At 40.3% G+C, this 62,544-nt stretch overlaps 3 protein-coding genes and 1 long non-coding RNA gene across 5 annotated transcripts; 2 read left to right on the top strand and 2 right to left on the bottom strand.

Annotated features, from left to right (window-relative positions):
• The first annotated feature begins 8,259 nt into the window (after positions 1 to 8,259).
• lysmd2 (LysM, putative peptidoglycan-binding, domain containing 2) lies at positions 8,260 to 13,965 on the top strand. The gene is made up of 3 exons (XM_031306316.2): positions 8,260 to 8,753; positions 10,044 to 10,360; positions 13,180 to 13,965. Exons 1-3 carry the CDS (start codon positions 8,508 to 8,510, stop codon positions 13,229 to 13,231), a joined length of 615 nt encoding a protein of 204 aa, XP_031162176.1. The 5' UTR covers positions 8,260 to 8,507; the 3' UTR covers positions 13,232 to 13,965.
• Positions 13,966 to 14,079: 114 nt separating this feature from the next.
• scg3 (secretogranin III) lies at positions 14,080 to 28,036 on the bottom strand. 2 transcript variants are annotated; one of them, XM_031306309.2, is made up of 12 exons: positions 27,608 to 28,035; positions 26,695 to 26,753; positions 26,487 to 26,529; positions 26,061 to 26,288; positions 24,641 to 24,783; positions 24,131 to 24,289; positions 23,809 to 24,043; positions 23,337 to 23,453; positions 19,524 to 19,607; positions 18,600 to 18,710; positions 17,400 to 17,489; positions 14,080 to 14,995 (listed from the first exon to the last, which is right to left on the bottom strand). In XM_031306309.2, exons 1-12 carry the CDS (start codon positions 27,708 to 27,710, stop codon positions 14,877 to 14,879), a joined length of 1,491 nt encoding a protein of 496 aa, XP_031162169.1. In that variant the 5' UTR covers positions 27,711 to 28,035; the 3' UTR covers positions 14,080 to 14,876. The 2 variants fall into 2 exon arrangements, with proteins under 2 accessions (XP_031162169.1, XP_031162170.1); XM_031306310.2 differs by having other exon boundaries at positions 14,877 to 14,995; positions 26,073 to 26,288; positions 27,608 to 28,036.
• Positions 28,037 to 34,350: 6,314 nt separating this feature from the next.
• Positions 34,351 to 35,141, top strand: LOC118494726. The gene is made up of 2 exons (XR_004896891.1): positions 34,351 to 34,446; positions 34,834 to 35,141. It is a non-coding gene; the product is annotated as an uncharacterized LOC118494726 (long non-coding RNA).
• A 2,221-nt stretch (positions 35,142 to 37,362) lies between these two features.
• Positions 37,363 to 59,842, bottom strand: tnfaip8l3 (tumor necrosis factor, alpha-induced protein 8-like 3). Its single transcript, XM_031306317.2, has 2 exons — positions 59,473 to 59,842; positions 37,363 to 38,562 (listed from the first exon to the last, which is right to left on the bottom strand). Exons 1-2 carry the CDS (start codon positions 59,516 to 59,518, stop codon positions 38,000 to 38,002), a joined length of 609 nt encoding a protein of 202 aa, XP_031162177.1. The 5' UTR covers positions 59,519 to 59,842; the 3' UTR covers positions 37,363 to 37,999.
• Positions 59,843 to 62,544: the final 2,702 nt, after the last annotated feature.

Genomic DNA, 62,544 nt, shown 5'->3' with positions numbered 1-62,544 from the left:
TAGTAAAGTAACATAATCTTGATTCATATTTGATCCGTGCTGCCTAGTTTTACAGTTAGCAGTTCATGAGCGATCATTAACACAGCGTCAGAGACTGCTCGGCTCTGATTGGTTGTTTATCTTCGGGTGCCGTGGAAACCAGGAGGAGGTGCTCCTAATTTATTATTAATTTAAATATTTTCACAGGTAATCTGTCTCATCTGCTACTGTCAGAATATAGTGCCAGTTTCAACAAATATGAAAAAAAGTTATTTTTTTTATAAAACTTACCTACACATTGATTTGACAAAAGAAATTCTCAGCACAAGGTCCACTTTTGGAAAATGTCCATAGCTTTCAGCTTCATCTAGTGGTTTCATCTTCAGCAGCTGGAGTTCCTCGGTTGTCATAGAGATGCTGTTGACAAAGGAGAAAACTCCATTCGCTGAGTAAGGCCACCTAATGTGGCCGTAGTCTCCACAGAATTTCTTGTGCTAGGAATGTTTTGTCAAACTACTATTTCTAAGGTCAATAATGAAAGTTCAAGCTCAACTATATTGTAGATATTGTGTGCATATTCATAGATAGAAAAAGATAGGTGGAGATGGTGTTGATATGGATGTTAGCATGCTAACATTTTATAATTAGCACTAAACAAAGCTGAGGCTAATGGAAATGTCATTAGTTTAGCAATAATTTAACCAAAGTTTGACAAATGAACTTTTTGACCTGATGATGGCACTAGAGGAAAAGTCAGCAGGCTTTATTCTCTGGGGACCATGAATGTCTGTACCAAACGTTTATCAGTGTTTTAAGCCCCCAACGTCTCCTTCCAGGCAGCGCTGCCTGGAAGGAGACGTTGGGGGCTTAAAACACCATTGAGCGTACCAAACACTGAGATATTTCCATCTGGACCAAAGTCAGATGCTAGCATGAGTAATAAACTGCCTATGTACTGTGTACTGAAGTGCAGATTTAAAGCTGGTTGTGGCCAACAGTATATTGACTGATATGCAGGCCTTTTGGTTTGGGAGGTACTCTAGGTGGTGTACGTATGCATCCTTTAATCAGATCCAGTTTTTCAGATTGTTTGCACATGCCTGAGAGATGATGTAATGTATATGACTCCATGCCTCTCTGGGTTTCCTGTGCCAGAGTGCTGCGGTGAGCTGCTGTCAGAGAACTGTGGCTGGAGGGGGGAAGAGAATGACTCAAGTATTTCCACTCTGTGAGAATAGAGAGGACGAAAACAGGAGGTTTATGCCGTGCTGTTAATCACACCACAAGGCATCATTTCAAAGGAAAAATCCAGTGAAATATACAGTTGTGTGCTTATGTAAGTACAGTACAACTTTTCCCTCAGGCCATAACTATTAATAAGCACTGCTCCTCTGCATGTGGAAAAAATAACTAACAGCTTCTAGCCCATGTCTTCATTGCAGGTTGATGTCCAGAGAGCACGGTCATAAATAGGATGCTATGTTTAGTTTAAAGTAAAAGGGAGAGGCTCTGGCAATCCATGAAGATGAAGCCTTAAAGGAGATATTCATGGGTCATCCAAAACCAAGCTTGCATGCTGACTGTACAGCCCAGCTTTCAGAATTGAGACTAGTTGCGCTTAAAATCAAACAGCAAAGCACCAGCTTATAATGAAAAAACCTACCAAGTATCAGTAACTGAATATAAAGTTGATGATATTCTCTTTAGCACTTGCATGCTGGCATGGGCCATCTGATTAGATGTGATATTAATGCAGCTGCTGGTCAGGAGGTTGGATTAGGTGTAGCCCAGGCAGTGATGCTAACAGGGCTTAAACATCACTGGACTGGACCGACTCCAACACCAGCGTTGCCCCCACATGAACTGGAGTGATGCAAAAAGACAGTAGATGTTGTACATTTGCTTGATATGAACGCGTGTCTTCTCATACTCTCCAAAAGTGTTTGTGCTGACATATTTATGTAAGTAGTAAGTAAGTAAACTTTATTTATATAGCACCTATCACAGACAGAGTCACAAAGTGCTTTACATGCAGCAAGTTTAACAATTTAAAAAACATCATACAAACATAAAAACAATGATAGCTCAGTCAAGTGAAAGCTTGTCTGAATAGGAGCGTCTTCAGCTGTTTTGTAAAATAAACGATAGAATCGGTCACACGCAGCGACAGGGGCAGGGCATTCCACAATTTGGGAGCAACTGCCTGAAAGGAGCGGTCTCCCCGAGTTTTAAGGCAGCTTTTTGGGACCATCAGGAGATTTTGACCTGAGGAACGAAGCGTGCGGAAAGAGGAGTAAGGGGTCAACAAATCAGCGATATATTTCGGCGTCTGTCCATGTAGTGCTCTAAAAGTTAAAACTAAAATTTTATAATCAATTCTGTATTTTACTGGGAGCCAGTGGAGAGTAAACAAAATCGGGGTAATGTGTGCCCTTCTGTTTGTTCCTGTTAAAAGCCAATTGAAGGCGGCTCAGCGAAGATTTATTAAAACAAGTAAAAAGAGAATTACAGTAATCTAACCGTGAAGAAATAAAAGCATGAATGATCATCTCCATGGTAACTTTGGGTAGTATTGTTCTTTATGTATGTTATTTTTATTTTTACCCCCAGATGCTGCCCATCCCATTCTTTGCCAGCTTTCACACAGGGGCTTTGTTCTTAAACAGGTATGTTTACCTGCAGTCCTGCAGTGAGTCAGTCATGAACAAAGCTCTCAGCAGTCCCTCTCTATCATGACTTCATGCGCTTGGTAAACAAAGGCTCACAGACTACAGAGAGAGGAGAGAATGGGAAGGGCACTCGTATTGTACTGTATTTACAAACAGCCAAGCAAAAAGGTGTGAGTCAATATAGGTGGTGACATGTTTATTTCAGAGAAAATAACCCTTATTTTAGGTATGAAAGAAATAAAAATCAGCAGCAATAATTCAGCTGAACTGAGTGTGCTCCTATCAGATGTTATTAGGACCAAGAGAACAATGATGGTGTCCACCAAACACCGCCTCATACCTGACTGGGATATGTAATCACTCTAACTGAAAACACCTTGAGTTAGCAGCATCTGTGAGTGTGTGTTTGATCTAATCCTTCTAATCCTGAACCTATGCAGCTGTTTGGCTATGTGTATAGTTGGTCTAAGTATTAGGAAAAGCAGACAGATCACTGTTTATATAAGAAGTGATGGTGGATGTGAAGATGTAGAATGAGCCATGATGAATAAAAAGTGCTTCCTGCCCTAAATGTCAGCTTTAACAGGAATAACAGCCATCTCTATTAAGAAGGTAGCCAAAGCAACACTGTAGTATTACATTTCCCTCCTTTTGTGTTCAAAATAGTAACTTATCTCAGCCTCATAATGTCAAACACGTTCTGCCAGGTGAACCTTCAAGTGCAATCCCTGTTCGGAGTGGAAAAAAAATTATCAGCAGTGAAATCTCCTCTGTGGGGTTCATTGTAATAAAAAGTTCACAATTTAAGGAACTATGACTAAACCATTACTTTCCATGGGTGGATCATTGTAGCATTTTGTTGCTTGGTACCCAGGTTAAAAAGTACTATACTCGATTACTCGAACCGTGGTTATTCATCAGTCTTTGGTTATGGCTCTGGTTGTTGAATATTTTTATGTAAACTATCCTCCAAAACAGAGTTTGTATGTAATCAAATCAAACCAAACCAAACAGTTCCCTTCAACAAAGAAGCTCCCATTCTTCTAAAGTGTGCGTGGACACTCTCAAATGCAGAAATATGACAATGTATATATATATAGATGGACTCATTTCTAGAGCATTAAAGGTACACTGTGTAGTGTTTTAAGTATTTTATTAGCTAAAATCAATGTCTTCATTCATAAATATGTCCTCATTGGTGTAAAATTACCTCTGCCAATGATCTGACTTATTCTCGTAAGCAAATAATTTATTATCTGTATTTACATTGGACAGACAAGTCCAAGGAGGCTTCCATGTCGTTCCACCATTTTGAAAAACTATAATCGCTGAGAGGGACATAAAGCACTAGCCTACCTGTCTAGCTAATCCACAACGCGTTTTCGTTCAGAGCCAGCGTCACGTGACTGAAACCATCTGAAATGGAGAAGGAGATCAGTGAGAGGCGCTTGTCACCGCCCCGGCAAATTTGAAAGCCGCACTGCACTTTAGTTCATAATGGAGGATCATACTTATGCCGAGCTACAGGAGAAGGCATCCTCGTCGCCAAAAAAGGAAGACATGTTGTCATAGCGTCTTGGTACATAACGGCTACCGTAGTTGCAACACGCATTTGAAAAAGCGAGGCACTAGAGAGCACTATTCATTTGAATGCAAAATACAGTTTCACCGCTAGATGGGAGAAATTCCTACACAGTGTAGCCTACCTTTAAATGATCAAAGACAGGCATATTTCACTTCATTTATGTGTTTCAAAAAGTTGCAGGATTGACTGGTCATGAAATGGCTCCACCTGGTGGTTGGAAATATATGGGACTTGACACAGGTGCAATACAAAAACATGTCCAGTAGGGGTCAGAAAATAACTGACTGATACATTATTGTTGACAGTATTGAAAGAGATCCTGTTGGTGTCTCATGTTGACCATGTTTTCTATGACCGTGTGCTGATAGATAACCTCTATCCAACCTCATTATCCTAACATTAACCTCATGTAGATGCCTGTATTGCATTTTATTGTAGTCCACAGACAGCAGTGCATCACTTAACAACATTTAACAATTGTGAACTTTTAAACTAGCTGTGTTTAATTAGGACATAATTCTCCCATCTATATATTTATATTCTATCCTATTATTATTTCATGTATATTGTATCCTTTTACTTCATGTATATTCTGTATGTGTGATGTGTGTCTGATATGTTTGCTGCTGCAACACCGGAATTTCCCATTTTTTGGGATCAATAAAAATCTATCTATCTGATTCACTCGCTCAACCTAGTTTATTCTCCTCCAACAATTTATGCAGTTGTGAGGACTGACATGAACTTCAGTCCTCACAACAGCATAAACCTGAAATGACCTCTAGGCTTAACTAGATGTGGCTTACTTTCCCCTTAAGAACTGATGGCGTGAGTGCATTGCTTGCACTATCTCCTCTACCAAGACCTGTGACTGAGTTGGATCAGGAGGCGGCTTGAGAGATTGTTGCCATGGTAATGTTGTGACATATAACTCACAGCGTTGTTGCTTCTCCTTCCTCTTTTTATACAATGCAATTTGTATAGTTCAATATGTCTAGCTTCCTTGTTATCATCTTGCCTTTGTTTCCTTTGTTTTTGCCTATAAGAGAAAGAGAGACTGGGGTGATTCAAGTGACGTAATCCGTTTCCTACTGTAGGTCAGTCTGCCAATGCAATCTTCTGTTGTTGTTGTTGTTGTTGTTGTTGTTGTTGTTGTTGTTTAGACCCCTGAGTAGACTCCGAGAGTTCATTGTAGATTATACATTTTTAAAACATTGAACTTTTCTGGGGGAAAAAAAACTATTATTTGAGATATTTCAATGTTTTTTTTACCCTCACAAAAATCCCAGTGATTTTTGCTTCTCCTCCAGCATATACAACATGAACAATGAACTGATTTGCAGTTCAATCGAAAAAGTGACATCTCACAGAGAACATCATGTATAATTAATGCATTTAGTTCCTCTAGGTCTCTCTTTGTACTTTTACATAAGTTTAATGACCTGATTTCCATTAGCAAATGCCAGACAGTAATATCATCTATAACCAAGAGGGCCTAATTGAATAAATTAATCATTCAGACATCATGAATCCACTTGTTGCTTCTGAGTATTTGTTCCTCAGCAGGTTAGATTTAGTGGGGGTACATCCTGTGCATCCCAAAGTAGCACCTGCAGTCTTTGTTTTCCCTATTAGATTACATATTACTCCTTTTCACCAACATAACATTAAAATTACTTATTATGTTAATATTTGTACCATCACTGCTTTTCACTGCCAGCACTGTTTATATAAGTGAGTAATCACATGGCTTGGACTTCCTAACACTGTGATTCAAAAGAGAAAACAACCTCAGGGAATTCAACACCATTCTGGGTTTTGAATACTCATGAACCATACCGACTGCACAGACAACAGGGACGGGGGGCAATGCAAATTTTCACCAGCCACTGTCTACTAATGAATACATACTGAGAGGAGTAGGCTAACAGTCCAAGATCACATATTGGCTATCATGTAACTTGGTTATTTAACTGGGAATAATATTGTTGTTCATTTATGGTCTTTCATTTGCCATTCTACGGTGATTAACTGACCTGTTGCGGGGTGCAGGTTGAGATCTCATAATGATAAAACATACGCAGGCTTTTATCACCCCATTTAGAGATAAAAGATTAGATAATAATGGAGATTTTATTGCATGAAAAAACTAATTTATGTTTGCTATCGTCAGTGTCATACAATTGTACAAACAATGTACTAAAAACCTAACATGCACAATGTGGTTATTGGTGTAACCAAACAAATAAAATCCAAATTATTTTGAAACAGTACAGCCAATTGTAGAAGCCAGAATGGAAAAACATAATGCAACTTTGTATTCTTGAACATGCCCGTACGTACTTTAAGCATCATATGGGTCAAAACATGATTTTGAAGGATATATGGACTTTAAATGACTGATTATGATTACACATTTAAACTGAAAGAAACATTTTTCCAAGAAATTAAATCAAAACCCACATTCAGTACACTGTAGATTGGAATATTAAAATATATTTACTACATAATTGATGTAGCTTTTAATGTAACTACATCACCACAATTTCATTTTCCTGTTCATTCTAAAAAGCAAGGTGAATGTTTTGTTTGTGCAACTGATGTTATATGATTGCAAGGAATACAGAAACATTCTGTTTAGTGTATACACAGTAAGGTCCTCATTTAACTTTATGACACTGATACCCCATCTTGGGGCAATCCCTTATATTTTTGTATAGCTTCTGCATGTGGTAATAGTCATAGACACATTATTTTTAAGCAGGGCTGGTCATGGGACTGTTAACCAGGTTCCTCTCACAGAGGCCATCTAAAGTGATTCTGCACTTAACAGCATTGGCTCCAGATGTCACATGCAGTGGTTAGTGGTCACAGAGACTTGCTGAATGTTTCCACACGATGTGAAAGGATCTCTCCAGTCTTACTTCATTATGTGGCACACAAGAAAAAGTGAGGTAAAATAATAACCAGCTCAGTCTTGGATCTAAGGACCTTTTATTGAAGCCACCTAATGAGGGACTATTTTATTGCTGTTTTACAAGGTCAATGCAATTAACAGCAAGGCCTATCTGATAAAAGGGATGACTAGCATAACTCTGAGTCCAAACTCCTGGGCTAGCTTTGTCTTAGTGAGCAATAATTGATTTATGTTAACTTCATCACTCACAACTTTATTTAGTAAAATACACAATACAAGCACAATATAAACTGAAACAATAAAACTTAATATTATATTTAAACTTAGGGCCCATCTAGAAGATGCAGTATCAATATTAGGTAATAATGCAGATGTTGTCCACATTTCAGTGTATATTGTGATTTAGATTAAATTTGCAATTAATTAAATGGCTAAATATGGTAATTAAATGGGTGTCACTACATTTAAAGGTGACTACAACAGCAACTCTTTTGTGTCCCTGCTCTGCACATGAACTGCATTTTGACATATCTGTACAGTGTGATGAATGTCTGGTTTCTCTGGAATGGCAGATTAATAGATTATAGTTTGTGTAATTTCATTTTTTAGAATATTACTATGCCAGTAAATGTGTCAATTCTTAAAAGGTGTATCTGTTAGTTGTCAACTTCCGGGCATGGGTTGGTGCAGGTGGCTGAAGGGAGCTAAACATTAGCTATCGTGGCTAATGTAACTTGGGTCTGGAGCATGCTAACGTTATGCCAGGATATGTGACATGTGATATGTGATTCTCTATTATCATTAATCGTCATCCATTTTTACGTCTCCTTTTTCTTTTTGTTGAGCTAATGTTAGTGACTACTACTATTTTGTTGAAGAAAGTTCACTAACGTTACTAGGAAGTTGCCGGAAGTTAGCAACTGGTCTTTTTTATTTTATCGAAAACTCGACGATTAACTAGCAATAACGTTAGGTCTATTTTATTTATTCAGTTAAAGCAAGACTTACATTTTTATTTACTCGATTTTACTCCAAATACTTGCATTTCACAGCCATTTAAATACTCCAAAACATTTCAACAAAGGTTCGTATGTATTGTTTTGAAAGTGTAACCGGAAACTGTATTGTTGTCCTTCCTCCTGGACGTTTTTACGTAAACGGATCTATGACAAAAGCTACCCGTGAGGTAGTGGTCCCCGAAACATGTCTCGTATCCCCTGGGTTAACGTGCTGAATATGACCGGGGATGGGAATCTCCCTGCCGCCTGAACCTGCGGTTTACTTTACTGCAGCGAGTCAACTAGAGCGTTAAAACAAACAGAGGTAACAGGCGGGCTCTTTATTTATTCAAGAGAACATGGCGGAGTTTTCGCCCGTCCTGCCGATGCGGGATGGAGGAGGACGATTTGCCCAACCCATCTTCCCTCGGTCCAGGTCCGGTTCCGAGTCAGAGAGCGAACTGTCCCAGAGCCTGGCCCGGACCAAGATCCGCTCGTACGGAAGCACAGCTAGCGTCACGGCTTCTCTGGGGGAGAAATACATAGAGCATCGGGTTACAGACAGTGATACCCTGCAAGGGATTGCTCTCAAATATGGTGTTACGGTAAGGTTGCCACTGCAGTGTTAGTTTACGTGCTTTGATGTTCACCTTGACAAGAACATCTAATGGAATATAACATCAGTGTTAATGCATTATATAATCAGTCCTTGTACTGACTTAATTATTAGAAGAGGCAAACACAATCATCGCACCTATTTTCTCTATCATGTGGACATCACATTTACTTCTGAATTCAGTGATCGGTCAGAAGAAATTCTTAGTCGACTAACACTTATATGATTTTGTCGATTAATCGATTAGTTGATGTAATCGACAGAGCTGTGCTCTTTGAGAGGTGATTAAGACTAGAAAAGCACAATATAAATGTAGTTAATGAACCATCTGTAAAACTGAGTTTCTCCACAATTAATCCTGCAAAAGCACCACTTTAAATATTGTGTTTACCAGAAATGTGCTCATAAGTTTCTTGGAAATTAGTAATTAAGCATGAATAAGCATAAAAAATTACTCATCAACTAAAGAAGTCTTAATCGACTAAGACCAAAACGACCGATTAGTCGACTAAGAGGTGGCAGCCCTAATTTGAACACATTAATACTATTTCTATATGTCACTTCACGTTGTGGGAATTTAGTTCTTGATTTTACTTTCATTACCAAAACAAGTCAGTCCACTATAAATGCAATAGGATTATTATATTTCAACATTAACGGTGTGGAGAATGGGGCCCAAAAGCCAGAGGTTCACTGTGTGTTAACTGTTTGTCAGGAATTTAATAACATGCACATTTGTTGGCGCCAATATCTATTTAAACAGGTCCTGCATCATTTTATTTTAGAAAATGTTCTTTATTCTACTTTTTAAAGAAATAGCCTATTGCATATTGGCCTGTCATAAGTCATTCACTGCTGATTTGATGAGGATTCCATTTTGAACACAGCCACTAAGTACTGTCAAAACATCATCTAGTGAAATGTGCGTTTCTTTACACATTTTTAAAATGTTTGAAGAAGCTAAACAACTCAATTTAAAGACTGAATTGCATAGGTTTTCCCATTCATTGAATTTAGCATGCTCAAACAGTGGCTCTTTAGTAAAAAAAATGCACATATAATCTAGTACTTTTTGTTCGCTTGCAAGAAATCAAAAATATACGAAGACTGACTGTCATGTGGACAAATTAACCCATATATTTATATCAGTGACACCACATATTTATATTGGGTGTTAAAAGATGATTTGGTTCTCATCAAAACGAGGAAGTTGGTAGCTTAGTCATATAAATTATACTATTTTAACACTGTCATTTTTGCTCTCACCCTGATATGCCAGATGGAGCAAATCAAGAGAGCCAACAAGCTGTTCAGCAATGACTGCATTTTTCTGAAGAATAGCCTCAACATCCCTGTGGTGTCGGAGAAGCGCTACATATTTAACGGACTGTCCCTGGAGTCTCCTGATGGGGACAGTGAAGCAGCATGCCAGGAGGCAGATACACCTTGTGTTATGTTGCAGGATATCGAGGGACCCTCGCCAGCCCCATCTCCGCCCCCAGAGGAGCTGTCAGCCAAAGACTTCTTACACAGACTGGACTTGCAAATTAAACAATCAAAACAGGCAGCACGCAGGCTGAAAGAAGAGGAAGTAAGGTGAGGATGTAACCCCCCAACCAAACCCCTGCTTCTTTTCTGCCTGTTGACGAGTACACGCTTTCAGATTCAGACCAGGCTGTGAACGCTCATTGCCACCAATTAACTTTTAGAATTTGACCAAATTAAAATATGAATATGTCAAAATGTCACCTGGACCCGTTTTTCCCTAATGGTCCAGTCAGGCGTCCAATCAGAGGATGTTTGTTGTGGGTGTGAGGGCTGACTGTTGTTTAACAGCCCGTTTTCCCAAAAGCAGCTCATGGACTTACACTGGGTCTAAAGATCATCTTAGCCTTGAAATGCTTTTAGGGAATCGGGCCCAGATTCTCATCCCTGAGCTCTGTAGGTGATTGTCAGAAGTCCTAGTCAGCAGGAACAGAGACTGGGAAGTGCCAGTATTCTCACAGAATGAGGATCGAAGATGGGAATCAGGGTTTTGCCGACCTGCTGTACTAGTCAGATGCCTCGTTATGCAACAATCAAGTATTTAGCAGAAGATTTGGCTTGCTGAATCAGGCCTGAGCGGGTCTTCCTGACACTGCATGTTGAGACAGAGAGCCCTCACACGTCTGTTCAGTAGTGCTGTAGTAGTGGATGCCTGGCATACCCCCATTCATAGACAGTTGTTGTTGGTACTATCACTTTAGTCTGGACTGAGTCACACTGCTGCAGATAGTGTCTTCTACAGACAAATAGTTTTTTCACTTCAGGCTCTCTAAAAGTGCTTTGTTCATACTACAGTGGATGCAGGAGCTCCTGTAGCAGCTGTTATGTCAGTGTCCTTCCTGTTGGCTTCAGGGTAACATTATCTGACCGATTTGGCAGTTGCACTGGCATTAACTGTCACTTATCTCTGATTTCTGTTATCACTGCTAGTCTGAAACCATGTTATAGAACTCTAATATATCTCTAATTTCTTCTGAAAGAATAAGGAGGGTCCAAACACGTTCATCTACTAAACAGTTCATACCATATCACACCCATATAATTCAACCACAGAATAATAACATTTAGGGCGTTCAATGTTTTCCTACATCCTGTCAATTGAATTTTTTTTATTTGGTGTCCGTTATGATTATGATGATGTGAAAGAGCCAGAAGAAATCGTCAAGGCAATATATTTTGCATTCTTATTTCCACGTACAAATGTCATTACTAAATTAAACTTTTAACTAGGACTACCATGTGAACTACAACTAAATACTGTACATACTATGTGTCAGTGCAAGATAATATTGTAGCAAGTATTTCATTATTATGTGACACAACACAGTTCCTAACGTATTTTGTCATGATGTGCCAGTAACTGTAGACATGTGTTTTGTGCTTACGAAGGCACGAGCCTTGAGTAAATGTGCACATATTTAATTTCTCTTTAAATGTTTACCTACCAGCTGAGGCAAAGCCGAGCTTTGTGTTAAAGCCCTGTCTCTGACTCCAGCAAAATCAAAGGTTGGCTGTGGAGCTGTTGTGTATTTGGACAAACAGAGACACACTCTGGTGTTTCCACATAGTCCAGGAGCAAACACAGACCGCATGCCTGTTTGGCTTCCTCCCTTGGATGGAACATACCACAAACCTCTTAAGGCCCTGACACACCAACCCGACAGCCGACCGTCAGGAGGAAAGGCAGTCGGACTGATCAGTCTCCCCGAGTTGGTCAAAAAAGTGCTTCGGAACACACTGAAGCGACGCCAACTTGAGCGTACGTTCTGCGCGTGCGCGAGACATAATATGTCTTAACAGCAGGCGGCGCTAATCTGTATTGTCGCCCCAAAAATGAAAACCGGCAGCTGATTGGACGAACGCGTCACGTGGGTCTGGCTGCTCCCGGATTTTACAACCGAGCATAATGGCGGCTCATTCAGAATACGATCTCATATTTTACGAAGATAGTTCACCGAAACGTGTTTCTGAAAACATTTTAAGTGAGAAATAGACCATGCAGCTGCTGAATCTGTCTTCATTTCAGATCGACAAAGGTCAGTTTAAAAGATTTTCGTCAGATTTTGAGAGCTGTTCGTCACGCTAACAAAAGTGCACTGATTCGCTAGTCAAGGGCTAGAACTCCACCAATCAGATTGGTCACTGAGTCCGACTGCCTGCCCTCCGACCCAGCAAGTCAGGTCGGCCAAAATGAAGGCTGATGGCTCCTCCGACGGACATCGGCACGGAACACACCGAACAGACTCGAGTCACTGACCTTTTTTTAGTCAAAGAAAATCTCTATAGCTCTATAGCAAGATTATTTTAGCCTCCTACTTTTACTGTTCTGTCTCCTCTCTTCAGTTTATCCTGCAAAGTCATGGTCTAAAACTTTTCTCTCCATCTTCTATTGATTTTGATTGTTCTGTATTTCTTTCCTTAATGAACTGTGATCCCTTGCAGCTGAACTGTTTTTCTTAACCTTGTGAATAGTTTATACATATACAGTAGCTCTAAAGAAAAAAACAATGTCTTTTAAATGAAGGAATTTGGGACAGCTTGCATTTCTGAAGTAGCTTTTCTAAGAAAGTGGCCAGTTAACAGCAAAAGTTAAACTTCACGATTGGGCTCAAGATATTGGTGTGTTGTACTGAGAGGCCAAATGACCCTTCAGCTTTGACGGAGAACAATACGGCTGTTTGGTTCACCTCATCCATTATTCACACACAGTGTGCTCGCCTAGACACTGTGGTGACCAGTTAAGCAGAGGGATAAAAGAGAGGAAAAGAGTTAAGGAAAGTGTGTGTGTGCGCAATGATATTAGAAGGTGTTTTTCCACTGTGGAAAACTTCCCAATCATTAAAGGTTATCTACCCGTTTCTCATTCGCAGGAACAATGAGGAGGACTACACAACCCCAACAACGTCATATCAGGAGATATAAAGGACCAGTTCGTTAACTGCACGCACGCACGCACACACACACACACACACACACACACACACACAACCACGTCGCTTTTTTTTCTCTTTACGTTTTTGCTTTTACCAAACCATGTTGAAGAAAAGTGTGTTTGCCTTTTTATTTTTTGAAATGTTTGCCTTTTTATTTATTGATATGCAATTCTTAAGATGTATATGATTGTTTTTTGTTTTGTTCTACTTGGAGACTTGACAGCGCAGAGGCGCATCTGATATACTGTACATAGCATCTGAGCACACATGCTCAACTCATCACATGCTTCTGAAGCTGCTGTACAAAACCCACCTGCTATACACACACACACACACACACACACACACACACACACACACACACACACACACACAGCGCTAAGCAGTTCCAGAAGGATAAGCTTGTTAGACTTGCTAACTGCTTCTGATGTGCTTAATCGCCACCTAGAATAGTATCATTGGGAAGTATATTCAGGCCTTCCTCATCAGTGTTTACCTTGTTTCAGCACACCCCAAACAGAAGTGGTGGATGGACTCAAACCTTTGAACAAGTTCCATTTGCCTCATAGATGCCTTTTCTTCGGGAAAAAGAAGGGACTGCTCTATTTTTGAAGTGTGAATGCATTATTTATGTGTGTGGAGAACTGTCTGTAACAGTTGTGTTATGTGCTTTTAAATTATATTTGTTTTATTTGAGAAGAATAAATATGTCATTTAACCAGACGTGACGATCTGATGTGTTTACATGACAATACAGGTTCTTGTGAGCATGTGGATGTCAGTTATCGGTGTTTTTTTCTCCCAGTGCTGCTTCATTGTCATATTTAAGTACAAATATAAAGAAAAGGCAATTTTTTAATTGCTTTTGAACTTTAGGAAAAAATCACAAATATTTACATTTAAAAATACTTATCTTGAGTCTCTACATAGATGGAAATGTTGAACTCACAGAGACATGCAGAGAGAATTGACGATACAAACGTGGCCCCCTAGTGGGCCCCAGAAGAATTACAGCCGAATATAACGTGTATGCAGGGCACTGACACGATACACAATACAATATATTTTTGGTAAAATAAAAAGCAAGAATACTTAAAGGTCTTACACATACACTGGAAAAAGAAATATAATAGGCTAAGACAGGTTACATAGAATGAGTATGATTTGATATATGTGCATTTTGTTGCAAAAAATGTATTGGAAACTAGTTGCTGACAAAGCTACGGCGTCATACTCCCATAACATTCATTTCCCACAGGAGTCAGGTTGGAGTAAATGGTAGCATTTAGTTGAATGTGTGAGTTGGTTACATAAAATACTTTGATTTCTCTTTCAATAATATTCTAGTAATTATTACTCTGTGATCTTGGCGTGCAAATATAATCAGTTAGGTATAGCTGTAAATAATCATTTTACGGTTTTGTTGATAGTATTATTACATCCTTCTCTTGATACATTTTAGGAATGTCTGAGAGGGTAAACAAGTTCCCCTAAGCAGGTAATTTCGAATACACAGTATATACTTTACCATGCCATGGGAAATAACTATGTAGTCAGGGTTTTGTTTGAGATGTTAATGTCGGATTCAGTCCTATGTTTTAGGCCAGAGGTTGGTGGGAGGATGGGTGATGGCGTTACAGGCTGCTGTAGATCCTCTTGATGGTGTCTCCTTCATCCTTGGCGATGATGCCCTTCTCAATGTAGGAATCAACCTGCTGGTCCATGAAGTCCTTCAGCTTGGACAGGTCATAATCTGGAAAGAAAGACAAAACACAGGATGGGTTTATAATCTGAGATTCAAAGAGGAAGATCACAAGGCCATTTTGGTTAGCAAGATAGATCAGACATTAAACCTCTTAAGACGGCACACCCAAACATGCCATAATCTGGTACTGTAGTTACTTATCAAGGAGGATTAAGGTCAGAGTTAGCATGTTTGTCTGGGGTTAAGAAGATACCACATACATAATAAGACGGCCAAAAGATTGAATTGAGTAAAACATAATTGCCAAATTATGCTTCTTTCAATGAAGGTAGTAATTCCAACAAATCAGGTTCCCTCAAATACTACAAAAGCTTGATACACCTTTAAAAAGAATACATTAACATTTTTTTGAAGCACCATTTGTATTCACCTTGCTGTTGACGGGGCATTGTCATTTAACAAAGCACCATAAGGCCCCAGCTGGATGTGGCTATATTTAGAGATGAACACAGCCTAACTCTGTATTATCCATCACAGTAACAAATGAGTTTCAGAGAGCAAGCAAACAGCTGTTGCTCCACCACTTCGCCCTGCTCTAACTGACTCTGAATAAAGGGGGAGGGTGGGCAGAAGGACAGAGGACAGCCAAGAAGTCACACAACAACGGTCCTAATGGCATTTCTAACAGCAGCAATTGCCTCAAGATACAGTTGCTTTGCAGATGACAAACATGACGTGTGTGAAGGATTAACTGAAAGACAGCACTGCTTCTCGCACTGCCAAAACCAGGATGACACTTCTACGTCCATCTGCTCCTATGGCTAATCTGTGTAGTGTGTAGGTGTCCATACACACACACACACACACACACACACACACACACACACACACACACACACACACACACACACACACACACACACACACACTCACACACACACACACACACACACACACACACACATGCGTACAATTGAACGCACACAGAGAGTCCTCTGAGATTGTCCAAATGGGTGCTTCTGGCAGAGTAAACATATTAAGTGGCCTGTCGCCCACTCTGTTACTATGACACTGCTTTTTGGTTGAAAGGGCTTTTGTTCTCCTCCAGCTGTACTTTCTCCGAAGAGAGAAGGTGAAAAATATTGAGAGAACAAGGATGAGGTGATATTTAGAAAGCAGTTCTGAATTCCAGTCCAACTACCAGCATATTGGGTGATTTTGGGGGGTACATTTTGACTCTGTGTGTGTTCTGACACCATTATCTGTCTGTCTGTGTCCTCTGCCCGAATCACTGACAGGCAGGCGGGGAGGCCCCTGTTGCCCCAGACAACCATTCCACACACCAGAATGCTAATGAAGTGTCCTATATAAAGCCAGGTCAGAGATGAGCACCAAACAAAACTTCCCTGCTGCTTCTGCCTCTCTGCTCCAGACTCTGCAGCACTATAAGCTCAGTGTCAGCCCTTTTTGTTTGTTTAAGATGCTCACAAGAATCTAGGCCAAACTTTTTATTTTTTTATTTTCATTAACTCACTAGTGGCTGAATAAACAACAAAATTGATTGGCACAGATTAGATCAGGCCACTGAACATTAGCAGTATAAATCTCACTGAGCAAGAAATTTTGAATTTTTATTTTTTTATGTCTGAGATGTTCTGCTGAGATGATCAACAGTGGACGGATGGCCTGAATAGTGAAAACTCATTAACATTTCATTCTCTGCTGCTTAATTAAGCATCACTGGGCATTGATTTTACACTGTGGAGAGCTCAACAGCAGGCTTCTCCTGCAGACTAGTTCAGTTTCTTGGTCACACGCTGGCACTTTATGGACACTGACAGTTAGAGTAAGGCAGTAATATAAATGCACACTCACCAACACTATAAATCTAGAGACATGAACATTGATGACTAAGATGTAATGATCTTTTCATGGCTTTTTTGTGTTGTTGTGATTAAAGTGCTAATTATGAACCAGGTTCTACGACTACATCTTTTCACACACTCACTCGCACACACACACACACACACACACACACACACACACACACACACACACACCATAAAAGTTGAGGAACAGGTAGGAGGGAATAAATGAATAGACCTTTGTCTCTGAACAATAAGGCTGCATCACGAGTAATTAGGACAGACTCATCAAGAATGATCCATATTCATGAGATCTGGACTGGAGTGAAGCATCTATCCTGGTATCCCACACTCATTTTAATTGCAAATTGAGGCTAACAAAAGACGCTTCAAAATGTCTGTTCTTCAGTGCGTCGCCTCAGAACTGTCTGTGTGACCCACCATAGTTTAGTGAGGAGACGAGGGTTGGCAAATTAGGATGTTTTCTTGGTCTGGCTCTTAAAACTCAGCATAGATTGGGGAAGGTAGAGCAGTTTAGACCGACTGGTTAAAATATAGAAGTCTTCTAGTAAGTGAGTGTGTCTCACCCTCTTTGCCTTCTTCTTTGTTGTGTTTCTTCAACCATTCAATGTTCTTCCTGATGGCCTCCAGATAGGTCTCTGACTTGCCGGGCTGATCTGGTAAGGAGAAAATAAAGAAAAGGGGACATGAAAATCATCCTCTTTAATGTATCAAAAAATAAAAAAATAAGTGAATTTCCCTTCACTACTCACTCAGAAGTGCCTTGGGACACCAAAGTGTAAGATAGTGCTAACTCATCAATTATTTAAACTACAAAATGTTCCTAAATCAAGACTACGCTTACGCTTTAACTTTGAAATTTCTGTAGCAATGGGAGCACGCTGACAGCCAGGATTTTACTTTCATATTAAACTAGCAGTAAGACGCACTCTTTTTCCTTTTTTATTGTGTAAAAGTAGCTACAGCAAGTGTATGATATCTACAGTTTGAGATTTAAGTTGATATTAACCACCAATCAAGATCAGACTATTGCCTAACCACAAATGAAATTTGGATTATAACGCATGCCCCTAGTTTTTCCATGAATATTATATCATGCCACTCGGTACAGCCTGTTTACATACAGATAACACAGAGTTTAGTTGACATTGCTCAGGATTTATTGTACGTCATTTTGTTCTGAAACAAATTTCCTGGTGGTAATCCTGCTCCATGTTTCATTTGTTTGCCTTTTTTATGCATGTCTGCGTGTGTGTTTGTGTGGATTAGACTGATGAGCGGGTACAGTAGGCTACAGTGTACAGGGACAGATAATGGCAGCTGTGACCAGCTTTCCTGTGAGTGTTATCGGACTGGCCTAGTTCAGGGACAAGCAGGGACTTAATGATTGGCCTGGACTACACAGTGCTGTTTACTTCCTGTCAGCCCTGCTGAGTGAAAACAAAAGGTCGGAAATGGTCTCGGCCATTACATTCAAACTCATTTTGCAGACCTTTCACTAAGGTAGAGTGAAGACGATGTTTTATTTCATTGAACTCGTGGTGGGAATCTGCTATATTTGAGAATTCTGTATTTATTTGGGACATTTGACACAAAACAATAAAAATCATAATGCAAATAAAACAAGTTTTACAAGGCACATAGTTCATAATTGTTGAGGGGCAAAATGGCAAAATGTTATCAAATTATTTTAGCTAATCATCAAATCACTAAACAAAAAGCTATTCATGTTTCCTCTGGTCATCAGGATTGGATAGTGGACTGACTGGTCTCAGTTGATGGCTGCTCCTCCTTGGTTGAGTCTTTCAGGTTCTCATACTCCTTCTGCATCTTGGCGGCCTCAGCCTTCGTGTTGTCATCCTCATCCAAGTTTTTTCCTACAGCAAAGAAACAGTACATGGAGCTCGGTGTTGCTCAGTTGCTGGTAAAGATACTTAAAGCAGCAGTTTTCCTTTTTCTGAAACATTTATTTTGTTTTATTAACACAGTTATTATTATTATATTATAATATTGTTCACTTTCTGGCAGAGACTAATTAACATGTTGATTATTGTTTGTTTTTAACTGAAAACTGAAATGTAATAATGACAAACTGCCGTTTTATGGAGGGATGTGAGGAGTGACTTCCTGGAGACTCCCCTGTACATTTACGTTATTGTAAAGATTAAATAAACAAGATACAATGAGTTTTTTTTTTAGCTTTATAGATGCTGGTAGGCAGATTTTGTTATCTTCCTACTGAGTAAGGGTAGCTGTTTTCCCCTCTTTTCTATCATTAAGCAAAGCTAACCGGCTGCTCATGCACACGCATTCATTCTCCCTTGTGGGGGAGGGGCTTAGGAGACCGTTTTGGGATTTAGCGGAAAGGGGGGAGGGACTGAGAAGTTGTTGATGTTCAAATTTTTTGGCTAAGTCCTGGATCTTCACAATCCTACCTACAGCACCTTTAACTCTCCGCCAGAAAGCAAATAAGCATATTTCCCCAAATGCCAAACTATTCCATTAAAAGTAAATGTAACCCCCCAAAACCTATATCTAAGTTTCATCTCGGTTTTGTCCCACATTTTTCTAGGTCTATGTAGCTCCACAGAGCCTAACATAAGCTACTAATTACATCTGACCATGTCAAATAAAATGATGTGATTTCACTGATGTGACGTGTTTGGAGAATAACTTGCGAGGCTGTTTACCATTGGGTCCAGTGAAGTCAGGAGGCCCGAGAGCCTTGCCCAGCTTGTTCTTGGTCTGCATGGCTATCATAGCATCCAGGTTCTCTGCAGGTGGATGAAACAGGCCAAACGTTTACTTTAGATTTGATCAGCACTGTCACGTCAGTTCACTCTACGGACAACAATTGAATACCTCTTAACTGTTTGAAAGTCCCACGCTGTTCCTGTGTGACTCAGAGAGTGATTATGATTAGAAAAGGGTTTCATCTAATAAATGACAAGTAAGTTCAGGAGTATGACGACAGCAATGAAAAAAACCTTGTCTTTTCCACTGTCATATTCAATAATTTAGTTATGCAGTAGACTGAACATTGGAAAAGAAAATACAGTTTAAGAACAGACGTCACAGGGATAATTTATCCACAATTAATCCAAAAACCACATTTATTTTGGGAGTTAGTGAAAGTGTAATCTGGGTGTTACCACTAATATAACAGTGGGTTACGCTTTCACAACAAGATTAGAAAATATAAAAGACCCCAAATCATCCAGGGAATGACACAAACAGATCATATGGTTCAAAGATACTGAAGTTAAGTGTTAACTGATCCTCTCTGGATTATCAACATTATGTAAAAAAAATAGAGGAAGCAGATGTTCTGTAGATACACAAATCCCAAAGTTCAGCTGAAATTTCATCTACTATATCATATTCCTGAAACACTTTACTTTAAGTCCCCCTATTTAGCATTTGTAAGCACTATTTCAACATTTAACACATGGATTATCACACACTATAATGTAGTTGTAGGCAGCTATAAGGATATGTGTTTATTAAAGTTCAATATTTTTCAGTAAATTCTCCTATAAAGACATATACAACTTTTACTATATTATCATTGATTATCTGTTCATACACCAGCCTCCACTTATGGGTATCTCACACAACACTTATATCTGCTTACAACTACATTATTGTTTGTTTGAAAGCATTTATTAAATTTGTACACTAGGGTTTATAAATGCTAAATATGGGGACTTAAAGTGTGACCCAAGTTTCTAAGAAGCACGCCTTTAACTGGGTGAGCTAATATTCTGCATTATAACATATCTTTAGGAAATTAGAAATTTTGATCATTTACTTTAAGCATACTTCTGTGCAAAGTCAAAAAACAGAGGAGAACATTCGATTACAAGTTAGAGCAGAGGAGAGTTTTTTTTCTGCATTGGGTCCGGATATTAAGGGAGTTTTGCATGGTGACAGGATATTAGATATCTGGATGACAAAAGGACAATAAAGAGATAAGACAAACAGGGAGGCTTGATTTCAGCACTGTAACTGAGCATCAAGGATAAACACAATTTCCTTTCTCATCTGCGTTCACTGCAGCCTCCTTTTATTTCTTATTATCTGAGCATCTCACTTGCACGTTCTGTGTATTCAAGCTACTTCCTCCCACCTGTAGCACAGTGGAAGCCCATTATTTCATCCTCTCCCTCTGCCCACACACACAAACACACGCACGCACGCACGCAAGGACGCACACACACACACACACACACACACACACACACACACACACACACACACACACACACACACACACACACACACACACCACCTTCCTCCCCCACTCTCTTCCTCTACATCTCTCTTTCTCTATCTATCATGGGGCCTGTATCAGCTGATTAGCGTTGATTGACAGCCCTGTGTGTATTCAGTTGTGTACCAGGGTGACTCATCGGAGCATTACAGCCAGTTGGGGGTGGAAGTTGGGAAGGGGGGCATTAACTCGTTGCTAGGTAATGGCGGAATTCCACCCTATTATCTCTTCACGACCACATGAAGCCAGGGGGGTTGCCTAGGAAACCCACATCTTTTGCAATGGTATATGCCTGCCCGCTGTAAGTGACACCAAGTTGTATAAGGGTCATCTGAATGAGTATTGATTAATCCTTCTACACCCTACATAGGGTCAGCCTTAGTCATAATACTTGATTGCGGGTCTTATAGTAAGATAAACACATTGTAAACCTTTTCTGTTTAACTACAAATTACATTTCCAATCTGTGTTAAGACTAGTGGTAAAACACTAGTTAAGAAATTGAGTGTTCAATAGTTTTTGATTAATGAATTGATTTATCAATTGATAAAGTCATTTATCAAACAAAAATGCCAAACATTATTTGTTCTAAGCTTCTCAAATGTAAGGATTGGCTTCTTTTCAATGTGTTATATCACTGTAAATTGAATTTCTTTCCATTTTGGTTTGTTGGATTGAAAAAAACAAGCAATTTGAAGTCATCACATAGGGCTCTGGAAACATATGATGGGCATTTTTCACAATGTCAACATCGGATTGGAAAATAATTGACACATTAAGCGATAATGACAATAATCTTGCTGCTCTAAATGGGACCACGTCCGCCGAGCTGATTTTAAAGCACAACTAAACCCTCTCCCATGTATGAAAGAGTCCATCATCTTTTCTGTTTTATGTCATTTGAACAGAGCGAGGGAGAGGAAGAGAGAGAGAGAGAGATGTTGGGTCTTAGGTTTCCTGAGGCTCACACAGAGAGATGACAGCTGTCCCTTACAGGTGGCTGACCTTTCCACTGGCTACTGATGTGATGGCCAGCCAGAAAAACTAGCCTGGTTACATAGGGTGCCCCTGACACTAATCTGTCTGTGCAGGCTTCACACTCCACTTCACCGGTTGATAGGGAACATTAGCTCGGCTGAACACACATAGAACACGAGGAAAAAAACACATACAGTATATAACACACAGAGACAGAGAAATGCATGTGCATTAGTCAGCTAAGCAATGGACGGATACTTAGATGTTAAACCTTTCATCCACATGTAAGCCACACATAGGCCTACATATGGCTGTTCAACATGGTTGGAATCAATATCACATTATTATAAATATTATTAAGTAGGCCTAATAATGTATAACGCAATACAGCAAATGTATGCAAAATCAAACAAAATAAGATTCTTGAAAGCAATCAACTGTGTTCTGCTGTTATGCATTTCATCAGAAAAACTCTTTGCAAGTGTAAAACAAAATGCCCCTTTTTGTTAGTTTAGTTAAAGCTTTAGTGCGTAACTTTTCTATATTAATGAATGCCCATTATATTCAAGCTATTACTAAATAAGAAATGAGTTGATACAAAGCTAATTAAGACTATGAGCTCCACAAAACTCTCTCTGTATTTCTCAGTTTGGCTGTGTTCAGAAAATGGTGTCGTCCGGCGACTTTCGCGCGCAGAAAATCGAGCGAAGATAATATCCTCTTCTGAAGAGTCCATCATGTTTTTGTAATCCTCCGTGTCCTCCTTGGCTACAAGCAACTGTGTGGAGGAGGGGTGGGGGTGAAGCGCGATCACAGACGGCTTGTATCATGTGGACGCGGCGACAGTTTTTGTTGTCATTACTTAGAATTCCTCATGGGGGAGACAGAAACTACGCACTATAGCTTTAACATTAGCTAGGAATCATTACATAACATAATTTTGTAAAACAATAACATTATGTGATCATATAATCATGACATGGTTGGATGTACAATAATTTGATTAAAGAAATATCAGTACTAGCTTTAATGGGACATTTTCCCTGGACCTTAAACTGCTATCTCCAAGGTCAATGAACTGTCACACTAACGATACAATATCATCAAATTATCGCCCTGCCTTACTTATATACAATATTATTTACCGTAAATGAGCGAGGGGCCCTTATTATATGATTCTATGCCTCACATTCTGGCACTGTGTGTACCACACTAGATAGATAAACAGTGCTGGTATTGTGTTATTTCTTACCCAGATAGGACACTCCCTCCTCAGGCGTGATAGTGCCGTACTTCACCATCATCTTCACAAAGTCAATCAGCGTCTTCATGATGGTGATCAATGTCTCTCTTTCCTGAGTGTCTTGATCTGCAACAGCAAACCAGAGAACAAATGTAACATCAATGATCTGTTAATGGCAATTGGTTACCATGGTGTTAATGTTACCACATGGTGTTTGGCAGTGGGGGTCATGACGATGGAATTATAAATAATTTGTTAGGTGTATGTGTGAGTGTGTTTCATCTGCATTTCCTAAGAAGATGTGCGGGGAAACAAATGCAGACAAAACAATCATTGACTCCTTGAGAACAATATCGCCATGACAACAACAGCTCTGATCTGGGGAACTTCTATCTTTGGATGAAGGATGCTGTGAAGAAATGATTTTTGTGATTCTGATCTAAAGTGGCACAGCGACCCCAGGGTGTGTTTGTGTTTTTACCTGAGTCGAGGCTGCTGAGCAGATGGTAGAAGTTGGGGAAGTACTGCAGGTCCTGGAGCCCGTCTTCGGGTCTCACCTCGTTGCCCTCCTCAGCATCTTTGTCCCAGGTTTTGGTGGCTGTGTCACCCCCTTCTTCTTCTGCATCCCTGTCCACCTCATCCTCAATCTCATCATCATTTTCTTCATCGTCGTCCTCGTCTTTGTTGTAGCGCCGACTGGGTGGCTCCCATGTGTCCTGGAAAACCCAGAGTTTTTTTGTTGTCAATGTTGTCGTCCTTATTGTTATCATTATCATCGCTACCACTTCCTTACAAGTTTTTACCTTGTTACTGTCTGAGCCCTGGTCTTCCTGCTCTCCCCTGGTTTCTTGTTCGTTGCTCTCATCGTCCTCAATCTCGTTGTTCTTGGCGTTTTTGGTGATGAGATCCTGGAGAGCCTCGGCCACCTGGTACTCCAGAGTGTCTGCCTGACTGTCTGTGATCTACAGATGGATAAAGAGAAAGACTGAGAACAATTGTGTGCAATAACAAATGTGTCGTAAGATGTGGAAGAGAATAGAACAGCATTGCACTGACAATAAACCTCTTTGTATCACATATTGATCACTGTCACTGAGAGAACCATCTCAGGGAGCAATTTGGAGACCTCCAAACTATTTATTGAGTGTCAAAAAAGTAATTTACAGCCAAGCAAGGCTAAGGACAATTCACAAATCTCTTCCTCTCCCGGGGGAACAGGGAGCACAGGGAGCACAGGGAGAGAAATTTCCTGTTGAGTAAATGTCATGCTACACGCTGTGTCAAATCGAATGGCATACAATCTCACAACCTACCAGCCCCAGTTTGAGCAGCTTTGAGACAATCCTGTCGAACACCCCTCTGTCGTCCTCCTCGTAGATCTTGTTTGCGATCTTCTGGACAATGTCTTCTGCTGTCAGTGGAGTGCCGTCGACCTGACGGAAACTTTCTGTGTCATCTGAGAGGAGACAATACATATACATAATACATAATATACATAATACGTTATCATTTGTAACTTTCTAAACGCGCCTATCAGCTGTGTGCGGGTATGAAGCAGGTGTTTCTGCTTTAATTCTTCATCTATTTGACTGAATATACTTTTTGGGTTACATCATACTGACAATATTCCTGAATATTTTGTCAACTGTTCTCCATTTCTAACAATCAAAACAACACAAGATATGTAGGAGATTTCATGAAGCTCGTTTTCTCCCTTCTCTACTCTCTACTTTACTCCATACGTCTCTCCTACTTCTTCCCTGCCTCTAAAACATTAAACCTTGACCTAGAAGTTAAGTCTCTCTCTCTCTCTCTCATTAGGTGGAAAAAAAAAGATTTTTCAGTAATAAATTATTTTCCCTCTCCTGTCCTTATATTCAACATATCTATATCCCCATTACTGAGTAAGAAATGTGCAATTGTTAGAGCTCGACTCTTACATAACAGTCCCTGCTGCTTACCAACAACCACGCTCAATAAAAATACGCAGTGGTGGAATACTTTTGTCCGTATTGGCGGATTGAATCATCAGTGATGTATTTTAACTTCAAACTGCAGGGCCTATTTCTGTCTCACTCCAGCAAATAAGAAAATGACATCCAGACAGCGCTTGCCAAATTTAGATGTAGTGTAACCTGACGAGCTGCTTGTCATTGCTGGGCCGACCACATGAATTGATGAAGTGTAGCACTCAGCGCTTTGTGTCTGAGTCACCTCACCTCAGAGACTTTGCTTTATGCTGATGAATTGGACAGGATATCAAATTGCATGCGTCTACAGTGAAATGTGTGCTGAGCTGATGAAATCTATTGAGACTCAAAATCTACGTAGGTATCGGCAAATGATTGGATTTTGAGTGACTTACAAATATGAATTCAAAATGAATAGCATCACTGGTGTCTCTGGGAAAAGGTGTCCTGTGAAGAGAAGAGGCTGGTACAGTAGTCCAGCATAAGAGTTGACAACGGCAGCGTCTGAGAGGGAGAGGATAATCTTTCTCTCCTGCATTCACGTGTTCTGTCTTTGACTCTTTCTATCTGACTCTGCTTATCCCCGCACTTGTTTTCTCTGCCTACTCTTTCTTAAAATGTCTGCCAGGTGGCCTGCCAGTGACAGACAGAAGCACGTGGCGTGACGCCTGCCCTTGGCAATGGGTGCAAAGGTTTGGCAGCTAACCCACTAAACCTTTACAAACAATGCCAGGACAAGGTGCATGGTGACAGGTGTGCGTACCCTGATACTTGCCATAGTCCATCCCGCTCTTGGTGGAGTCGTAGTCCTCAGTTAGACGCCGGCTCTTGGTCGAGTCTGATTCATCCGGAATGTACTGGCCCTCCTTCTTGAGTGGCAGCTCAGTGGTCTCCTTTGATTTCTGGCCATCAGCCAGTGACTTCAGCACGGTGAAGTCATCAAGGTCCTGCTCTGACTCCACGTCCTTGGAGGCAGTGGGACGCTTGCCCTCTGAAAGACAGCAGAGAGACGAAATGATCCAACTGGAGCAATACAAGTGGTAAAGATGAACTCCTCTCACATTAATGTGATTCTTATAGTTGTTATTTCTCAGTACAGATGAAGCCTGTTTTACTGGAAGTGCTGCAACAAGATCCCAGCAGGCGGAAATTAAGTCATTGATTGATTGGCAGGAAGGTTTCCTCTTACCAGCTGACTGTACTGCAGCCTTCACGCTGTCCGCCTCAGCAATCTGTGGAAATGATGAACATTAAACAAATAATTTCCACTCAGGATGTAAGCTCTGATTAATACTGTTAACTTGGCTAATAACTAGATTGACAAGTGACCATAAAGTCCATTTGGCCGAATATTAGATGAGAAAATTAGCTATGAGACAGGGAGAAAGAGAGCTTACCTGCTCTTGTAGTGGCCTTTCTTCTGTCAACTGTCTATTGTACACAGTTTTATCTGCAACTGAAAAAAATGCATGTAATAACTAAACTGGTGAGTCAAAGCAGACTTTATTATTAATAATAAAACTCTGATTATCTAGGTTACAATTATAAATGGCACATTGATAAATATGCTTTTTAACAAATATATGATAAGATATACTTCTGTTTTTTTTTTCTTGTCATTTTAATACTTTTGCATCTTTCAAACGTATGTGATCGTTTCTGCTTTCCCAACTCACCGCAGAGGCAGAGCTTAATCGGATTATCAAACAAAAGATTAAACTGCAGCGAAAATAGACCACAAGCGGCCATAAGATATCATGGGACCAGGCGTCGTTCAAAACACCGCCAGTCACTGCTGAGCTGGAGCTGAACTTTAAAGGCACTACTTTTTTCTATATCTTCAACAGATTTATAAATGAATAAAACAATGGAGTTCCTGAAACAAAAATTATAAAACATATACAAAGATGAATAGAAATTCCAATAATATCTCTTTAAATGCCCATACGTGTAGGCTACTGTACAAAGTGTACAACGTGTAATAGTCAAATGTAGTTTATCTGCAGATATTCCTATGTTTCTTTAAAGCTGATTAAGGCATAAATGATCAGTAGCCTAATGAGTTTATGGTAGCCTTGTAGTATTTTCTCTGTTTTAATTTCAGCCACCATGCGTGCTGAATAGAGAGTTATGACCCTATTACACTTTGTGCTTGTAAAAACTCCTTTGTTATCACTGACTTCTTGCAGTTACAGTTTTCAATAACATTTCTACCATTATTAAATAGCCTACTGAACAATGCTTTATAGTACAAGACTACTATAATAGCCTACATTACTATCACACGGTTAGAGGCGATCGTCAACTCACCATCCGTTGAGGCTGTCGGTGTGGGGAAGGCAGATATCTGGCTCATTTCATTCAGGGCTAGAAGCTGGAAAAGGACGAAAAGGCCAACGTAATATGACGCCATTCTGAAATAAGCTGTCTCAGTGTCCAGGAAGGAAGATATATCCTGGCTGTCTTGCTGTCTGTGGGTCTGGTTCCCTCCTCCAGAAACTAAGTGCTGAATGTGTGGACAGCTCCGCTGTGCTCCGTCCGGCCGCTGGTGCTGAAACTGACGCGGAGGCTGCGCCCTGGAGTACCGGCTCTGTAGTGAGACGCACCGGTCGTGAAGGGGCTGGCCAAATCTCCGCTGCGCACTGGAGCTGTTGACGAGCCGCGGTGCTGAAACCAGGTCACCTCTATATAATTATAACCAGATAAGCAGGGAGGCTCTTCAAGCCCCGTGTGAGCTACAACATCACCTGCCAAGCCAGTAATAGAGCCCACTAAAACAAGACCTGCCCCCTCGGTCTTCACAGAAGAGGAGGAGGTGAACACTGCAAAAAGTGTCCATTATCCGAGACATTTCAGCTGGTGGGAAATGGAAAATAGTATTATTTCCATTGTTGATCAGGGGGAGCAACATAGCTATGAAGCAATTTGAAGATTTCACTTATTTCTAGTGGCAAACGATTTTAAAAGTAGGCTATAATTATTATAAGATTATGATAAGATATGTTGAAATAGGCAGACTTATCTCGATACTATTGGAATGAACATTTTCATCCATTATTCAAAATATTCAGAAAATCCTAAGAAACAAATGAGACTGCTTTGCTTTGGAAATGCGGAACGTGTAGGCCTATAGCAAATCATTTGCTTAATCGTTAACCCATAACATTGCTAAGTGTGCAGGACAGTGAACAAAATGCTGAGTTAAACATTTTTCGCAGCGTTTGAGCAGAAAATCCGCCCATTTCGTGCGTCACACACAACACAACCTGCGTCATAGTTGTAGATCTTCCACTGCCCAGTCAATAGCAACCGTTATTAAAACGGCAAACAATTAGACACATACACAAAGGGGAAGATATATTCGGCCAGTGTTATGGCCGCTTTGCTTTCATAAGATCAGGGTAATGCTAATTAGATGCAGGCGTACGTGTCCTATGGGTGATTCAGGTGTTATTAGGTTCAGTTTCCAGTGGCCTATTCAGTTCCCGAAGTGAGGCTCCCAGCAAAACTAATAATAAAAAAAAATAAAATGTTAGTCCTTCTTCTCCAAACTGAAGATACTGCACTTATGACAGCAATATAAATGTTTTCAAATAGGGGATCATGTTCGATAACACGTCAAAGGTAAAATCAGAAGTCATTATGAAAAAGGCTGAATGCAACAAGCAACTCATCAATAAGCATCAGGCATATGATTTGGATGATGTGACTGTTAATCCTCTGGTTTATGTCTGAGATTAAAACGCATCCTGGACAGTGATTGGACGATTCTTCTCAGAGGAGTCATTTCACTTCACATTATACATTTATTGGTGTTTGTCATTATGACAATAAGTAAACTGAGATTAACTTTAATAATGTTCCTGTTATTAGCAGAGTCAGTGTAGGAAGCACATTTACTCAACTGTACTCAAATACTGTAAAATGTTGACATACTTGTACTTTTCTTTCCATTAAACACTAATTTAAAATGTCCCTCTACATTTCAGAGGGAAATATTGTACTTTTTACCCTATTACATGTATACCTTTGAAAGGAGCCCTTTTGCATGATGAGTAATTTTACTTTTGATACGTTAAGCACATTTCTTTGATAATACCTCTGTACTTTTACTCTTAAGTAACACTACTTTTACTTGTAATGGAGAATTTTTAGACTATGGTATTTCTACTTCTCCTCAAGTAATCTTATGGATCTGAGTAGCCTATGTCTTCCACCACTGAGCAGAGTAAATGTACTGTACCTATGATTTAATGCTGTCAGTTGTTCTTTTCCCCACACAGTATGTAGGAGTGAAGGTGTGTTAGCCTTCACCCTGTGAAGATCTAGTATCATTGTTGGCTGGCTATATGCCATTAGTGGTGTGTGTGTGTGTGTGTGTCCTATCTGTTACTGTTGAGCTTGCTTTTATGTACATGTAATAGAATACAATACAACATGATGATGCCAAGCTATACCATGTAATATAATGCAATCGTCCTTTTTTACAGCAAACGCACTGTCAAAGTAGGAAAGCACAGGTTTTACCAACAACTTTACAGATGGCTCCATTCTGTTGAAGCAGCATGCACATTACCAGGACCCTGAGATCTTATTATTTACACCCCAGCTTTTCCTACCATGAAAAAGGCCTATGCCACACAAAAGGCCCCTCGCACACGTACATGTGTTTTAAATTGCTCAGGCTAATTAGGCTTCCAGTCAGGTTGAAACTGTGCAAAACTAAAAGGACAGTAAGGCTGAAGTCGATTTAGCTCAGTTTGTACACACCCACACAGTCCCGAGAAGAGGTCTAATCAAGCAACATGAGTGAAAACACCTGACAGGAAAGAGTACACAGGTCTTTATTTTCAATATTATTTCCACACACATTAAAAATAAAGATTCACTGTATCATAATCATCCTCATCATTATCTTTAAATATTTATATATATATATATACACACACTACCGGTCAAAAGTTTGGGGTCACTTAGAAATTTCCATTCCACTCCATTATAGACAGAATACCAGCTGAGATCAGTTGCATTGTTTTTTTAACCAGGGCAGCAGTTTTCAGATTACATTATGTGCTTACATAATTGCAAAAGGGTTCTCCAATGTTTTCTCAGTTAGCCTTTTAAAATGATATCAGATTAGTAAACAAAATGTGCCTTTGGAACAGTGGATGAATGGTTGCTGATAATGGGCAATGTAGATATTGCATTAAGGATCAGCCACTTCTTTCTACAACAGTCAAGAACCCTTTTGCACATAATGTAATCTGAAAACTGCTGCCCTGATTAAAAAAAAACAATGCAACTGATCTCAGCTGGTATTCTGTCTATAATGGAGTGGAATGGAAATTTCTAAGTGAACCCAAACATTTGATCTGTAGTGTGTATATATATATATATATATATATATATATATATATATTTTATTTTATTTTTTTCAAAAAGAGCCATTTTGCCAACTTAGTGCAGAAGCTTTAAGATTGTAGAACTAATTCTGCCCTATCACTTTGTCCTGTGCAGTGCAGGATGGGATGTTGGATGGATGCCACCTCCTGTGGGATGTACTTCCTGTCCTCTGCTTGCCTCAGCAGTCTAAGAACAGAAGCACTGCCAAGAGAAAGACCGATCAGATACCCAGTCCAGTAAGTAAGAACACCAAAACCACCTCCAAGGAATATCACGTCATCATCCAAAGCAGTGATAATCACCAAAACGGATGGGCTCGTTGTCCTCAGCTTTACATACTATATTTATTTCACTATAATTACTACCAATCCCTCATATTTGATCTTTTCTGTCAGTCTTAGCTCAGTCTGTTGTCATGTGCTATACTATACTACATAATATACTACACTACTGACATCTTGTGTGTAGTTGCTGTAATTACACTCACTCGTCTGTTAAATTTTTCCTCCAGAAGCACCATGACAAAATGCAAAAATGTAAACAATATGTAAAAAATGTAATAATTGGTCTCTTATCTTTGTTAAAATAAAGAGTTTGTCAGATGATTTGATTTGATCTTCAAATGCTTTTTTTGTGTGTCTCAGTCAAGTTTAGTTAGTTTTACTCTGTGTATAAGTGACATCGTTACACGCCGCTTTAGTTTTATGCTCATTATTTAAATTTATGGTGTTGTAATTTCACGGTATTTTATGTAAACTGTTGCTGTTGGAGCATATTTTTAGGCGCAGACCTAATTTTCATCAACAAAATCATGCCTGTATAGGCTGATGATTATTCCCAGATCAAGTCTGTGGTATATAGTGAATATACTGCCACCATGTGTTCACTGAATATACCACAGTGTGTGCCGAAATTAGGCTTTCGGTGTACATGCATGTATCATCAGGGATGGAAAGAGTACTAGAATATTGTACTTAAGTACTATTGCTTAAAATACATTTTACTCGTGTAAAAGTAAAAGTACTTGTATAAAAATGTACTTAACTAAAAGTTTAAAAAAATTACTCTGAGTATGCATTACTGCATTACATTTACTAGTACACACTAGTGAAACAACATGAACTAACATGACCACTTATGTCCACACCAACAGTAAATTCCATTTAGCATACAACTGATTATTAATTATCAATGCCTTCCTCAGTGTAGCCTTACTGGAACTAACCAGAAAAGAGATTCAACTCAGACATTTAAGCAAAAATAACCAACAATAAATAAATTAAAAGGCTATGGTGGGTGCAACAAGCCTAATTAGGCTACATAAATTAAATAATGTGACACTTATTATGGAATCAACAGTATAGTATAATATAACATCACCAAGGCAGACAACATGGAGCTGTATAAACAATATAAACTCCACACATTTTGGAGCAAAGGAGAGACTGCACATTTTTTAAAACACCACGCTACCTTGGCAACGCAGTGGTTGTTGACATTGTCGTCTGGATAAAGAGTTACATTTGTCAGTAAGTTTGTTGTTGTCTGCAAATCATTCTGTGAGCCTCGTGCACCATGAAGTCCTCCTTAATCTGCTCGAGGTTCAACTTCTCAGCTCATTCATTCTCAAAGCAAAATATAACCAGTCCACTCAGCCTCTCTGTCCCAGTGTAACCAGTCCACTCAGCCTCTCTGCCCCAGTGTAACCAGTCCACTCAGCCTCTCTGTCCCAGTGTAACCAGTCCACTCAGCCTCTCTGTCCCAGTGTAACCAGTCCACTCAGCCTCTCTGTCCCAGTGTAACCAGTCCACTCAGCCTCTCTGTCCCAGTGTAACCAGTCCACTCAGCCTCTCTGTCCCAGTATAACCAGTCCACTTAGCCTTTCTGTCCCAGTATAACCAGTCCACTTAGCCTTTCTGTCCCAGTATAACCAGTCCACTCAGCTTCTGTCCCAGTATAACCAGTCCACTCAGCTTCTGTCCCAGTATAACCAGTCCACTCAGCTTCTGTCCCAGTATAACCAGTCCACTCAGCTTCTGTCCCAGTATAACTAGTCAACTCAGCTTCTGTTCCAGTATAACCAGTCCACTCAGCCTCTCTGTCTCAGTGTAACCAGTCCACTTAGCCTTTCTGTCCCAGTATAACCACTCCACTCAGCCTCTCTGTCCCAGTATAACCAGTCCACTCAGCCTCTCTGTCTTAGTATAACCAGTCCACTCAGCTTCTGTTCCAGTATAACCAGTCCACTCAGCCTCTCTGTCTCAGTATAACCAGTCCACTCAGCCTTTCTGTCCCAGTGTAACCAGTCCACTCAGCCTCTCTGTCCCAGTGTAACCACTCCACTCAGCCTCTCTGTCCCAGTATAACCAGTTAACTATGCCGAGGTACAATACTGCTAATCATACCCCATAAGGATGTGATCCTTAATTTGATTGATTGTTGTGCATTTTATTCACTGTCCACTAAGAGTTAATATTTTTTTTCAAATTTGTAGTCTTCAGCCCTTACGCTGACTCAAGGGACATCACTCAAAGGAATTTATCAGAGCTTCAAAGGCTTTATACAACTCTTTTTTTTTTTCTTCACATAAGCAGTCATTCTACCAACAGACTCTGATGTGTAAAATCAGCATCAGCATACCATTTAAAACATTGCTTAACATTTCTGGAAGGTTGACGCTTGAAGTTTCTCAATGTTTGTGACATGCACCTGAGATGACATAGTTAGTTGAAATTGGGGGTAAACAAACACAGCAATATGAGAATCACTGAGTGTGTGTTTGGGAGGGAGAGGTAATGTGCACTGTAACAAATTGCTGTAATTTCTACAGTAACATTTTACAGTAACTTCTTGGTCTGTCATTTTACAAAGTGTGACTGTATTTTGCAATGCATCATGGGCTCAAAATAATTACAGTAGCTGACAGCATTTTTCCACAGTAACATATTGTGAAATCCCAGGCAAGAAAACATTAGTTAACTACAGCCAGCTTAAGTGAAGCTAAAGCTAGCTAGCCTACATGCATTAACGTTAGCCCTATCGCATGCAGGACAGGGGGCTGCCCCATCGATATACTGAAAAGTTAGAAAATGTCTCATTGAACCGAAAGCCCATAGTCCAACGGCCTGTTATTCTAAAAACAAAAGCTCATTGCTTTGAATGCCCGTTGCTGCAAAAATACGATTGCAGTACACACTCTGGAGATGAGTTCATTGGCTGCTTTCCAGACTCCATTAACATATTGGACAATTTAGCCGATAAAGAATAAATCATAACGTAAATCACAACACTTGACTTTATATGACTAAAGAAAGACTTTTCATTTTGGATGATATGTAACTTTGACAGCTCTTCTGTGAACTAAGTTAAATAAACAATGGTGGGCTTTTTTTGGGAGAACCTTTTTTATAGTCTATGGGGATAATGGGCCATTGGACTCTGGGGTTTTCGGTCCAGTGGGAAGTTTTTCGAATTGATATTGGCAGAGATATTAAAGTTATCACTGATATTATTAGATATTAGCTCATGGTAAACTAGACTGGCATCATTTAACGTTGGCTAAGCAGTTTACATTTGCCCAACCTTATCTGTAACCAAATGTGAGGGTGAGGCTAATCCAACATGATGTGTTTTGCAATCTTTGCATCAATTAGCTAAGGTACAGGTTCAGAGGGATCAACGTGCAGTGAGCACCACCGCTGAACGCACAGTGATCACCTACGCACAACTGTGAAGACGATTGCCTGGTGAAAACATTTGTCATTTATGTGATTTCGTCTGACTGTGTAATCATTTTCTATGGCATTTGAAAATTGGACAGATTTGGGATTTAGCATGAGCTCTATGTTTATTTAACAGCTTATGCCGACCTTACACCAAACGACTTCTTAAGCGATTCCACTGTCGCAGACAAATTTCCAATAGGCTATCGGAATGAACTCATGAGAGTCTTGCTAGAGTTGGGACGCATCTATTGTCTTAATCGTTTGTGTGGTCTTAATTTGTGTGATCCTCCTGCTTAGGGCCCACTTCAGAGAGAAACCCGGGGGCCTCATTTTCATGTACGTTGTGCACTGTTGACATGGTATTTATTTGTCTTTTTCTGTTGTTTGTAAATGCCCTTTGACTTTTAGGAAGGTCTAAACAGGCAGTCTCTAGAGAACAAGGAAGATATGGAAGGAAATGAATTCCCTCTTTATATCAGACCCAAGGGCAAACTGTTTGTAGGACTTCAAAGACTGGAGCGGTGACTCTCTGGAGCGGGGAAGCTTTTGCTATGTCATCCTTTTACAGCCTTTTTCAAACACCATGTAGAGGACACTTTATTTGTTCAGTGTTTTCCAAGATATCCTGTGGTTATATGGTACAAACAACCCTTTGTCAATTCATTGTTTTTGTCTGTGGTCACCAGGTCTGTTAATATAAAAAGGTCTCATTTGAAGTGTGTTCTTTGTTCCATTTGAACAGCAGTTTTGACAGAGAAAAATACCCAGCTATAACAATGAAATCCCTTCGATAAACCTTGATATGATATGATTTCTAATTAGTTACACTGGTTTTGTGACTGACAGCTGTCAGCTTAAGAGCATCACACTCATGTGTAACGAGTCACTTCACCACTAGAGGTCTATGCTTTCCTCTGAAACACAGTGGAGAACGCAGAGTAGATAGAGAAGTTACACAGAATTAAAAGAGGAATGAGGCTCAATAATTTACAAAATAGACAAAAAAAGCAAACTACTTAACTTTCCTCTTATTCGTTTTCATGTACATTGGTTGAATGAAACTAAATTGTGGGTAAAACATCTGGCACATCTGTCTGTCACACGGCCAAATCCAGGTCTGCAATTTCCTATTTTTTTTGTTTTAGTAGCTGTACTATTTTTTTTACAAACTTCAGGCAGGTTACAGCAATGAACCAGTAGTTCTCTGTGTTTCTAGAGGACATTTCGAAAGGATCAAACATGCGACTTCCTAGTCGTGTTATTAAGAGTTGGGCCTCTCTTTCATTAGCTGACATTAAGTGATGATGCTGCTCAGTCTTCCTCTCCTCTGATCCTTTGGATGGCAGGTTTGGAAGGTCTTTAAGCCACAGGCTGTTGTAGTCAACTGACAATCTTCTGCATTGAGAAGATCTATTCATTATTTGTTTTGTTTGCGTGGTCTTGTTTAACTGCAATTCTGAGAACCAGTTTGAGATGAGCCGCTTCATAGCAAAGAAATATTTAATCTGTTTTTGTTTTTGTTCATGTTTAAAGAACAATTAATGTGATTTTACTCATAATGGGTCATTTTACTGGTCATGAGTACTACTCAGCCTGTGAAAACAAATGTATGATGTCATTATTAGGGGACATTTTCTCAGACTTGATGTCTTAAGGGTTATTTTTACTTGGGCTTGGAGACTGTGTTACAAACTTTGGAGATTGAAATATGTAGCTTCATGCCAGGCACTTTGGGTTTTAAAGAAAATATACTATTGGTTGCATTATGGGCATTGTAGTACGCAACATTTTAAGAGCTTGATTCACACTAGGGACAAAAGTCAGCATATATCTTGGGCCATGCTGCTTCGATCTGTCTGTTGTGAGTCTACCTGCCCTTTTGCGATTAAGGATTATTAGGTTTACGATGTGATGGAAAGGGTTAAAGGAAAAGTCGGATCTTACATAATGACAGAAATTACTCCCTGACCAAGACGTGACTTGTTTGTAAATGTACCTAACTACGACAGTGAAGCCACACAAAAAAACAAATTAGCTTCTAAAATATTAGTCAACTCCAGGACAACATCAAAAGATGTATTTGTGTGAGTGTGTCTGTGTCTGTGTGTGTGTGTGTGTGTGTGTGTGTGTGTGTGTGCGCGCGCACGCGCATGTGCTGTATACTCCTACAGTTCTCATCTCACATTATGAATTATGTTTTTGATACACTTCACACTGGAGACTGCAGGAGAATAACAAAACAAAGGGGCAATATAAGTAAATTGAGTACATGGTTAATGACACAAATGCCACCTTTCTCTTAATGTCCAATAACATTTAAATAGACTAAGTCTACATAGCTAACTTAATGTGTGCCTGCCTGGCAGCAAGTAGTACATGAGTGCACATGGAGGCTCAAAGGCTGGGTGGTCTGTCTGTTGTGTGTTTCTACAAGGAGACAGAGACATTAAACGGGACTTCTTCTCTACTGGCTGCCCAAATAATTCAGCTGGAGTCACACCCAGCCGCAAGTAATACATTTTCCTGGACTGGAGAGCAGAGTAGCCCAGAGGGCATCTAATGAACCAGAAATGACAAATCACTGATTTTCCTGCTCATTTCAAAATCAGTGTTGGCAAATGTATGCCTGTCGGGCATGTGGGTCAAATGGACAGGAAAGTAGTAGCTTCATGCACCATTTGTGGCTTACTTTCCAGATCTGATCCACCCATGCATTTTCTGTCATGGTGGCTGTTAAAAAATAGGTATTTTTAGCCATTTTAGTTTGAATAAATTTAAAGCATTATTCTAAAAGGAACTGGTTGGCAGGCAAATCATTTGTTTTCCTTCACATGTTGTTTAAGAAATGAGCTCTGAGAGAAAATGATCATCATACCCATCTTTCCTAAAACTGTTTTCACAGTTCACATGGATATTGTCATCAAAAGAACTGCAAAATAATCTTTACAAGAAATCTTTAATAAAAGACAAGTGTTACACCATTGTAGAGAAGCTTGACACAGATACATACTGTAATACACACACCATGTCATAGTTGGTCTTATGTACAAACACATTTTTCAAACGAATCACATACAAACACATGTGCGCGCACACACACACACACACACACACACACACACACACACACACACACACACACACACACACACACACACACACACACACACACACACACAAACACACACACACACAAAGAGAGAGACTGATTACTACTACTGATTATCTTCCATATCCAACTATACCTAATGTATGTTTTTTGGCCATTGGTACAGTACACGTTTGCACACAAAGGGGATGACTTGGAATGCTATAATGCATACAACACGATACAGGCTGTCCCAGTGTGCAGCCATGATCCGCTGAGTGAAAAGACAGTCTAAAATATTCCACAGCAGCAGGATGTTACAGCGAGCTTCATGGTAATGGATGAAGAAGAAACAGGAAGACGAGAGCAGAAAGAGGGAAGAGGATGTAAGCAGTCAGGGTTGAGCAAGTCAAAAGGAAATAGAAAGGAGGCAGGAGAAACCAGCAAGAGAAGGAGCACGAGGAGAAAGAGTTCAGGTGTGTGTGGTTAAAGAGTTCCTTCATCCAGCAGTTTGTTGATGCCATTGCAGATCTTCCTCAGGGAGAGTCTGTACTCCTCTCTGTCCCCGTACAGCTCAGCCAGGAACTCTCCGTGGGCAAAATGGTTGAAAACGTGATCGATGCGTGCATGTGAGCGCGCCGTCAGGTGCTGCTCGACCAGGGTGTGAAGCAGGTCCCTGCACTCCAGCAGAAGCTCTGACAGAATATTCCTGTCAAAGGTATACTCCACCTCATAGAACGACACCACCGTCATGGCTGCTTGGTTCATCTTTTTCTTAAAGCGCTCCACTGTGTCCAGCTCGTCGGGGCTGAACTGGTGGTTGCGGTACAAGATGCCGATCTTCAGGGCAATCTTGATGACGTCCTTGATGATCTTGTGGGCCTCCTTCTTGCTCTTGGTGAACTCCCGGCTCGTCTTGTAGAGCTCGTCCAAGATCTCGCTGCTGGTGTCATCTGTCAGCATGTTGGCCACTACCATGGTCGCCATCTTGCTCAAGATCTTCTTCTGGGCCTGCAGGGCCAGGGAGCGAGAGTTAAAGCTCTCCTGTCCTGAGGGCAGAGAAAAAAGAAAGACAGGTTGTTTGGGTTCCTAAAGGGCACAAATCTTCACTCTAACATTACCTTTTTAAAGGAATATGTTACTGAACAAAACTGTAAAATAATGATCCTACCTAGGTAGCTTGTCATGCACTGATTCTTCAAAGCAGTATAAATATACTGTTTTAGCCACTTGGGGGCGGTAGAACAAGCTACAAAAACAACACATATTATCACCTCATGAAGGTGATTTGACAAATTTGTTAGCAGACAGCTATTGCCTATTCACACATCCAGCAGACATGGAACATCATTAGCATTAGTTTGGAGTCTGTCCACCTGATGAATGTAAATCCAATATTCATTCTGCTTTTAGCTCTGTTTTGGTTTCCACCAACTCATGGGGGAAATATCTGGCTCTTTAGCTGCTACATGCTCCACTATGTTTACAAGCTAGTTGCTACTCTTTTTTTCTTTTTTTGTTGTTGCTGAAAACAGCTGCCATGTTCATATTTGTATCATTATATCAATGCTCTTTATACCAACAACTGTATCCCACTCAACATCAGTTAAACTGTTAACATTTGCAGATGATACCACTTTAATAGGTCTTATCTCTGATGGTGATGAATCTGTTTACCGGGCAAGTCAAGCAGTGAAGCAGTACAGCTGGTGAGGTGGCGTGAGAACAATAACCTAATCCTCAATACATCTAAAACCAAAGAACTGATAGCCCAGCACCTTCCCCTCTCCATCAATGGCCAGGTTGTTGAGAGGGTCCCCTCCGTCTGCTTCTTAGGCACCACCATACACCAGTTTCTCTCATGGGACCTGAACATCAGTGTCATTGTAGTTTATCTGTGTTTTAAGCCCCCAACTAGGATTAAGCTATGGTTATGGTTAAGGTTACGGTTAGGGTTAGGTGCCTTGAAGTCAACGGTCGCAGCGCTGCCTGGAAGGAGACGTTGGGGGCTTAAAACACCATTGAGCGTCATTGTAAGCAAACCCCATCAGAGACTCTACTTCCTCCGTCAGCTGAGGAAATTTGGGATTAGCCAGAAAGGCATGACTCATTTCTACCAAGCTGTCGTGGAAAGCATGCTGACCTTCTCTAGCCTGTCCTGGTACGGTAACGTGAACAGCTAGGATAAGCAACAGCTAGAGAAAGTCTCCAAGATTATTGGCTGTAGTCTGACTAGCATAGCCTCACACTATGACACTAGAATCATCAGAAAGGCTAGAAACATCACCACTGACTCCTACCACCCAGCACATCACCTGTTCATCCTTTTGCCATCAGGGAAGAGGTATAGAAGCATCACTAGCAGACTTCAGAGATAGCACCTACCTCCAAGCTATATGACACTATAACATGGGTTACATTTTAAAGTTTTTCCCTGCAGTATTAAGTATTTGTGGACTGTCCTCTCTGCACTATGGAATGCCCCAATGCACTAGGGACATTCCCATTTGCCATTGCAGTATGAGGTTTACACACTTTAAAGTGCAATATGTGTTGTTTATGTTTATGTCTGTGCATTTGATGTCAATATGTGAGGTATATGTGTGCAATTTGTTATGTCGGTGCACTGTTGTCAATTAGGTGGTATATGTGGGCACACCAAGACAAATTCCATAAACTGCACTGTTGAAATGGCTAATAAACTTAAACTTGAACTTGCATACTGTATGTACCTAGAGGTGTTAAGACGTGGACAAAGACTTTTATGCAATTGTAGATTTGGTGGCATGGAGGCTATGTTGCCAGATAAGTTAGCCACCTGCCAAGCTGTGTGTTTGTATGGTAATGACATGTTTCTATATCATCATTGTTGAAGATACATGTTCAAGGACAGTTCAGTGACTGCACTTTTTGTCTATTACAAGAACCAACCAACTCAACTGGGAATTCTGGCCTGTGGAGTCTTTACATAACACAACACAAGATCACACCTGTTACACTGAGGGCATTGTCCTTTAAGCGATATTGAATGAATAAACTAAGTCTTTTTTATCAATACAGTAGACTGAACATTGGAAAAAGAAAGAAGCACTTTTAAAGTAAATCTTGGTACATGTTATTATTATAGTCTTTAACAACCACCCTTAAATTTCAGTATGTTTACATGAAAAAGCTGACTTCCATCTGGACAAGCAGGCTATAGCAGCTCTGTTGATAATAAAAATATGGGTCTTTCCTTTTTCCAGTTTCCATTGACATTACTTTGCCCTTGCATAAAGAACTCTGTGTACTCATAAACAGTCTGATCTTATGTACTGATTTCTTTGTTATTTAGAGGAAGACTTTTTCTTGTGGTTGAGACACAACTTGCTGTTGTTGATATTGGTATTTAGCAGTATTTAATGTGATCTCAGTAAATATGAAGGCAAAGCACTGGCACAGCATGCCTGTTCGGATGATTCAGTTTTTTGGCATGGACAAAGGCTCATCCTCCAATCCATTCCAAACTTGGATATACAGAACTGCTGCTGACTAAAAGTTTATTTTACAAAAAACAAAATCGTACTTTGATTTTAAATAAAGTTACAAAAGTAACTAAATGCAGAACACAGTCTGACAAGTGAGAGCTGAGGAGTAGATAAAAAGCGGTGCAGCCACATTCAACACAGGGCGGCGTCCTTCCTGGAGCTGCCTGTGGTGTGGTTGGCTGAGTATGGGAGGAATGATTATCTGTTCTGGATAACATCAAATAGCTGTACACTGATAAGAACCTCTTTGCACACAGTGTCTCTCTTCAGACTGATCACGGTTTTATGCAGTGTCCCACTATGTCGCAATTTATCATAGAGGAGAACATCAAAGGCTGCCTGTGATATCATACAGCAATTCCAGCAGCTTAACATGTGTCTGTGTAAATGTGAAGAGTGGGAGGATCCAAAAGGGGTTTTTTTTAGGTGCCACCCAGCTACAAATTAGACACCAGATAACTCCTATTATGATTAAAGCCCAGGAAAGATGCCTCACTTTTTTCCTCCTGTTCCCTAGGCATACTGTCAGACTTGTCCTCCTCCACATGTATGTCCAAAGAGAGAGAGAGAGAGAGAGAGAGAGAGAGAGAGAGAGAGAGTGGATGGGGCCATGGGGGTGTCATTGCCCAGTAAGCTTAGCACAGAACAGCAGATGAGCCCAAATTCAAAGACACCTGCTTTGTTGTCATTATAATTTTTATCAAAACAGACAGCTATGTGACCATTCACACCATCATCGCGTCATCTGTGTGTGTGTGTGTGTCTATATATATATATATATATATATATATATATATATATATATATATGTGTGTGTTATTTAAACACACACATGCACAAGGGATGGAATGCAGCCCAACAACTGGGAGAAATCCTAATTGTGGCATTTCATGTGAATGTACAGAATTGACATTTGATGTGTTGGTCTGAAGCTAAATGACATTTCATGTACATATAATTAGCCTGCTATGACATTTACAACTTCCACGGCAAATATCTTTGTCTACAGTCATTTCCCAATACATAAGATCTGATGTTCAGTTCCTTTGTGCAGCTTCATGGGCGTGGGGGTGAAACTTATTGTATGTTAGACAAAGGTAGAGTGGGTGAGCATGAAGATGTCAAAGAAAGAAGTTGAAAAGAAATTGAAAGTGAATTAACTCCTGATTGTGCAATCATTTCTGATTATGTATTGATGTTTTGGGAGCAGCAGAACAAGCTTGAAACATGACAATGACATATTCACATGTGTAAAGTTATTGTTATCGCCAACATAATTATAATTGCCAATTCACACACTGCAGACACAGATTAACATAACCATTCAATTGGAGTTGTGTTTTTGGTAACCTGGCAAATGGAAGTCCACTATTCTTTTCTTCTAAATCTGTTTTGGTCTCTAACGATTTCCAATTTGTAGCTCTTTGGCTGTTAAATGTTTCATGCCTGAGGTGACGAATAGATAGCATGAAAATAAACATCACACCAATATGGTAGTTTCCATGATTTTTGAATTGCAACACCAGAACATATAACTGTGGTTCTCATTACGCAGATCTGTGCCTCTCATCAACAGGCTCTCTTTGTCACTGTTATTTCCTGTTTCTCTGAAGCAGCTCTTTGTTCCAGTGAGCCTCTGATATTCAGAAACCCAACTGGATAGATTTCTGAAACGCTGGCACACTGATAAAGGTGACAGCTTGCCCCATAAAGCCGGCCTTGTCGTACCAATCGTCGTGCAGGCTATCTGGATTTGGATCCTACCAGTATGTGTGACCAGTCGCTGGTGAATTTCTCTTCTGTGCAATTAATTAACCAAGATCTGTGATTCTCAATGCAGAGATCAGTTAAACTTGTAACTTAAAAGAGTGATGCATGAAAGGAAGTGATTGGATCTTTTCTGTTTTTAGTGCAGAGCTAAAAGTAGACTAATTATTCCTCTGCCACCCCCCATCATACAGCCTGGAGCCTGTTTCTGAGGACCAGCAGGTGGCTATCCACAAACTTGCCTTCACCCTTGTCTCAAGTCTGCACATACCAGAGTGGCGAAGAATGTTAGCAAAACTGAAGGAGTGTGCGTGTGTGTGTGTGTGTGTGTGTGTGTGTGTGTGTGTGGTGTGTGTGTGGGGTGATGAAGATGAGGCTGCTTGAGGTGTGAGTCAGAGTGCTGGGGAAGAAGGTGGGAGAGTCTGGCTGAAGATTTTACAGTAAGTGAGTGTAGATGATTATAAGAGAGCCCATGGAGACACCGAGAAGTCTCTCACACACTACCATGCAGCCTGTCACCCAGAGGCTGATAAGAGTGACATGCATGAGCCAGAGTGTCAGAATGAGTTAGAGAAGAGTCCAAGCTGTCAGCAGAGAGATGGTCAGAAAACTGTCTATCCTGTTACTTATCTCTCTCCTGCTCTCACACATTCTCTCCTGCCTGCTTATTATATTCTCACTTGTTCTCAAGTGTGAAGGTTTCACAAAATAAAGTGACTATTCTGTGTAATGCAGCATGTGAGAATAAGTTACTAAAAAAAACCAGGAGCAGGAGTAGGAATCCATCAAAGTGGTTACATAAGAATGTTTGGGAATTGGTGAAGTTTACTTTTAACATCAGGATTAGTAAGGTGCTTGGTGCTCTCTGGCCGTGGCTGTTGACTAGACAGTCTCTCTTTGTTCCGCCTGATGTTTTTAGAGCGCTGAGTCAACAGTTTCTGCTGCACTGCATCAGAACATACATACAGTGTGGAACATGGATACAAGCCAAACCTGCCCGGCTAAAGGTGGTACCCTGCAAAAAATATGCATCTAGGCTGATTTATTTTTCAATTCAGTCAGAGGCACTTATATCAATGAAGTGACCATTTATAGCAAAATAGCAAAACAATATAGCTATCACAAAAACACAGCTTCTTCTAGAAAACTAATCCTCCACAAATTTGTTAAATTAGATGTGAGCTGCGCTGATCTTTTTGGTCGCAGCCAATCACTGCGTTGACCACTGCTTGTACTGAAAGATGGATGAAAAACTAATTGTGTTGCTGAATTTCCAAAACTGTACAAAAACAAACTGGCCCCATATTGAGACCAGACAAAAAAGATGAACGCTTGGTGCAATATCTTTGCTACCAGGTTTGTTACAAAAACACAGTTTAAGTGTCTGAAAGGTAGCATTCTTTAGAAGTTAAGTGAGCTGATCCTGACCCCTTGGCACATTAAAAGCGATAAAACTCAACAGTTGAAACTTGAACATGAAATTTAAAAAAAAAAGACTTGCTAATCTGGAGATTTTTTGCAGCATGCTGGGCGGCTGGGCTGTGGGACAGGGTCATGAGGCTCGTGTTGGTGTCTTTCCAGAGTAACCAGAGGAATGAACCACTAGCAGGACCAGCAGCTAACACTGATGAGGGCCGACTGGCCTTTACCGAGTCAACGCTGGAGGGCTTATCAGCTGGAACGCTGCAGAACTCACACCCCTGACCGAGGCAACTGTGTGAATGTGTGTGTGAATCTGTGCGTGTGTGTCTTTTATCGGCTGTTTTTTGTCTGTTGGTTTTCATGTCTCGACAGCAGATTTTTTTTAAATAATTAGAATACTCAGTCATCATCATCAATTTTATATTTACAGTGATGATGATCAAAGATATTGATATTCACTAAATAGAGATCAATTAAGTTATTAAAGGCAGGGTTGGTGACTATTTCCAATATACACTTATGGGCTCTGAAAAAGGAGCGAAAAATATCCGTCATCTGTAGCTGCTTTATCGATCACTTCCTTTGAGCGAACCAATGAAATGCCTCCTAGCCCCGCTGCACGTACTCCACCCCTCCACTGTACGAGCCTGAGCTCAATGCGCGTCGTCGCCACATTGCTAACAGTAGTCATGTTTGTTTTAAACATTTGGTATGATAATATCAGGTATTTGTTTACTGGTGAGTTTGCGGTCCTTTTTCCTGGTCTGCTCTGCTCTGGAGCAGCGAAGCAGCAGTCTGTGTGTGGGTTGGAGCCCCGAGGGCAGGGGGAGGAGATGCTACTTTAAAATCTTGCTAGCTTTTGAACATTACCAACCCTGGCTTTAAGTGATCCGCAGCCACTAACCAGTTAAGGTAATTATCAACTAACTACTACTATTAACTAAGATGAAAGCCAAGCATATAAAAAACATCCCATATATATACATGTTGTATAATATAATATATGGTAATATATAACAACATAAACAAAGGCATTTCACCTAGATTTGTTGAACAATTTAAATTAATAATTAAATGAATAGGGAACTATGGTATCTAAAGATTAAAAGTAATGGAAATGCAAAATCAAAATAACCCTGAAATAAAAAATGATGTAATTGTCTTCATTTTTTCCAAATTATTTTCTATCCTGAGCTGTGAATCTTCTGCAGCTGATAACATAATATTTTAGCTCTGAACCATTTAGAGCTTCTGCAGAGCTCGAAAACCTAAAAGTATCAGGTATCTGACACACACACATACACATACACACACACACACACACACACACACACACACACACACACACACACACACACACACACACACACACACACCTGTTTGGGGTTGCTAATGACAACATGTTTAGTATTAGACACAACCAGGTCACACTCTCTGCACAGGTGCATGGGATGTTTGTTTTGTTGCCAGACCGACACTGATACTTGTTCACCACACATGCCTGTATGCGCTCACACGACAAACACAGGTGTTCATTCACAATCATTTTTCTATTAGGTTTGTATATTACTGTAGCACAGGATGAATGTGTGACGTTCGATAAGAAGAGAGAAAACAAAAAAGAAAAACGTCAATTTGTCATAGTGTTCAGCACAGACACTCCTTCCTGTAAACATTATTAGTTCAAACAGCCAAACATGAAATGTTGCTAAGAGACAACCTGACTCAGAGATGCACAAAAGTAAGAGAGGTTAGGAGTGTTTTTGGTTAGTGACAAACAAAAAAGCTATCGAGCTCTGCAAATCTAATTTGTTGCCCAGTTGGAGTCATTACCAAAGTCCCCTGCTGTACATTTACTTTTCATGTGCAACCTATTATTTTAATATATTTTATAACTGAGTAGTCAATACATGCCTCTCTAAAGTGAATGGTTTCACAATATTTTTCCAGACATTTTTCTTTTTTAAATATTTTGTTTAATAAGACAAACAGCAGAACACTTCTACAGTAATCCCCTTTTGCCTAATGTTTACTGGACTTCTGCAGTAGTTGCATATGTTCATATTTCATATAAAAAAAAGTCTGCCAGCTTGTGTGCTCATGCTGTGGCACAAAGTGCAGCAAAAGCCTCAGTAATAAATCAGTACTGCCATTTCACAAAGAACAAACACAAGATGAACAATGTATCAATACCAAGAAAATGTCAGGGTAAAGAAATGTAAGAGACGTAAACAAGGGTGACAGCTTGACTTCCTCTTCTTTTGCCTTGACCTTTTCGTTTGCTTTTCGTTTCCAATGAGGAGACACTGCAGACTTTCTCTGGCTGCATTGAGGAAAACAATGGAGCAGGTCATTCAGCAACTGTAAAGAGGTTTTTAATAGCCTGCAGGGTTAGTGTTAAGCAAGCCTGAGGGGCCAATCGACTGGAGTGGGGAGGAGAGGGATGGTGTGTTATGCCAGCTGGTACCAGAGCACGACCAGCCGTGTTGGAAGAAGTATTTAGGTGTTTTACTGAAGTGAAAGAAACAATATCACACAAAATATACTCTGTTACAAGTAAAAGTCCTAAAATTTTATTGTGTAGAGACAGTGGATAGTCATGAAAGGGGGAGAGAGATGAGGGATGACACGCAGCAAAGGGCAGCAGGTCGGATTCAAACCCGCGCCGCTGCAGGACTCAGCCAACATGGGGCGAATGCTCTTACTGGGTGAGCTAGAGGCCGCCCCCTACATTTAATTTTTTTTAAGTCATTATGTTTTCTGTGTACAATTTTAAAAGTAGCTAAAGCTGTCAGATAAATGTAATGTAGTAAAAAGCACAACATTTTTCAGTGACTTGCAATGGAGTAGAAGAATAAAGTAGCAAAAAATGGAAAAAAAAGTTCAAGTAAGATTGTACTAATGTACAGTACTTGAGTAAATCAGAATGAAGGAAGGAGCTGCAGAAGAATTCAGACACTTGAACAAATGAAGGATTTTTGTCTTTTTGCGTCCTAAAGGCTCCGGTGTATTTCTGACTGCTCTAATCAGAAGATGACTCAAACACATCATCCCTGCACACTGTCTGTTGTAATGCAGTGTGTGTGTGTGTGTGTGTGTGTGTGTGTGTGTGTGTGTGTGTGTGTTTGTTGTGTGTTTGTATCTGGATGAAAGTAACTGATGATAAAGACTGAGAAACAGAGAAACATATTTCTACTCAGAGAAAGAGAGTGAGACACAGTACGGTGTAGTGCATTGATGTGCATTATTCATGACGTCTCTCAGCCAGTTTCCAAAGGGCACTCTGAATCTGAAATAGGTCATTTGCTGTGCCATTAACAGCTGCTCAGAATGTAGAGGGGTATTCAAACCTTTAGGGTTAATAAATAACTCCCTTTTAGTGTTAATGACTTTCATTCATGTGAAGTGGGGTCATAAGGTTTAAAGCTCATTCCCTTTTGTAGATGTGGATATTTATTGCCTCAGACTGAAACTGGAATGTACACCTAACATGTGCTTTACTGAGAGAAAGTGTAATAGCAGGAAATACAGATGTACCCTCCTCACAGATCCCCATGGCTTTTACAAAGCACACTGCTAACTTCGTGTAAAACACATGACAAATGAATGTAAGTGTTTTTTGTGCCGATAATGGCTTGTGCAGGTGTTACCTGTCTCTGCTTGAACCTAGTTTTAATTTTTCTCACATGGAGAGCATGTATGAGGTGAGGCATGAAAGAGGCTGCATCCTCACAAAATATTGGTATCATGATGATATTATTGTATTTTAGCTGAGCCGAGTTTAACTGTAGTACAGAAATGACAAATATATGTTTGAGTTAGGTTAAAAAAAACAGTTTGTCCTCTATATATGCACTAACAAGTTTGCGTTTCATCTGTTAAACATCCCATTCAGTGCAAATCTGACAGTTCTTTAATAACCAAAATGATTGGATTTTTATCAAAATAGTTTATGCTACAAATAAATATTGCTGATATATCATTATCAGATCTTTTAAAAGCTCTGACATATAGATATTGGCCAATATATTAATAATCTATTATCGGTCAGGCTCTTAAGAGCTAGTTATACACATGTCATGTTTATGTTCTGATGACATTACATAACTGAATTGCGGCAGCCCAATCCCAGCAGGCTTTCCACATGAGCTTTGACTGTGGCTGTTCAGCTACAACCACTTTTGCCACTTTTGTTTTACAAACTTGTTCATTTCAAGCAAATTTTTGATTAGGATTGTGATAAGTTTGGTCTGGATAAGCTCTAACCGTTCTGATTTTGTGATCTATTAACACCCAAAATAAACCTTTTCTCTAACATATTCCTGCCCGTTGGGTTTGTGAGTGTGTTGGCTTAAGTAAAAAAAAAATGGATTTAATTGAATGGAACAGTCAAAAGAAAGGCATAACAAGCAGTCTAAATGAAAATGGTACACTTTATGGCCCTGACACACCAACCAGACGGGCCGACCGTCGGCAGAAAAGGCAGTCGGACTGATCAGTCGGGTCCCGAGGTCCAAAAAATGCCTCAGAACCAAGGGGGTAAGCCTCTCCTCGGACCGCGAACCTCCTATGGCGCCATTTTGATGCTAACAAGCCATCACCTCCCGTTAGCATTCCATTGACTGCCATTCATTTTGACGTCACTTTGACAGTGAATAACTTTACATCTGAAACGTTTAAAGACTTTATTTGTCCATTGTTTATTTCTAAAGAAACACGACAATGTATAAAAGGCTCCATTACCTTGTATCTCACGTTATGGCTCCGTATCAGATGTTTTTGTAAAAATAGGCTAACAATTGTGTCATAACCACGCGACTTACTGTCGCATAGTAGAGGAATTACCGTATAGTACAGGAGAAGCTCGCAGGCAGTTTCGACTTACATTAGCTGTTTAAGTTTAATTACTAATGTTGACTAGCATTTTAGTTAGCAATAATTAGCCTGTGCCTATGTTATCTCCTTACATATACCTACGCTCTCCGTCTCTGCAAGATTGGGAATGATTGAGATTTCTCTTGGCACAGCTACCAGAAGACTTACAACTTTCAGACAGGTTGCTCACGTCACATTTACGTCGTCTCTCTCAGTTGGAGGCTGCGCAGTAACGCTCAGCGCTCACCGGAAAAGTGCTTCTAACAGCCTTCACTGGTCTCTGTCTAGAGCAACGGGATCTGTTGGTCCATTCTTATATACAGTCTATGCTCAGAACACACTGAAGCGACGCCGACTTGAGCGTACGCTCTGCGCGTGCGCGAAACGTAATACGTCTCCATAGCAGCAGGCGGCGCTGCTTTCCATTAACAGTCTGATTATTTCCCAGAAAATGAAAACCGGCAGCTGACTGGATGAACGCGTCACGTGGTTCTTTTTTCTCTGGAAATTCACAGCCAGACTGTCATGGCGGCTTGTTCAGAATACGATCTCATATTGTACTAAAATAGTTCACCGAAACATGTTTCTGAAAACATTTTAAGTGAGAAATAGCCCATGCAGTTTCTGAATCTGTCTTCATTTCAGATTGACAAAGGTCAGTTTAAAAGATTTTCATCAGATTTTGAGCGGCTCATCCGCTCCCCATTTCTGGGCGAGTCCCGACTGCCCTGTCTCCAGACTGAACATTGACCTCGCCAGACAGTCTGACGGCCGATTATCGGGCAGGTGTGTCTTCTCTTTTAGGATGTTCTCCATGTATTGGTCAGAATACATGGCAATGTGCAGCCAAACACGGTTTGACTCAGCATTACTGGAAAATGCATAATGGAAGAACATCACAAACATTTTACTGTAATCGTGAGTTTCAATAAAAGCAAATTGATGTAGGTCAATGTAGCTGTAATGAAGAGATCTGATATACAGTAGCAGACAATGTTTGAACCTACAAGTGTGTTTATCCTGGGAGTGGTCTAAGTGTCTCTACTGTGATTAACAGTCCAGGGAAAAGCACTTAGGAGCCTCTTGGAGTCAGGAGGGACACAAAAACAGATTGCCTATGGCACCGTACAGCCTTATTTAATGCTCCATCCCTCATCTCTTTCTCTGCCTTTCTCTGTCTCTTAGTTGTAATGGCCATGTCCCTGTAGAGCTGAACCACAGAGATGAGGCGAAATGAGGCAGTGGTAGAAGATGTCTGATTAATGCGCCGCTGGCTTGATCACAAGGATCGGGAGAGAAAAGGGCGAGAGACAGAGAAAGATAGCAGCGATTTGACCACCACCTTTGGTTCTCGTCTTGGCTTTCATTGCAGTCACTCCTCGTTATGAAGACCAGAGAAGCGGCTAATCTGCAAAGGATGCGAGGTGGTATCCAGGACATCCTGTTAGAACACAGACTGGACTGCAGGGCCCTGCGAGACTTGTCCTTTGACCTCTTCTTTGCCGTAGATCTAATGTCTTTACCAGCTGGGGCTCACTAAAGTCTGCCATTGTTTAGCAAGTAAAGAGCCAGGCCACAAATAGCTGGTTAGCTGGGCACAATGGCATAATGTTGTTATGAAGAGCCCTAGTGCACGCTAGTTAATGCTGCTTTAATGTTTGAAAGGCATGACTGCTCGCTTGGGTCCAGATGTGCTCAGCTTGTCAGTTTTGACAGAATTTGCGCCTAAACTATCTACCGTATATTGTCTTGTCACATAATCAAATAGAGGCTTGACATTGGACAACATCAACATACCCAGCAAGCATCATTGCATATCTGTATATGACAGAAATACCAAAAACATTAGGAAATGATTCATTTAATTGAATAGTTTTTCAAGTTTGTCAGATTTCTACTGCCTTATTTACCAAAAAAAAGAAAACTGTGACTCTCTATAGCCCGCCCACCCCACAAGCTCCAATGCAACTGCACTGCCTGTACTGTCTATATCTACGCCTCTGGCCGGGCATGAGAACTGGCTGGAGACTGTGTCCCCTCTCTGCTTCCCTTCTCTGGGAGCTTCTCTGGAAAACTACTCTGCCTTGATCGTCAGCTGTAAGGTGGGCGGTGGTTGAGGACAAAAAATACTGAGCATTTCTACATGGATACATAAATGTCCACTAATAATTTGTACAACACAATAATGATCCAAACTACAGTACATCCAGGTTTTGCATTTACAGCTCTAAACAGCCAGTGTTATGTAAGTCTCTGAAACTGTCAAAACATTTTTGTCAGCGACAGCCGCAGTTTGTCTGGAAGAGAAAGTGGGCGGATAACCACCGTGACTGCAAACAAAGAAAAGAGCGGCAACTACAATCAAACTTCACTGTGGAAATGTGACACAGCACAAAAATGCTTTTACGTGATCACTGGTTAATTCAGCTGTAATCCTGTAGATAACCACCTCAAAAATGATTTGATTCATAGAACACTATTTATAAAAAGCTGGGTACAAATGTGTGGGTGGGTGTGTTTGTGTGTGAACCATAATGATAGACTGTGAGACTGAGGCCTAATAAAAAACAGAGGATGATAAAATATTGGGGCTTTTCTTACTTTATCTGGCCTGGAACCAAGACAGAAGGTTCCTTTGAAATAAATAAATAAAACTATTTACAGAGAAAGGAGAAGTGCATAAGAAAGAGGGAGGGTTGGCCAGAGCTGGCAATATGTAGGCTACATTTTCATTTCCACCATTCAGTCAAGACTCATAGAAGTAAGCAGGAGAAAGTAGAATGAATGAGAATAAAGAGGATATGTTTGCTTCAAAAATGCTCCGAATTAGCACAGGAGGAGAAAATAAAAATAAATATACAATCACAGCCATTCTGAAAGCCTGCATATGTGTCACTTCCTTTAAAACCAGCGTGGAGGAGTGATAGAAAGAAGGATGGAGGAAGTGGGGGTGTTAAAGGAAGAGATATGTCCATATGTCCATATTTTGATGGTCTCCTGCCAAAGTGCATTTACGTCAGACACAGACCCACACAACATCAAAAACATCTTGTCACCATCCTTCCCTTTTGCATCTTGTGCAGCTGTATGAATAACCAGATATAGCACATTTCTTTGTCTTGTATTCATGAAGCTCTCGTCTTCTTTTTGTTTAGCTGTTTCTTTTCTCTGTTCATTTCTCATCAGATCTACATTGAGCAGAGCTTGAGTGGCAAGGAAGTTAAGTGTTTTCCGGGACTGGGTGAGTCGCCCCTCTCATAGACTTCAGCCAAGTCTCAGCATGCCGTGGCATCGCTTACAAAGAAAAAAAAACACACGTGCATGCACGCACGCACACACGCATGTACGCGGGCACACAAATACACACATGCACACTCATCCAGACCTTGCCAGCTTTCCCCATAACTTTGGCCTCCTGGTTTGTTTACTAGCTCACCCACTATAACTGAGTTTACGTAAAAGTGAGGCACTGGGAAGCTTCAAATAACTAGAGGCCCAGTCTGTCTTTGGCTTTATATAGAACTAAAGCCCCGCCCCCTGCCCTAGCTACCCTCCCTACCATTAGCATCCATAACTTAGTGGGTCTTCTGTCAATAATCTATGTTAAATGGGTGTTTACTGTACTGCAAGGTAATATTTGAAGACCCTGCCACATTTGTAATAACCGGTGATGGAAAAAGTGTTTATGGGGTTAGCGTTAATGTGTTCAAAATTTGCTGTACTCAAAATACTGAAAAAAACAGCAGGTAGGGATTGCCTCCACACAGCTCTCATAGAGCGCTTCCCAATATGTGAAATACCTACGTTTTTTCACAACCACATGCATTAACATGCAGGGATGGCCGGACCGGCTATCAAACTAGAACAGAGGAGCTCGGATTACAACACACACAGAGGGAGTGTGATTTCATTCACTGGATGCCATTACTCCATTATATCTTTACATAGCAAATATTTGTTTGCGGCTTCATTAATATTCTGAATATAGAGTACAGCCCCTTAAAGTAAAAGTATAAATGTATTAGAAACAAAAAGTACTTAAAGTATCAAAAGTTAAAGTACTCATTAGGCAGCAGAGTGGCCCCTGTCATTGTAGTATGTATAATATACTAAATTATCCGACTTTTATTACTATAACATTGCTATTAATATTGCAGCTATTTTAGCATTCTGAATAAAATTTGAATCTGAAAAGTAACTAAAGCTGTCAGATAAATGTAGTGAGGTGAATATACAATATTTCGTCCTGAAATGTAGCAGAGTAGAAGTATAAAGATGCTTTAAATGGAAATACTCAAGTAAAGTACAAGTATATCAATATTGTACAGTTCTTGAGTGAATGTACACTGTTAATAATGCAAATTACAGAATCCATATCGTAAGTCATTAGTATTTCAAAGTATTTCATGCAGTTCAATCAATTTGTCAAAAAACATGCCAATTATTTTAAAAACAATTTAGTATTGTTGCTAATTTAACAATTCAGTATTTGTTTCATCTCGATGTAATCAGGTCACTGGGCGACTCAAGTTGCTGCAGCTAGTTCAAATATGGCTGTAATAATAGGAGGTAGAGGGGGCTGGAAGGTCAATATGTTTTTTAGGCAGCAGAGATGTTAAATAATGATAAAATGACATTTGAAGAGAGCATTACAGTAATGAGTACCATAAAGGAAGAAACCAAGTTACAATCACATACATACGCTAAAACTAAGTAACTTAGGTTTTTTGTATACTACCAAATGATACGATGTCAACTTTGTTTAGATGATAACTTTTAATAGTGACTTCAGTACTTTGGCTATGTATTATTATAGCATTTAGCATTTAACAGCTGCTGCTCCCATGAGTGAGGCAAACACAGTTTCCCACTGGCGACCATCATAAGTTGTTTTATTTTTAAATTATGAAGTGTAAGAATCCTACTAGCCAGTGCAGCAGTAGATGTTACAGATTTCTTTTCAAGAAGACAGATGCAATAAACACTCAATGAGAAAATTACATGGAGTTGTAAATGTTAGGGGAGCAAAGGTTAGCCAGGAGAAGGGGCGGGGTTTCAGCTGTCTCTGCTGCCTCAATTAAAAGGTTGCTCTTGCTTTGACTGGAGTGATAAAAGTGGATATACTTTAAGCTTTGGCCTTCAAGGCCCTCACTGGCATGACACGCTTTAGTGTGAAGCCAAAGTGCTGCTGCTCTCCTGGCTGCCAACCCACCACTAACTAATGACCAGGAAATAACTGTGGTTACACACACACACACACACACGCACGCACGCACGCACGCACGCACGCACACACACACACACACACACACACACACACACACACACACACACACACACACACACACACACACACACACACACAGATTTGTTTCTGACTTTTAGAGACTACATTCCTTCTTTTAACTTAACCTTCTCCACTACCATCCAGAGCCAAATCCTTCCATATTGTGTTAATTCAAATCCTAACCTTTAAGGATAACAGAGTGCAGAACTTTAATTTCTCTCTGTTTCCATTATTGCCCGTGACTTCTGTCACTGCCTTCTACCCCCTAGAGGCAAACAGTTTTAAATGTACACTAAAAGCAGCTTAATGTGACATACTGCTACACTAACTGTTGTGATATACTGTGCTGAATATACATGGTTATTTTACTTTTCCCTACCATAATCTTAAAATGCTATAATTAGCACAGTTAGTTCATTTGTGCCAGAGTTAAGTGTGAAACGCTTTGTGTGTAATTGCCTCCCACTCCGCCTCGTTTTCTGTTGCCTTTTTGTTGCCTAAAGTGGGAGAGGAAAAGTTTATTAACTTGATATAATCTGCATGGTGAGCTTATATTAGGAGACGGTAGGTAAGACAAACCCACACTGCTGTGGCTTCCACTGAACAATACATTTTAAGTTAAAGCAGAAACTTTACCTAAAATAAACAAATAACTTTCCTCAACATTTTCTATCAAAGATTGTGATTTTACTTGAATAAATAAAACAACAAAGATACAAGTTCAATGTTCAGTATCCACAGATACCTGTACAGGCTCAATGCTCCACTGACGCCATTCCAGCCTTTCCTTAATACACACTGCTCTCCCTCAAATAGCTCGCCTCTCACACCAGGCGCCACTAGTGACTGTTTGCTTTGCTCCGACTGGCCCTCCAGTGAAACCACAGCCTTCTCCTCCTCCTGAGTGTGTGTCTATGAGGCCTTGTCAAAATGCCTCTGCGGTCTAATTTCATGTTTCAGTAATGGCTCAGCCGTGGGGAAACAGTTCTCTCTCCAAATGTCCCACAGACACTATGAAATGCCACAGTATTATTTTGTCAACGCATGCATGTGCATATGAATGGAAAATGCTCACACACACACACACACACACACACACACACACGCCGGTCAGGGACCTGAAAGTTTTAGGGTTTGTCTTTCACTGCAGCTAGAGGAAGAAAAAACCTTTCTCCTGAGTCGCCTTTTCCACTTACGGCTTCACTCCTGTTTTCTTTTTTTTCTCAGTTCATGTTACAATTTTCCAGAACCAGCTCCTGGTGTCTCGAGTGAGTGTGTGTGTGTGTGTGTGTGTGTGTGTGTGTTTGTGTGTGTGTGTGTGTGTATGTGTGTGTGTGTGTGTGCGTTTGTGTAGAGGGCTGGGGTGCAGTAAGCACTCTCCATCTGTGGGCCAGATTAAAGGCGGAGAAAAAAAAATCAGGGATGCATGTGTTGGGAGACCAAGGAAATGAGCAAGAAGAGTGCAGGCTATTTTAGTGTGTGTGTGTGTGTGTGTGTGTGTGTGTGTGTGTGTGTGTGTGTGTGTGTGTGTGTGTGTGTGTGTTACAGTGTATGCAGGGCTGGCCCACTCGGCCTGTCTCTCATGTGTAAAGCATGTGGCCAGTCTGCCAACATGGCAATAATGAGGCAGAAGCTCTTCTCTGATGCTGGGTGCTCCTGACTTGTTCTATTGCAGCACGGATCTTTGAAGTGTTTGTGGAAGTGTGGATTAGTGGCAATTAACAACGGCAACAGAGTTGTCGCGTTTGTCAGTATACCAATGTGTGAATACTGAAGAATACCTGGCCGAAGATTACATTTCGGTTTTGCCATCAAACATCTGCAGCTTTTTTGTTTCTAATAGAACCACAGCAACAGCCCTCATGCCCTTATGCATCCCACAGCTGTTATTACAACACAAACAGCTTCTCTTTTCAACAAGTCTGTTATCCATAGAAAATTCAAAATAAACACAAATGGCTGGAAGTAGCTCTGAGGATGGCAAATTGGATTATGGTGTTACAGTGTGTCGCATTCACCATGATGAATCAGCCAAAAGTAGACCGTGGGCTGATTATTCACCAACATAATGTCAGACAAATATAACAACTAACAAGTAATTCAAACCAGAAAGCAGAAGTATCATTGTTTAGTGAAATGCAATGTATATTATCTGCTGTGCGCCTATTGTGTGGACAACAGCCCTCCAGCAGAACAGGTGTGTTGACATCCAGCCTCTCTTTGACTTATAATAAGGTGTGGTCATCTCCACTCCACCACAGGAAGGAAGGAGAGGACTGCTGGATGAATCATTTTGTGGGTATTGGGATTGTCAGTGGCATGCTCATTGCATGACTCGCTGACTGGATGATTATGGGAGGAAATATGAGCCTTTATGTGTGTGTGTATTTTTTGTGTAAAGCCTAAAGGGTATTTCTTTCAGAATAGTTACAGCTGATCTATGTGTGTTGTAGCTGATCTTTGTGCTTTAACCCAACAAAAGGTACAGAGAATTGTGGAGCAAAGATAGAAAAACCTAATGAAGAAAATAAACTATTGCTCTCTCTCTATTGACTCACTGTGTCACTCCATAGTCCATCCTGCCTCTCACATGATAACCTGTCATAAAAAAAGTTAACTATGATAAATAAATCTCCCCTGAAACTACTGGTGTGAGATAATTGAATAACATAGGTTAAAAAAATACAGTAGGAAAGCTTCCAGCAGACACATCAGCAGCAAGGACCAGATTTTGATAATTAAAATTGAATTGAATTGACTTTTGGTGTTAGTCATTATCCAAGTTCACGGACCTTTTTTGCATATTGTAAAACCATCTACATTCACCTGAGAGAAACCAGGAAGAGGAAAAGAAAATTATCTGAGGATAAATCTAATGGAGCATAGGACCACTAACAGCTCAAGGGCAGAGAAGGCCACCTGTAACTAAATACCTCAATATTTACACTAAAGTTTTGTGCCAGAATACAGATTAAAAGCACAGATCAATCACACATCCCTCATCCACATCCAGGAATAAGGGTCCGTTTGTGTACAGCAATGCTTTCAAAATACGCCTGTTTTCAAAATAAACTTTGCTCAGGTTTCACTGGGACATTTGACCTCAAAGTGAGCCATACCAGTTTTCTTTTTAACTGACACTTGACTGAAGAGAAGAAACTACAGCACAGCCACAAAACGCAATGCATTTTGAGTATGAGTCTCTTTCTCTCAACTGGGAAAATTGTCATTCTGCTTTTGCTCTCACGTCACGCTTCCTTTTCACCGTGTGTAACATAGTGTTTGTGTCCAAAAGACACGAGAGTTAAATCCTCTTACATTACAAACATTATGTCACGTTACATTGCTAGAAGCTTTAGCAGATCAAAGCATTTTTAGAAAAAGGAAAATGTGTCCATGATTTACCGCTGCCTCAGTCTCTGGAAAACGTGTACATCCCTTCACATGATAAAGCCTCTGCCTCGAATAAAGTACTGGTTCATGTTTTAACACTGAACAGTTTGCGTAAAATCAGCAGATGATATGTGTCATCACCTACTGATGATGTTCCTAAAATTTTCTGGCTCTCATATTACTGTAAGGTTCCTCTCTCTCTTTGCCAATGGCCCAACAGACAGACATACAGACAATGAGCCAGATGGATAGACAGATGGCCAGAGTTCAGCAGAGCATCATTAACTCTATGCCATCAAATGAAGAGGCAAACAGCCACAGCATCATTATGACACTATCACTAACAGGGGCAACAACATGCACTAAAAAAATTATGTCCATTATTTGACACCTATAGCAGCACTGCTAATAGTACCCAGGGACAGTCCATCCATGTGTCTAATGGAAAATCCTTTTAGGGGAACCCACATCTCTCTAACAGAGGACAAAGTCATTTAAGGCATCAGTCTAAATCTCTACAGAGAGTATGTAGCAAAGCAAAGACTATTTGACCATTCTCTTGGAGATTTGATTCATCGTTGAACTCAAACTTATCTCCAGGAGGTTTGTGTTTGTGTGTGTGTGTGTGTGTGTGTGTGTGTGTGTGTGTGTGTGTGTGTGTGTGTGTGTGTGTGTGTGTGTGTGTGTGTGTGTATGTGTGTTCTTGTTTAACTATATTCGTGGGATCCAAAAACCGGGAATACAGTATACTTGTGGGGTCCGGACAGCTTTGTGGGGCCAAAATGCTGGACCCCACAAGTTTAAAGGGCTGTTTGAGGGTTAAGACTTGGTTTTAGGATTAGGGTTAGAATTAGGTTATGGTTATGGTTAGGGTTAGGGTAAGGGTTACGGTTAGGCATTTAGTTGTGATGGTTAAGGTTAGGGTAAGGGGCTAGGGAATGCATTATGTCAATGACGGGTCCCCACAAAGATAGTACCACGCACTATGTGTGTGCGTGTGTGTGCGTGCGTGTGTGTGCGTGCATGTGTGTCTAAGGTTTGAGTCCAACTGTTAACTCTCTGTACTGCAATAAGTTTTTGCTTTGCTTTGCTTTGCTTTGCTTTACTCTGACACCATAAAACAATTCTCCCTGAAGTGTGTAATGCACCACGGAGAAGAGGAAGAAGCGTTCGGGGAGGCTGTGCTTCCTCAGTAGCTGGATGTGTTGATGAACAAACTGGCTGCACGTGTCGGAGCTTGCCTGTTCCTGGTGGTGACTGAGCCAGCTTTCATTCGCACACTCAACGACGCTCTGTCAGTCACCAGCATCAGAGCTCACAGCAGCTTGCCTTTGATACATCTCGGCAAGACGCTACAGATACTGGATAAAGTGACTCTTAAAAGTTAAAAAGTGTGTGATTCTTGATTTGGGAGGGGGTTCTTAAAAAAGTTTTCAGATGTGTAGGCAAACTGCTGATCAGTGTAAGGATGCCTGCATTGTGAAATAAATTGGTACAGAGTTGATAAAGCTACAGCCCCATTAACAAAATGTGTGTATGTTGAGGGTCCAGTGCCGTAAAAAACAAATACTGGAAAACAGGCAGAAAGAACCCACTGACCCTCTGGATAAACAAATATACTACAATGTAGAGGTGTATTTACCACAACATGTTAGTGTTGTAGTTGCAGTAATGGTCTTGAGGCTTACCTGGAGACAGGTCTCCGTCACTCTGCTCTCCAGAGTCTGAATCCATCTTCCCCTGCAGGACAATCGGAGGCTGAAGAAGCTCTCTGATTCCTATTTCTTCTTGTTCCCTTTCCTCTAAAGGGAGTCTTCGGATTTCTTCACCCAGAGAAAAAAAATCTACAAATGCACTTTCTTGTATTTTTTTTTCTTCTTCTCTTGGTGCGCTAAACTTCCCCTCCCAGTCTGGATCACTGCAGCTGTGAGAGGAATTCTACTGGACTGTTTTGCTGAGCTGTCCTCCTTTTTTGTTGCTCTCTTTTCCTTTTGCTCTCCTCTCTTCTCCTGACTCCCTCAGTTTCCCTCTTTCCTTCTCCCTCTCATCTACTTTCCCTGTGTCTGATGCTCCCTCCCCTTGCTCACTCTCGGTCCGTCCCCCTCTCGGTTTCTCCCTCCCTTGTCCCTGCCACTTGGTCCCTCCTCTTCCTCTCATTCGGTGCTGTCACAGCCTCTTCACGCTTTCCCCACTCAAACTCTTTCTCTACCTCTTTCTGTATGCTGTAAGTGTCGTCTCTTCCTCTCTTTTTCTCTCTCTCTTCCTCTCTCCCTCCCTCTCTGTCTCTGGGTAAGAGGGCTGTCTGTGTTTTAGCAGAGCAATGGGAGAGACTCATTCATGGCAACTTGAAATTCATCTCCAGCAGTAAAAATCCCATGACCCCTTGTTACTGGCTGTTATAAAATCAGTCACTTACTATCTGTGGTGTTCACATGAAGTCAGGCCAGGTTACTGTTTTACTTTGTACCATAACCATTGGATGGATCTGACATTTAAATGTGACAGGACAGTAGTTTTTGATTTGTATTAGTCCTTTCCATCACTGATCAATTCCATCCAAGGCACAGGCTACTATATGTTTAGATGTCTTTCTTTCTTTCTTATAGTGAATTTATTTGTTTCCATTTGTTGCAGAGGCTAGTTACTTGGTTTTGATAGATGTTCAAGGATGTTCAAGGATGCACCAGCATGCAATATTTCATACTCGGTCGACAAAACAGAAGCCTTCTCAAAGCATATAAATTACGAAATTCACAGCATTGCTTTCGTTGATTTCCTGATCATAAATGCCCACTCAGTGTCAGTGTGTCCTTGAGTGCCCTAGTAAAGAGAGAGTTCAGAACACTTGCTGCTTTGAAATGCATTACCTTTCAACAAATATATACTTGAAGAATTGTACAAGACTGTTTTTTATCTGTCTCTAGGCAGATTTAAGTCTTAAGAATGGAACAAAATGGTCAGAGATCAATGAATACATATATATATATATAGTTAACAGCAATGCAAACTTAACATTTCTTCTTCCCAATGTAATGTATTCACAATAAGCATGCAAAACCGGTGTATTCTTTGATTCTGCACTAAACCCACAGAAAAGTACAATATGACTATGGCAGTTCCTCTCAGCTCTACAGAGCATTTTAACGTCTTTCAGCTCATTATTTTGGTTTTATAGACCGTGATTTTACTGTTTTGTCTCATTCTTACCGCTCTCATCAACTTTTTCTTCCAGCATGGCAGGTGTTTTTAAAAGAAAAAGCTCTGATAAACCTAATTTATGCTAACTGCATTCACCAAGCGGCACACAGACAAAGTTTGCGATCAGCTAGTGAACATGGTGGTGGTGCAAATAGCCATATATTTACCTCAGGAGCTGGTGGAGACGAAAAACTAGAGCTAAAATGAGAGAAAATATTGGACTTACAGTACATTAATAGGGTGGCCAGAATCACAACTCCAAATTAAGAAAAACAAACAGGCAGTGTCTCTTGGTATTTGCTGAGAACAATAAACAAATAAAGGCATTCTAGGAAATACTGTATGTAGGCAGATGTATAAAATGTGTAATACCATCTTTGGGTGGGTTTCTCTTTTTGTCTGCAGTCTGTGAGACACTATAAAGCTCAGATTCAAAAGTGTGGGGGCAGGTGAGTGTGCAGTCGGTGGTCTGACAACAGTTGCAGGCGATACCATCTCCCAGGTGTGGAGCTGACTGTTGCTCAGCATCCACACTGGGCACCAGATGGCATTGGCCTGTCTGCCCACTGCCCAAGGCTAATTTATCTTCGACCTTGTGCGCATGTGTGTGTATTCTCTTTTGCAATATTGTAGTGACAAAAAAGATATGCCAGTGATCACAACAAGCTGAGCTACTTTGATCCTAGCAATAACGCTGTGTATTGTGCTATATCCCTCAGACAGAGAAGCATAAAAGTGAGTCTACAGTGTATTGGTTTGCTTGGAAGAGTATTTTCTTTTAAACCAAAAGTTACAAGAAACTTGAGTTTTGGATCAGCCTCAGTAATTCAGTTTCTGACATAATCGCCATCATCAGCAGCTCCAGAAATGTGCCCTTAGTGATGTGGGGCCATTTCATTTGTGAGTTGTTTAGCTTGTGTAACTACACGCTACTGACAAATCTACTGTGTCTCTGCGTGATAGGACAAACCAACCACACTAATAGAAGACAATGACCAGTAGTGAAAGAAGAATCCATTGCCATCCATTACCAGTGAAAGTATAGGTACTAAAGTATTATCAGCAAAACACTTCAATATCAAAAGTAGTAGTCATTATGCAGAATATGGCCCATTTTAGAGTGTTATAATGTAATCTCTATTATAGGACTACTTTCACTATCTAATTTATTTGTTTATTAGCATTTTAATGTTGTAGCTATTTGAAGCAGATTTAAGTCACTCTGGGCTGGAGTCGGTCACACTCTTGACAGGTCACTATTCTGTCACAGGGTTGACAACCATCAAACTTACAATCACACCTACAGGCAAGTGAGATGCATCACTCTTTAGACTGTGGGAGGAAATGTAGTAGTTTAATCTATTACATATTCAATAAACTAAAATATAAGTCTCCCTTTCCAATAACTAGTTACTATAATTATTAAATAGATATAGCGAAATGTAGTGGAGTAGAACTGTAAAGTATAAAAATGTAAAGTAGTAACATGTAGGGTGTATGGGTATGTACTGTAAGGGTTGAAGGAATCAAAACTTGTTTTGTAGCAGAATTTAGACAAAGTT

The sequence above is a fragment of the Sander lucioperca genome, chromosome 3 (assembly GCF_008315115.2).
Source record: "Sander lucioperca isolate FBNREF2018 chromosome 3, SLUC_FBN_1.2, whole genome shotgun sequence".
Taxonomy (NCBI): Eukaryota; Metazoa; Chordata; class Actinopteri; order Perciformes; family Percidae; genus Sander; species Sander lucioperca.
This window is presented reverse-complemented; position numbering and strand designations above follow the sequence as displayed.

Bases quoted from the DNA above. Each gene is read 5' to 3' on its own strand.
- lysmd2 (XM_031306316.2), top strand. From the start codon at position 8,508: ATGGCGGAGTTTTCGCCCGTCCTGCCGATGCGGGATGGAGGAGGACGA. The intron at 8,754-10,043 runs GTAAGGTTGCCA...CTGATATGCCAG, and splicing joins CTCTCAAATATGGTGTTACG to ATGGAGCAAATCAAGAGAGC. The intron at 10,361-13,179 runs GTGAGGATGTAA...TCTCATTCGCAG, and splicing joins CTGAAAGAAGAGGAAGTAAG to GAACAATGAGGAGGACTACA.
- scg3 (XM_031306309.2), bottom strand. From the start codon at position 27,710: ATGGCGTCATATTACGTTGGCCTTTTCGTCCTTTTCCAGCTTCTAGCC. The intron at 17,490-18,599 runs GTCAGTCCACTA...TCTCCTTACCAG, and splicing joins GCAGCCATCAACTGAGACCA to ATCAGCCCGGCAAGTCAGAG. The intron at 14,996-17,399 runs GTGAGACACACT...CTTTCTTTCCAG, and splicing joins CAAAGAAGAAGGCAAAGAGG to ATTATGACCTGTCCAAGCTG.
- tnfaip8l3 (XM_031306317.2), bottom strand. From the start codon at position 59,518: ATGGATTCAGACTCTGGAGAGCAGAGTGACGGAGACCTGTCTCCAG. The intron at 38,563-59,472 runs GTAAGCCTCAAG...CTCTGCCCTCAG, and splicing joins TGACGGAGACCTGTCTCCAG to GACAGGAGAGCTTTAACTCT.